General features: G+C 50.9%; 3 protein-coding genes, 1 long non-coding RNA gene and 1 other non-coding gene across 10 annotated transcripts; 3 read left to right on the forward strand and 2 right to left on the reverse strand.

The window, feature by feature from the left end:
- The first annotated feature begins 12,519 nt into the window (after nucleotides 1–12,519).
- Nucleotides 12,520–12,592, forward strand: TRNAG-CCC (transfer RNA glycine (anticodon CCC)). The gene has a single exon. It is a non-coding gene; the product is annotated as a tRNA-Gly (tRNA).
- Nucleotides 12,593–13,344: 752 nt separating this feature from the next.
- LOC121819231 (mitochondrial ribosome and complex I assembly factor AltMIEF1) lies at nucleotides 13,345–19,753 on the forward strand. The gene is made up of 2 exons (XM_042247761.2): nucleotides 13,345–13,420; nucleotides 15,863–19,753. The coding sequence occupies exon 2, from the start codon at nucleotides 15,891–15,893 to the stop codon at nucleotides 16,101–16,103; it is 213 nt and encodes a 70-aa protein (XP_042103695.1). The 5' UTR covers nucleotides 13,345–13,420; nucleotides 15,863–15,890; the 3' UTR covers nucleotides 16,104–19,753.
- Nucleotides 13,345–32,692, forward strand: ATF4 (activating transcription factor 4). Of its 6 annotated transcripts, XR_009599707.1 has the most exons (8): nucleotides 13,345–13,420; nucleotides 15,863–16,219; nucleotides 17,039–17,259; nucleotides 21,538–21,688; nucleotides 23,084–23,261; nucleotides 23,460–23,722; nucleotides 24,248–30,787; nucleotides 31,368–32,692. XR_009599707.1 is itself a non-coding variant. In XM_060411578.1 (7 exons), exons 3-7 carry the CDS (start codon nucleotides 21,545–21,547, stop codon nucleotides 26,032–26,034), a joined length of 1,401 nt encoding a protein of 466 aa, XP_060267561.1. In that variant the 5' UTR covers nucleotides 13,345–13,420; nucleotides 15,863–16,219; nucleotides 21,538–21,544; the 3' UTR covers nucleotides 26,035–26,154.
- On the reverse strand, nucleotides 29,582–31,072 carry LOC105609478 (uncharacterized). The gene is made up of 2 exons (XR_003588939.3): nucleotides 30,156–31,072; nucleotides 29,582–29,801 (listed from the first exon to the last, which is right to left on the reverse strand). It is a non-coding gene; the product is annotated as an uncharacterized LOC105609478 (long non-coding RNA).
- Nucleotides 32,693–35,366: 2,674 nt separating the features above from the next.
- RPS19BP1 (ribosomal protein S19 binding protein 1) lies at nucleotides 35,367–38,944 on the reverse strand. Its single transcript, XM_004007001.5, has 4 exons — nucleotides 38,864–38,944; nucleotides 38,582–38,710; nucleotides 36,202–36,299; nucleotides 35,367–35,820 (listed from the first exon to the last, which is right to left on the reverse strand). The coding sequence occupies exons 1-4, from the start codon at nucleotides 38,913–38,915 to the stop codon at nucleotides 35,686–35,688; spliced, it is 414 nt and encodes a 137-aa protein (XP_004007050.1). The 5' UTR covers nucleotides 38,916–38,944; the 3' UTR covers nucleotides 35,367–35,685.
- Nucleotides 38,945–63,329: the final 24,385 nt, after the last annotated feature.

Below are 63,329 nucleotides of genomic sequence, written 5' to 3' on the forward strand. Positions count from 1 at the left end.
ATAAGGATCCACCTGCCAATGTAGGGGATATGGGTTTGATCCCTGGTCCGAGAAGATTTCACTTGCAGCAGGGCAACTAAGCTCGTGTGCCACAACTACTGAGCCCCAGTATGGCAACTACTGAAGCCTGTGCCCCGCATCAAGAGAAGCCACCGTGGTGAGGAGCCTGGGCACTGCAACGAGGAGCAGCCGCCACCCTGCAGCTAAAGAGGGCCCGTGCACAAGACCCAGGGCAGCCAGAAATAATGAATTAATCTAAAAATAAAGGTGGGATCAGACAGATCTCTCCAGGGAGTCCTCTCTCCTGAGCACCCTATTCATGGCTCCCACAGGGACTGAGTGTCACGGTCGCCTCAAACACCGAAGAGCCAAATGGAACTCAGCTTCCCCAAAGGCTTTTCCCCCGTACGTTCCATCCTGTTGATGATGCCTCATCTTCCCAATCACAACAGCTGGAAATCTGAGAGTCATCCTCGAAAATTCCCTAATAGTAGCTACCATTACTGATCATCACCTACTGTATACCAGGGTTATGGTCCAACCACCCAGGGTCCAAATTCCAGATTCCAAGTTGCTAATCACATGACCCTAGATGTGTTCAGCTCAGCATTTGTAAAGTGGGGATGACAACTCCAACCTCAAAGCATTGGCTGGATGTGGGTATTAAACGAGACCCGTGAAGCAGTGGGCACAGAGCTGGGCACCCAGTAGTCAGTGCTACCTGCTGTGGACATCTGCACCTGCTCTTCTCAGCATCCCCTAGTGGGTACACCCAGCTTCCGAGGTGGCCCTGCATGGCTAAGCCAATGCGTACATACATGGCCTGGTCAGGGCAATAGCTTCAGGGATGGAAAAGTGGCCCAATTTAGGCTTTAGTTCAGTTCAGTCCCTCAGTTGTGTCCAACTCTTTGCGACCCATGAATTGCAGCATGCCAGGCCTCCCTGTCCATCACCAACTCCTGGAGTTCACTCAAACTCACATCCATTGAGTCGGTGATGCCATCCAGCCATCTCATCCTGGGTCGTCCCCTTCTCCTGCCCCCAATCTCTCCCAGCATCAGAGTCTTTTCCAATGAGTCAACTCTTCGCATGAGGTGGCCAAAGTATTGGAGTTTCAGCTTCAGCATCAGTCCTTCCAAAGAATACCCAGGACTGATCTCCTTTAGGATGGACTGGTTGGATCTCTTTGCAGTCCAAGGGACTCTCAAGAGTCTTTTCCAACACCACAGTTCAAAAGCATCAATTCTTCAGTGCTCAGCTTTCTTCACAGTCCAACTCTCACATCCATACATGACTACTGGAAGAATCATAGCCTTGACTAGACGGACCTTTGTTGGCAAAGTAATGTCTCTGCTTTTTAATATGTTATCCAGGTTGGTCATGATACAGAATAAATTGCCAGAAGCTCCTAGAAAGAAGTTCTTGGGGATACTTCCGTAATGGTCCAGTGGCTAAGACTCCACACTCTCAATGCAGGAGGTCCAGGTTTGATCCCTGGTCAAAGAACTGCGTGCCACAGCTAGATTCCATATGCCCCAACTGAGAGTCCACACACCACAACTAAAGATCACATATGCCGAAATGAAGATCGAAGATTCTGCATGCCACCACTAAGACCTGGTGCGGTCAAATAAACAAATATTAACCAAAAAAGTTCTTGGGAATTCCCTGGCAGTCCAGTGGTTAGGACTCCATGCTTTCACTGCCGAGGGCCTGGGTTCAATTCCTGGTCAGAGAACTAAGATCCTGCAAACTTCACGTTGCAGCCAAAAAAAAAGTTATTTTCCTTAATAAAAAAGAACTTCTCCATCCACTACTAGAAAAAATACAGGGGTGTGTGTGGAGCATATAGCTTATAGCACTGGCTGCTATATGGAGCCTCTGCTAAAACACAACCAGGGACTTCCCTAATGGTCCATTGGCTGAGACTCTGCACACCCAATCTAGGCGTCTGGGGTTCGATCCCTGCTCAGGGAACTATATCCTACATGCTGCAGCTAAGACCTGGTACAGCCAAATTAAAAAGGAAAAAACAAAAAACCCCACAGCCAGGATTTCTCAACTACGTGTGCCCTTTTGTTAAAGACATGTTGGGGCTTCCCTGGTGGTCCTGTGGTTAAGAATCTGCCTTGCAATGCAAGGGACACCAGTTCAATTCCAGGTCCATGAGGATCCCACATGCCTGGGAGGAACGAAGCCCGGGTGCCACAACTATGAGCCCTCGAGCTGCAACTCCTGAAGCACTCACCCTAGAGCCTCTGACCCAGAAGAAAGGCCACCTGGGCCCCAAGCCTCTGCTGTGTCCACATCAGGCCTTTTGGCTATATGATCTCTCCGCAATCTGAACAGTATTTGGGAAGGGTTTCTTCCCACATTCCAGTCTATGAGATTGGAGGTGGGGAGCCTAGGATTTCGGGAGGTTAAGGGTAGAATTGCTGAAAGGCTGGGAACCGCTTCCAGCCGGATTAATGACCAGGGAGGGCTCTACCAGCCTTCTCGTGGCGCAGCGCTGCCCCCTAGTGGGAGAGCCAGAACCCGCCTTGCTTGCTCCCTTCTTTCCTTGCTCTTCCTTCTCGCCGGACACCAACCCAGGATATGAGCCAGATGATACAAATACAGGTCACAGAATGGAAAAGCAAATGTATAAAAATTAGAATTTCGGAAAATGATAAAAGAAAACCAATCTCAGGAAGTAACACACCATGATGAAGGCGATGCTGGGGACATGTCAAAGTGTTGAAGGCACAGCGGGGTAGAGGAAGTGAAGTTTCCAAAGCTCCTGCTGGAGGTGCGGGAGCTCCGAGAGAAGCATGAACAGGGGACATACCTCTGGAGCGTCTCTCTTGTTTACACGGAGGGGCTGGGCCTCACTTTTGGGTCTCCAGTGGTCTGCCCCGGGCCTGGGCACACTCACTAAATCCTTGATGAATTATATTGACCTGGGCACATAGTAACTCACCCTTCCTTGGATGACTGGTCTCCCTGGCCTCTAACTTGTAATAACAGTAGTAGATGTTGGAAGGCAGTACCCTGACCTGGAAGGAGGCTAATGTGAAGTTGCCACTCTGTTCTGAAGACTTGGAAACGGGGTCCTCAAATACGCACAGGAATTTGATATATGATAAACTGGCATTGGGGGAAAGAAGGATTGTTTTATAAATATCAGACAGTCGTTTCAAAAAAAGATTAATGACAATCCCTCTCTCGTTCCTTGTAACAAAATGAACTCACCACAGACATAAGATTTTTAAAAAGTACAGTTTGGCCAGTCTTTTCTGTCTCTGAGTGGCTGTACAGTGGAAGAGGGGGGTCAGTGCAGGGGGAAAGTTAAGCTGAATAAACTCTCAGGTCTAACCCTCAGCCCAGCGACCCTCAGCCCTCCACACCCACTGCTGCTGCTGCTGCTGCTAAGTCGCTTCAGTCATATCTGACTCTCTGCGACCCCATAGATGGCAGCCCACCAGGCTCCTCTGTCCCTGGGATTCTCCAGGCAAGAATACTGGAGTGGGTTGCCATTTCCTTCTCCAATGCATGCATGCATGCTAAATTGCTTCAGTCGTGTCTGACTCTGTGCGACCCCATGGACAGCAGACCACCAGGCTCCCCTGTCCACGGAATTCTCTGGCAAGAATACTGGAGTGGGTTTTTCCTTCTCCATCCACACCCACCTGCTTCCTGTGATACTTTGCCCTTGACTGGAATAATCTTGGCTCTCACTTCTTCAACTCTAGCTGCCCCACCATGCCTGGATTTTCTTCTGGGACTCCCGGGAGGCGGGGTTGGGGGCCCTGTAGGTCCCAGCACCCCCCGGGAGTCCACCTGGGCTCCCAGGCTGTACCAAGAACTTCGGCTTCAGTCCCCTTCCTGAGCTGTGGAGGTATTTACCCTGGCTTTGAGCACAGCTGTGCTGTTCTGGTTTCCTCGTTCTATATTTTAAGGTTTGATGCTTTGTGATTACAGCTGGGAAGATACGTCAGAGAGGGTACCCATCCTGACTCCGGAAGGCAATCATACTTTCTCTCTGAATCCCTTTCCTTTCCATCTCGGATGAGAAAGCCTTGTGAGGCTTTGACAGACTCGGCAGGATACAGGAGCCCAACGGGTCATGTAGATGAATGAACATCCATGGAGAAGATGACAGGGAGCAGCGTGGATTGGCGTGCAGGGGGAGCTCAAACTCTGAGCCCAGTGCTTCCAGATCTTCTAAACATTTAAGCCGAACTAGAAAGCTGTCTTTTATATTTGTCTGTATCTTACAAAGCTTGATGTGAAGCAAGAACACGTCTTGGTCCAGCCCAGCACGGGGACTTCCAGTTTGCCCCTTGTGGAGGTGGAAGCTACGTGCTTGTTCAATCGCTAAGTTGTGAAGCTGTAGTCAAGGAAGGTATAGTCAGTCTGAATGGGGCCTCATCTGTAAAATGGGTACACTGAGAGAATTCCCTTGTGATCCAGGGGTTAAGAATCTGCCTTCCAACAAAAGAGGCACAGGTTCCATCCCTGATTGGAGAACTAAGATCCCACATGCAGCAGGGCAACTCGAGTCACATCATCCCAAGTGAAGAAAGATCCCATACGATGCAACTAAGACCCAAGGCAGTAAAATAAACAGATATTTAAAAATTGTTGTACACACATATGATGGAATATTATCTAGCAGTTCAGTTCAGTTCAGTTCAATTGCTCAGTCGTGTCCGACTCTTTGAGACCCTATGAATTCAGCACGCCAGGCCTCCCTGTCCATCATCAACCCCTGGAGTTCACTCAAACTCACGTCCATCCAGCCATCTCATCCTCTGTCATCCCCTTCTCCTCCTGCCCCAGTCCCTCCCAGCATCAGAGTCTTTTCCAATGAGTCAACTCTTCGCATGAGGTGGCCAAAGTATTGGAGTTTCAGCTTCAGCATCAATCCTTCCAAAGAACACCCAGGACTGATCTCCTTTAGAATGCACTGGTTGGATCTCCTTGCAGTCCAAGGGACTCTCAAGAGTTTTCTCCAACACCACAGTTCAAAAGCATCAATTCTTCAGTGCTCAGCTTTCTTCACAGTCCAACTCTCACATCCATACATGACTACTGGAAGAACCATAGCCTTGACTAGACTGACCTTTGTTGGCAAAGTAATGTCTCTGCTTTTCAATATGCTATCTAGGTTGGTCATAACTTTCCTTCCAAGGAGTAAGTGTCTTTTCATTTCATGGCTGAAATCACCATCTGCAGTGATTTTGGAGCCCCCCCAAAATAAAGTCTGACACTGTTTCCACTGTTTCCCCATCTATTTCCCAAGTGATGGGACCAGATGCCATGATCTTTGTTTTCTGAATGTTGAGCTTTAAGCCAACTTTTTCACTCTCCTCTTTCACTTTCATCAAGAGGCTCTTTAGCTCCTCTTCACTTTCTGCCATAAGGGTGGTATCATCTGCATATCTGAGGTTATTGATACTTCTCCTGGCAATCTTAATTCCAGCTTGTGCTTCCTCCAGCCCAGCGTTTCTCATGATGTACTCTGCATATAAGTTAAATATGCAGGGTGACAATATACAGCCTTGACGCACTCCTTTTCCTATTTGGAACCAGTCTATTGTTCCATGTCCAGTTCTAACTGTTGCTCCCTGACCTGCATACAGATTTCTCAGGAGGCAGGTCAGGTAGCAGTAAAATGGAATAAACTGATATGACAACATGGATTAAGCTTAAAATAATTTTTAAAAAGTGGGTTCACTAGTGCAGTGCCCTGACAGGCTGCAGTCAATCCATGGGGGTGAAGGATGTAAAGGGAAGCAGCTGCCACTCCCCGAGCAACTGTGGGCTGCTCACTGCACTCACTCTCCCTGTCTCTCTCCCACATCCTGGAACTCCCCGAGGTGCACAAGTGGAAAGTGGGGAGCTGGGATCTGGGCTCTGAGCCCACACATCTTCTGCCCTCAGGCCCCTACTCCTGGTGCCTGCCAAAGAGAGGTATTCAATGAACAAGCCTCCATTCCCTTTGCCCATTTCAGCACCACCTGGCACAATGTGGGCAGCAAAGATTTCACAGGACAATGGGGGAAACACCTGTCCAGGGATATCAGGTTCTAGTCTGGTAAATATAGAATCGATGACATCTGAAGATAGCAAATCCCATGAGGATGGAGTTGGCTCTCAAAGAATGATTTCCAAATCCCCGGCCACTTATATCACAGAGTCTTCATTGATCTGGTTATAGTCAACGTCTCCATCATCCCGGGTAATAAGAGCATCTACACTTTCACTACACCCTGAGTCTCCCTGGGTAGGCAGGGGAGGGTTGGTGGGCTGGGCTGGGCTTCCTGTCTTGTTGCTGTTCAGTCTCTAAGGCACATAGAACTCTTTGTGAGCCCCAAGGACTGCAGCACACCCGGATTTCCTGTCCTTCATTGTCTCCCAGAGTTTGCTCTGAAGAGCAAGAAGAGTCTGGGGGAGCTGATCTGAAGGGCAGATGCCCAAGGGGCCTTACTCTTTCCCTCCTAAAACTAATGTTCTCTAGAACAGGAGGGTCAGGGGAGATATAAAAGTTCCCTTGGTCTTCCAGCTGGGAAAGTCACCAATTAGGCTTATGTGGGTCACAACATTATTTCCTTAAAGAGCAAAGTAGGGCAGCCTCGAAGAGTTGGAAGAGTACACATTTTGGAGTAAGACAGACCTGGGTTCCGCAGTGAGCCTCTCAGCTGCCTGGCTTGGTGTCTTAGGGAAACACCTGAACCTTTCTCTGCTTTGCTTATCATCATCATGACAATCATGCTGACCAACATGGACTTTTGACATAAACAACATTTGTAAAGTACTTAGCCACGTGTCTGGCACACAACAGATGCTTCATAAAGGCACATGTAGGGTCTGCTGCCATTTTGGTGTTTCCCCCGCACCAATCTAGCCCTCAGGGAATGATGCCTAAGATCCCAGATGCCACACACATTATTGCTCCTAAATCTTAGCCTCCTCAAGGCCCCTATCTGGGTCCCTCCCTTTCCTAGATGTTCCAGGGGTCCATGGTCTCCCCAGTATTGATGGGGCTCCCTCTGTCATGGGAGATCTTCCTTTACCTGAGTGGATACTCTAGACCCCAGAAAACTGCCTTCTTTTAGAAACATGGGAAGCTTGGAAGAGGCACTTGAATAGGTTGGAGCAGGGGAAGCAACAGGCATTACTCAGGCAGGACCCCAAAGCCATGGTTGACCCTCTGTCTCACTCCCCCATCAACAAACTGTGGCCCTACCTCCGAATACTTCCTGGATCCGACCACACCCCTCCACACTGCTGCCCCCTGGTCCGAACCCCTGTCCTCTCTCCCCTGGGGCTTTGCAGCAGCCTCTTGATCAGTCACCCTGCTTTAGCCCTTCAGCCTTCCATTAGTCTCCAGTCAGACAGATCCTGTGAAAATAGAATTCAGGGACCTCTTTCTCCAAGATGACACCAAAAGTGAAGAAGAAAGCCCCTGCCCTCCCAGAGCTGACGTGAAAACAGACTTTGAAGGTCAGCAAGGCGGTGCTGAAATGCATCCAAAGACATACACACAAAAGAAAATCCACGTCACCCACCTTCCAGAGGACAGAGGCACCACGGCTCCAGTGCGAGCCTCAATATTCTCGGAAGTACACCTCCAGGAGGACCAAGCTTGACCGCTATGCCAGCACCACATCCCCCGGGCCACTGGATCCGCCGTGAAAGAGAAGACAGCAACACGCTCATGTTCTTTATGGAGGTCAAGGCCATCAACACAGGTATCAGACAGGCTGGGAAGATGCTTTTATGACATCACCTAGCCAGGCCAACACCCTGATGGGGTCTGACAGAGAGAAGAAGGCATATAGGTTCGACAGGCCTCATAATGCTTTGGGTGGTGCCAACAAATTGTATCATGTAAACTAAGTCCAGTTGGCTAATTCTAAGTATAATATTTTTTTTAAAACCACAGACAAACTAATGGATGTCAGATCCCATCACTACTTTACTCCAAATCCTCTGGCAGCTCGTATCTCAGATGGTCTCCTCTCCCCTGCCCAGGATAAGGACCTCCTGTCTTGCCTCTTCTTCAGCTCTTGCTCACTCTATTCCCCCAGGCACTGGCCTCCTCCCCGCCTGCTCCTAGGATAGACTAAGGGCCCACCTGAGGGCCAACACCTGGAATGCCCTTCCTGCAGGTCCTACTCAGGTCCTCTTATCAGACAGGCTCTCCAGCAACATTCCAGGTATAAAAGGAGCTCCTTTCTCTCCACCCTCATGCATTATTTTCCCCCCAATTCTTATCACTTCCTTTTACATCTGCCCCAGTGGGAAGATGAGGCCTTGATCTCGTCATCGGCCACTCGTGTGGCAGTGCAGGGCACCTTGTTGTTCATTCATTCAGTATGTCTGACTCTGTGCGACCCCATGGACTGCAGCACACCAGGCTTCCCTGTCCTTCACTATCTCCTGGAGCTTCCTCAGACTCATGTCCATTGAGTCAGTGATGCCATCCAACCATCTCATCTTCTGTTGCCCTTTCTCCTCCTGCCCTCAATCTTTCCCAGCATCAGGGTCTTTTCCAGTGAGTCAGCTCTTCGCGTGAGGTGGTCAAAGTACTAGAGCTTCAGTTTCAGCATTCGTCCTTCCAATGAATATTCAGGGTTGATTTTCTTTAGGATTGACAGAGACCCCAAGCAACAATTTGTGCAAGAATAATTGGATGGGTGGGCAACTGCTCTGTGGGTGCCCACCCCTTCCTGCTCAGTTCAGTTCAGTTCATTTCAGTCACTCAGTTGTGTCCGACTCTTTGCGACCCCATGAATCGCAGCACACCAGGCCTCCCTGTCCATCACCAACTCCTGGAGTTTACACAAACTCACGTCCATTGAGTCGGTGATGCCATCCAGCCATCTTATCCTCTGTCATCCCCTTCTCCTCCTGCCCCCAATCCCTCCCAGCATCAGAGTCTTTTCCAATGAGTCAACTCTTCGCATGAGGTGGCCAGAGTATTGGAGTTTCAGTTTCAGCATCAATCCTTCCAAAGAACACCCAGGACTGATCTCTTTTAGAATGGACTGGTTGGATCTTCTTGCAGTCCAAGGGACTCTCAAGAGTCTTCTCCAACACCACAGTTCAAAAGCATCAAGTCTTCAACACTCAGCTTTCTTCACAGTCCAACCCTCACATCCATACATGACCACTGGAAAAACCATAGCCTTGACTAGATAGACCTTTGCTGGCAAAGTAATGTCTCTGCTTTTCAATATGCTATCTAGGTTGGTCATAACTTTCCTTCCAAGGAGTAAGTGTCTTTTCATTTCATGGCTGCAATCACCATCTGTAGTGATTTTGGAGCCCCAAAAAATAAAGTGTGACACTGTTTCCACTGTTTCCCCATCTATTTCCCATGAAGTGATGGGACCAGATGCCATGATCTTCATTTTCTGAATGTTGAGCTTTAAGCCAACTTTTTCACTCTCCTCTTTCACTTTCATCAAGAGGCCCTTTAGCTCCTCTTCACTTTCTGCCATAAGGGTGGTGTCATCTGCATATCTGAGGTTATTAATATTTCTCCTGGCAATCTTGATTCCAGCTTGTGCTTCATCCAGCCCAGCATTTCTCATGATGTATTCTGCATAGAAGTTAAATAAGCAGGGTGACAATATACAGCCTTGACGTACTCCTTTTCCTATTTGGAACCAGTCTGTTGTTCCATGTCCAGTTCTAACTGTTGCTTCCTGACCTGCATACAGGTTTCTCAAGAAGCAGGTCAGGTGGTCTGGTATTCCCATCTCTTTCAGAATTTTCCACAGTTTATTGTGATCCACACAGTCAAAGGCTTTGGCATAGTCAATAAAGCAGAAATAGATGTTTTTCTGGAACTCTCTTGCTTTTTCGATGATCCAGTGGATGTTGGCAATTTGATCTCTGGTTCCTCTGCCTTTTCTAAAACCAGCTTGAACATCTGGAAGTTTACAGTTCACGTTTTGCTGAAGCCTGGCTTGGAGAATTTTGAGCATTACTTTACTAGTGTGAGAGATGAGTGCAATTGTGCGGTAGTTTGAGCATTCTTTGGCATTGCCTTTCTTTGGAATTGGAATGAAAACTGACATTTTCCAGTCCTGTGGCCACTGCTGAGTTTTCCAAACTTGCTGGCATATTGAGTGCAGCACTTTCACAGCATCATCTTTCAGGATTTGAAATAGCTCGACTGGAATTCCATCACCTCCACTAGCTTTGTTCATAGTGATGCTTTCTAAGGCTCACTTGACTTCACATTCCAGGATGTCTGGCTCTATGTGAATGATCACACCATCGTGATTATCTGGGTCGTGAAGATCTTTTTTGTATAGTTCTTCTGTGTATTCTTGCCACCTCTTCTTAATATCTTCTGCTTCTGTTAGGTCCATACCATTTCTGTCCTTTATCGAGCCCATCTTTGCATGAAATGTTCCCTTGGTATCTCTAATTTTTTTAAAGAGATCTCTAGTCTTTCCCATTCTGTTGTTTTCATGTATTTTCTTGGACTGATTGCTGAGGAAGGCTTTCTTATCTCTCCTTGCTATTCTCTGGAACTCTGCATTCTGATGCTTATATGTTTCCTTTTCTCCTTTGCTTTTCGCTTCTCTTCTTTTCACAGCTATTTGTAAGGCCTCCCCAGACAGCCATTTTGCTTTTTTGCATTTCTTTTCCATGGGGATGGTCTTGATCCCTGTCTCCTGTACAATGTCATGAACCTCCATCCATAGTTCATCAGGCACTCAGTCCCTTAAATCTATTTCTCATTTCCACTGTATAATCATAAGGGATTTGATTTAGGTCATACCTGAATGGTCTACTGGTTTCCCCTACTTTCTTCAATTTCAGTCTGAATTTGGCAATAAGGAGTTCATGATCTGAGCCACAGTCAGCTCCTGGTCTTGTTTTTGCTGACTGTATAGCGTTTCTCCATCTTTGGCTGCAAAGAATATAATCAATCTGATTTCGGTGTTGACCATCTGGTGATGTGCATGTGTAGAGTCTTCTCTTGTGTTGCTGGAAGAGGGTGTTTGCTATGACCAGTGTGTGCTCTTGGCAAAACTCTCTTAGCCTTTGCCCTGCTTCATTCCATACTCCAAGGCTAAATTTGCCTGTTACTCCAGGTGTTTCTTGACTTCCTACTTTTGCATTCCAGTCCCCTATAATGAAAAGGACATCTTTTGGGGGTGTTCTAAAAGGTCTTGTAGGTCTTCATAGAATCATTCAACTTCAGCTTCTTCAGTGTTACTGGTTGGGGCATAGGCTTGGGTTACCGTGATATTGAATGGTTTGCCTTGGAAATGAACAGAGATCATTCTGTTGTTTTTGAGATTGCATCCAAGTACTGCATTTGTTGACCATGATGGCTACTCCATTTCTTCTGAGGGATTCCTGCCCGCAGTAGTAGATATAATGGTCATCTGAGTTAAATTCACCATTCCAGTCCGTTTTAGTTTACTGATTCCTAGAATGTCTACGTTCACTCTTGCCCTGTCCTGTTTGACCACTTCTAATTAGCCTTGATTCATGAACCTAACATTCCAGGTTTCTATGCAGTATTGCTCTTTACAGCATCGGACCTTGCTTCTATCACCAGTCATATCCACAACTGGGTGTTGGTTTTGCTTTGGCCCCATCCCTTCATTCTTTCTGGAGTTATTTCTCCACTGATCTCCAGTAGCATATTGGGCACCCACCGACCTGGGGAGTTCCTCTTTCAGTATCCTATCATTTCTGCCTTTTCATACTGTTCATGGGGTTCTCAAGGCAAGAATACTGAAGTGGTTTGCCATTCCCTTCTCCAGTGGACCACATTCTGTCAGACCTCTCCACCATGACCCATCCGTCTTGAGTGGCCCCTCACGGCATGGCTTAGTTTCACTGAGTTAAGACAAGGCTGTGGTCCGTGTGATCAGATTGGCTAGTTTTCTGTGATTATGGTTTCAGTGTGTCTGCCCTCTGATGCCCTCTCCCAACACCTACCATCTTACTTGGGTTTCTCTTACCTTGGATGTGGGGTATCTCTTCACGGCTGCTCCAGCAAGGCACAGCTGCAGCTCCTTACCTTGGACGAAGTCGCCCCTCCTGACCTTGAATGTGGAGTAGCTCCTCTCAGCCCTCTTGCGCCCGCGCAGCCGCCGCTCCTTGGACGTGGCCTTGCTCCTCTTGGCTGCCGCCCCTGACCTGGACGTGGGTTAGCTCGTCTCGGCCGGTGCCCCTGACCTTGGACACCTTCCTGCTAGATGCCTTTTAATCCTCACAAAGGCTGAGAGGGGCTGAGAGGGGTTAGGAAAGTTGCCAGAGGGCAGGCTGCTCTCTTTAAAGTAGAGCTGAATTTGGAGCAGGTTGGGCCTGATTCCAAAGCCTACCTCTTCCCCTCCCCTTCTGAGATGCTGAGCTGGGAAAAAGGGGAAAGAGGGCTGACAGATTCCATAAGGACATGGCTCTTGCCCTCAAATCTGATGAGAGACTAAAAGTAATGGAGAAATTAAAAAGCAGTGCCTAGCAAATAACAGGAGCCAGTAAACATGTTTGTGGACTTCCCTGGTGGTCCAGCGGCTAAGATTCTGCACTCCCAATGCAGGGGGCCCAGGTTCCATTCCTGGTCAGGGAATTAGATCCTACAAGTCACAACTAAGAATTGGCATTCAGCAACAAATATCCTGAGCGCCCCAACTAAGACCCGGATTAGCCCCCCCCCTCCAAAAAAAAAAAAACACCCCAAACAACACATTTCCTTGAAGGAGTGAAGCCCTAACTGGGATGTGCAAACAGTTCTGTGGGACTCAAAGGAGACACCTAGGTGTGTTGGATAGGGGCGCGGAATGAGCTGGAGACTTCTAGAGGGGATGTTTGAGGAGGACCTTGGATGGTAGGTCTTTAACAGCGGTAACAGCACGGAAGGATAAAAAATGAGCAATCTGGAAGACCTTTAAAAGCCACGATAGGGAACATCGTTAGTGCTAAACCTCCCCAGGGACCCTCCACGGCTCCAGCCCGAGATCAGCAAACAGCGCTGGGGCATGACAGGTTACAGGGCTGACAGGAGGTTGGGGGACCAGCCCGCACAGCGGCTGATCCAGCCCACACAACGCTTTCCCCCTCTCCCCCACCGGGCCCTCTGGGCGGGGACCAAATGGCCTGGCCAGGCCCACCCTTGGGTGACGTCACGCATAGAGGCGGGACTCAGGACTGTGGGGCGGGGCCCCGAGAGGGGGCGGGGCCCGATGCGGCTCCTGGCCCCACCCTGAGAGAGGCCTAGGCAGGGGAGACCGGAAGTCCTCCAGCCACCGTCTGCCTCCCGGCTCCCTTCGGTTCCTCCTCTCAGGTCCGGGCGCAAGGTCGTGGCCCGGAAGTAAAGGGGCCATGTTGGTGGGTGACCCTAGAAGAGGTACCGGGCGAGAGGCGAATCTCGAGTAGAGGGAGTGCGCGCGGTCCTCAGGTGAGCGCGGGGAGGAGTGAAGGCCGGGGTTGGGGGTTCGCCACGCCCTCTTTTCAGGGTCGCTGTTTGGGTCCCTAGCCCGGCCGGGGCCCACACTATCGGCCTGGCCACCGGGGGTCTCTCCCCAGCCTGCCCTGGATTTTCCCCTGGAGGCCGCTCCGGGGCCTCTCCCCAACCTCCGGAGCTCTCCCGGTGCCCCAGAGCCGGCCTGCCCCAGCCTCAGGGTCTCTCTACCCCGGTTCGGTGCGATCCCCCCAGGTAGGGGGAGGACCTGGGGACCCTCCAGGGCCCACCCGCCCATTCGCCGGTCGACCTTGTAACAGCTCTTGCATGCCAGTCGCCTTCTACTTCGTAAAACACTTTTCTGTTGATTTCTGGATTCATCTGTCCCACTCAGGGAGACTTGGCGCCGAGGGGCGCTCTTCTGCAGTTGAGGGTAAAGGGACGAGGACGGTGGCTTGCTCACGCTCGCGCAGCAGGCTCGCAAGGCCGGAGGCTGACGGTAGCTGACTTTGGGCCCAAAGTCCAGACCGTTTTACCAGTCAGATACCTTTCCCATTCAGTCTCATATATTTATTTCAGAAAGAGGGGTGATCATTTTTTCCACACAGGGACATTGTGAGCGTCCTTTGTTAAGTTTATTTTTTGAGCCCTGGGTATGTGCCAGGCGCTGAACTGGGAAAGTTTGTACAGCACCTTAGAAGTGCTGTATGCATGGGCAGATCCCAGCAAACGGTAGTTTTCATTCCACAGGCAGGCAGAGTCGGGGTCGGAAGTGCACCCCCCTTTACAGCCCTGCTTGTTGGTGAGTTACTTCTCTCTGGGAGCATCAGTTTCCTCTGCTTAAAATGGAGATACTGGTGACACTAGAATTGTTGATGGAATGAGATGTCACGTGGGACCTGCTTGGCCAGTGTGTGCTATAACAGTAAACAATCAATAAACATTAACCATTGTTGTTATGAACCCTGTCCACTTCATAAGTTCCTCAGTTTAAATGTGATAATGGATGACAAAGCACTTTACAAATGATAACACTCCTTGGTTCTGTAAGGGTTTATTGTTACTGAAGGCAGATGATGGTGGTTTATGTGTAACTAAATCTGATACTTATTGAGCACTTACACACAAGGGGAGGTAGCATTAATCATAGCTGCCACGATATGGCTTGGCATATGCTGAGTGCTATTCTAACCACTTTTAATCCTCATACTAACCATATGGAAAATACAGTTTTAATCCTCATTTTACAAATGAGGAACTAAGGTAAGCCCAGAGAGGTTAAGAAACTTGCCCAGGGTAATCAGCTTACTAAGTGTTGGTGCTAGGATTCAAGTATGACTGAGGCCCCTTGTGGTGAAGTTACATTATGTGTGCTTCTTCCCTGGTGGCTCAGATGGTAAAGAATCTGCCTGCAGTGCAGGAGACCGGGGTTCAACCCTTGGGTCGGGAAGATCTGCTGGAGGAAGAAATGGCAACCCCCTGCAGTTGCCTAGAGAAGCTAGGCTCCAGAGGAGCCTGGTGGGCTCCAGTCCATGGGATCACAAAGAGATGGACATGACTGAGCAACTAATATTTTCACTTTCTTTCACTTTACATGCGATATCTCAGGCAAGTTTCAAAATAATCCTGTGGGGTAAGTACTATTAGCATAAAAGTACATAGCGGTATATAAATGTAGATAGCATTATTTCTATTTTACAAGCGAGGAAACTGATGCTCAAAGAGGTTATGTACTTTGCCCAAAATCATATGGCACGTAAGTGGCAGAGCCAAAATTCAGGCGCAGGTAGTCCAGCTTCCAGTCCCTGACCTTTCAGCATAACTGGTAGTTTCCCAGGAGCAGGAGTCTGTAGGCTGGGATCTAGTCCCGGCCCTGCCACTAAGTCACAGTGTGACCTTGAGGGGGTCTCTGAGACCTGGATTAAGAACTACAGAATTACTGGTGAATCAGACGGTAAAGAATGCCTGCAACAAGAGAGACCTGGGTTCAATCCCTGGGTCAAGAAGATCCCCTGGAGAAGGGAATGGTTACCCACTCCAGTATTCTTGCCTGGAGAACCCCAGGGACAGAGGAGCCTGGCAGGCTACAGTCCATGGGTTTGCAGAATCAGACACGACTGAGCAGCTAACACTTTCACATTTCACTTTCATAGGTCCTTCTGGGCTTTCCTGGTGACTCAGCGGTAAAGAATCCACCTGTCAATGCAGGAAATGTGGGTTCGATCCCTGGGTGGGGAAGATCCCCTTGGAGAAGGAAATGGCAACCCACTGCAGTATTCTTGCCTGGAGAATCCCATGGACTGAGGAGCCTGGCGGGCTATAGTCCAAAGGGTCACAAAGAGTCGGACACAACTGAGCAACTGAACGAGAACAACAGTGTAGTTCCCTTCTATCATTAATTCTGACTCTAGGCTTCTCTTTCTTCCCTCCTGTGTATAGCTTGACGCCCAGCCCCTGTCAGTCCCTCATGGCCTCATGGAGCCGAGAGGCGGTGCTGAGTCTCTACCGGGCTCTGCTTCGCCAAGGCCGACAGCTTCGCTACACTGATCGAGACTTCTACCTTGCCTCCATCCGCCGTGAGTTCCGGAAAAACCAGAAACTGGAGGATCCCGAGGCCCGGGAGAAGCAGCTGGAAAAGGGCCTGGTCTTCCTCCACAGCAAGCTAGGAGGGATCATTTAGTGTCCTCTCCTTTCCCCTCCCATCCTAATTCCAAGGGAAAGAGGACACAGGTGCCTTCCAGAGACACACCTGCCTCTCTCCCACCTCCACCTCACAGATGCATTAAGAAGCCTCAGGTAGGTAGGCCTCTGTTCTAGGTTTCATTTTTTCTGATACAGGGGACCAGGAAAGGGAGAATCTTTCTTTTTAGTGGCCAAAGCTCTTTAGGCATACTGAAGGAAATATCAACATAACAGAATGGTCCCTTATAAAATGCTCCCAGTTAAAAAGGCCCTTAGTTTCAAGTCCTACTAGGAGATCATTTTTCTTCATACAACATTAAATGTATGAAAATGCTAGAAAAGTTACTGGTTAAAACTTAGGTCTTGTTCCATCTGGCTCATTCTTCAGTGGATTCAGTTCTCTTGAGGGTTAGATCACGTTCTTCCAAACATAACGATGTGGTTTAGTCACTGAATCCAGTCCTACTCTTTGTGACCCCATGGACTGTAGCCCACTGTGGCTCCTCTGTTCATAGAATTCTCCAGGCAAGAATACTGGAGTGGGTTGCCATTTCTTTCTCTGGGGATTTTCCCAACCTAGGGATTGAACCCAGGTCTCCTGCACTGCAGGCAGATTCTTTACCAACTAAGCCACTGGGAAGCTGTAAATATAACTATACTCTGTTTCAAAAGTCTCTAAAGCAAGCATAGTGTCCAGCCCTCAGAGGACTGCCTTCGTGCCACTGCTGCTAACAACTGTGGGATTTAGGGCAAATCACTCAATCTGTCTAGGCCTCCATTTCCTCTTTTGTAGATGAAATAGCATCCCACTCCAGTACTCTTGCCTGGAAAATTCCATGGATAGAGGAGCTTGGCGGGCTACAGTAGGGTCGCAAAGGGGACACGACTGAGCACCACCACTGAAATAGTACCCACCTCTTCAGCTTATTGCAGGAGTTAATAAGAAAATGCACACAGAGTGCTTCACTGGTTCTTGGCCAGTGGTGTGTGAGCTCTGTTTCCTGTCATGCCAGTGTGACCAGCATGTTCCACTGTAACCTGATGACTGTACTTAATTCAGCAACTTTCCCAGAGGGCCCGCCCTGGCATCATGGTAGGCGCTGAGGTGGGGATGAACGATGTGGCGATCTGCAGGAGGTAGCTCTGGATTAGAGGTGGGTCAAGAGCTTACAGACGGGGAAGGGGCCAAAACTACCTGGAGAGCGGGGTTAGGGCGAGGAATCACAGGTAGCTATAGAAAAGACATTGGAGGTCTGCCTCAAACAAAAAGTAGCAGCTCATCGGGTAGATGGGCAAGAATGAGCAAGTGAGGAGGTGAAAAACACATTTTGTAGTCTGGAAACTTGAGTCTGGAGTAGCTCGAATTGCGTATCTGTAAGGCAGGTGACTGGCGTTGAGACTGAGCCAGGTCTGGAAGGACATCAGATCTCCTGTTGAGGAAGTTGTGATATCTGAGAGTGGGGTGGTGGGCACCACAGCTTTGTCAGCCGGGGAGTGGTGTGGATGAGGGGTCAGGGCAGTGGCAGCATGCAGAATAAATCGGTGAGAGGCCCCATAGGGGGTGAATCTGAGCAGATGAGTGGAGGGACTGAGGTGGTGGGGTGGCTGCATGTAGGTGCAATGTGGGCAGCAGGGGACTTTACCAAGAGGGGGCTGGTGCAGCAGGAAGAGAGAGAATGAAGGATGACTTTGAGGTGGAAGGCATGCCAGCTGGGTGGAGGGTACTGTTTTTAACAGAGAGGGAAGGCAGGAGGAGCCTTGTGTAATAGTTTTGCGTTGATTGGCAGACCTGCCTTTGGGAGTAAAGGGGAGGTAGGAAGTGATGCCCACGAGGGCTTGCCTGCGTAGGGAAAGTGGAAGTGAGTACTGAAGACTTTCTGTTCAGAGTCTATTTTGAGTGTGAGTTGGGTTACAGGTTGCTGCCACTACCTCCTCCAAAAACGAAAAAAAAGCCACAGAATTAGTAGCTCACTGGTGGAACAGATGCGTCAAGTCCTGTCTGTCAGGTACTGCTGGCCCTGGGGGCAGTGAATGAGCCAGAATGCCTCTGGGGCATATGGTCTAGTGGTGCGTGGAGAGCAGATGGGTACAAGGTGGGGCTGCAGGCTGTTTGGGACCCTGTAACCTGCACCCCTGCACCGTGAGCTCTAGGTTCAACTCGCGACTGCACAACTTACTCGCTTGGTGACTTTGAGCCAGTTACCTGACCTCTGCCTCAGTTTCTTCATCTGACAGTTGGAGCTAACAATGTGACTGACCTCATGGGATTGTTGTGAAGAGTAAGAGAGCAAAGAGGGGGAAAATGCCCAGCACATGGTACATGCTTACCGTGCGTTAGTTCTTATGCATACTTAAGCCAGGTCATGTTTCGTTCAAATCATATGACCTTTTCAAGTAAAAGAAGTTGGAATGTTCAGAGTTCTGTGTCATCATCCTAGGAAGCCACAGGGCCACTGTTACTCACCACTGCCACTGCCAGTACACGGGGTGGTGAGTATGTCTGTTCCCATTCTTGTGTCTGAGGAGACAGGTTAAATACCTCGTCTGAAATGTTAGCAGAGTTCACATTCTGCATCCTCAGCCCTGCCCACCGGGACAGTGGTTCCTCCTCTTTTTTTAAATACTTTTAACTAGTTGTATGTGTACAGTTCAGTGGTGTTAAGAATATTCATCTTATGATGTAACAGATTTCCAGAGCTTTTTCATCAATGAAAAACTGAAACTAAACCGCAGGGCTCCTTCCTAATTGCGCAAGGACCCAGGCTCCTTCCCCCTTGTTAGGCAGAGCTCGTACCCCTCTGTGGCTCCCAGCTAGTAGAGCACGGCCTGAGTGGAGGGTATATTGTGGATAAGCAGTTTCAACTGGAACAGGTTGAGTTCAGTTTTAGAATAGAAACTCTGATCTCCCTGGGGGAGCTTGTTGGGTGTTCTCTCCTCTTGCTGGTTGCTAGGTTGTCAGCAGCACCTGGTCCTTGGATGGGGCAGGGAATATACTGCACTGGTGTAGAAGAGCCTTTTCCCAAGTCTGCTCAACATAATAGTTTTGGTCTCAAGCCCACGATGGCATCAGTGTCGGTTTTAGAGACCGTTCCTGGCTCCATCTCAGAAGGTGAAATGGACCTCACAGGACAGTCTGGATTCAAAGTGGCTTCTGAAACGTGACCTTTGTCCTGTTGATGGAAATTGTAAAAGACTTAATGATAGCCCATGTTTGTAGAGCCCTTTAACAGCTGATAAAATGTTCACGTGCAGTATTTTAGTAGCTGTGTTGGCCTCACTACAACCCTGTGATTTAGGCCGTGCAGGCGTCATTATCCCCTTTACATAGCTGAGGGGCTGAGTAACTAATTTGAGGTCACCCAGCTAATTAGTCAGGGCTCAGTGGCAAGTCCTCAAGATTTCTGACTCTAAAATTCAGCCTCTTCTGTCGTGCCACCTCACTGCCTCATTCTCACCAGCCATCAGAGGGTCAAAAACTAAAAGGCCCAGAGAGGCTCCTTCCAGCTTCCGTGCAGAGGGGAGCTGGGCCCTTCTTGCTCTGCTGTATCACATGCAAGGATCATTTAGGAGATGGTTCTCCCTATTGTAAATACATCCCTAAAGAACCTTTTGTTTTAAAAGAAATAAAACAGTGGTTGGAATAGAAAATGGCAACCCGCTCCATTATTCTTGCCGAGAGAATTCCACGGACAGAGGAGCCTGGCAGGCTACAGTCCATGGGGTCGCAGAGTCAGACTCTGAGCACACACAAAACAGTGGTCATCATTATGTGTGGGGAACTGTACCTGTCAACTTTGTCCTGACTGTATTAGTTTGCCTCGGGGACATTTATGTCCCATCTCTGTCTCAGTGGCTGCTGGAGGGATGATGATGGCTAGAGTTCCTGCCTGACCCCACCTGCAAATACAGAGTTTCCCTCTTCTCAGCCTTGCTTGCTCTGAGCATTTGAAGTGGAAGTATATTTAATTTGGCCAAGTCTCTCATTCTGTCCCTGAACCTGAAGCGTCTACTAACTGCAGAAGGTGGAGAAGAGAACAGAGAAGTGCCAAGGTGGTGAATTCTAGTTAGAGAAAAAGTAATGCTTGACTACAACTCCTGCTGAAATAAGTAGAGTCAGAAATACTCCTTTCTTGTTGATGAGGGAGGCGCGAAGCATGCAGTGTGAGATGAATAGCACTCGGTTGTAAGGGTATCGAAAAACTACTTCACACTGGAAGGTGCACCAGTGATCTTGTCTCTCTGTCCTCCCATTCTGGGTAACGGGTGGATGGCACACAACTGTTTATAGGTAGTTCCTGGGATACAGGACATGGGAGGAAGAGGAGAGAAGCAGTGTGAAGCACCGAACTCTGATCCGAGCCACTTTGTCATCCCTCATCTGGGTTGGGCCCAGGGTTTTAAGTCCATGGGAAATGGGTTTTTTGGGGGATGAGGGGAACTTCAGTCAGGATGACCCAGTTGTTGCCAGGGAACAAAGGTGAGCTCACCCCGCGGGAACACTGCACAGAGGCCAGCCCCGTCTGCATCGTGCCTGTGAACTCCACTTGGGTAGCCACATTTTCAGTTCGTTTTTCAGGTGCATGTGAGCGGGTGGATTTTCTCGTTCTCCAGTTGGCAGCTCAGTCTCCAGCGACCGTCGTGTTTATGCAGCGTCTGCCCCAGTGCCAGGCTCACCTGAGCTTCTCGTGGCCCCCTGTGCACGCTCCCTGAGAAACAGCATTTGTCAAGTGGGACTGTCCGCAGAGAGTTCTTTTCTTTTTTGGCCCTTCCTCACACGTGGACTTGTAGTTAAGTCTCCGTGTGCCAGGGTATTCAGTCCGTGTCGTCGTCGTTACCGTTATTCGCAGGAAGTTCACAGAATAGGAACAGTTTGATCTGGGCAAGGGTAGACATGATAGAGGGGGGAAAGCATCATGCTGGGAGTTGCGAGTTGTGCACGTGGCTCCGTCATTCCTTTTCTCTGAGGACTCTGACAAGCCACCTCCCTGTGTGTGAGGTGATGTGATGGGACTAGATGGGCCGCCTCTAGTTAAATCAGACCTTCCTGCTCTGACTTTCCATCAGCAGTGGCCAAAGGATCAAAGCACTATCTGCACTATAGTGTTGGGAAAGGGTCCGGAGGATTGGGTTTCGTGGTGGGGTCTTCACTCTAATACAAGAAAGGGTTGACCATGAGCTTAGCGCTCTCTGTAATCTCAGTAGATGGGTGGGGTGGTTTTCCCATAACTAGCATGACCATTTCCTCCGCCTGCATCCAGGTACATCGAGGACACGCTACCTCCCTCCTGGCCCTCGAGCGTGGAGCGCTAGAGTCAGGGGGATTTGGTTTGCTGGAACTCGAGTACCCTGGACTGGCCCGAAGCGGGAGGGAGGAGGAGGTCTGGTTCCCAGGGTCACAGGTGGTGACAGCTGTGTTCTGCCTTCGTCCTCAGGTGCGCAATGGCAGGCTCTGGTGAGCGCAAAAGCAAGAAAGATGACAATGGCATCGGGACGGCCATCGATTTTGTGCTCTCCAACGCCCGGCTGGTGCTGGGGGTGGGAGGAGCAGCCATGCTGGGCATCGCTACCCTGGCGGTTAAGCGGGTAAGTGCACTCAGGCCAGGCCAGGCCAGGCCAGGCATTGGAGAGGTGGTAAGGCTGCCAAGTGGAGCTGACCTAGAAGAAGACTGTGATACTGCTGATGGGAAGGTAACATGGCAATTCGACATTATTAGACGAGACCTTAAGAGAAGTAAGTAAATGTGCTTCTAGGATCCTGCTATAAAGAAACTGCTGGAAATACAAAGAAAGAAGTTTATCTCAGGGTTAAATTGCAAAGAACCAAAATAGCTTTTTGTGACCACCTTAGTTAAAGTAGCAGCACCCTCACCACACATATATTTTCTTTTTTTTTTTACACATATATTTTCTATTTCCCTTTCCTGCTTTACTCTTAATTAACACCTGTGTCTGCCTGCTTGAGCTTGTTGATTATGTATTGCCTAAATCCCTATACTGGACTGCAGACTTCATGAAGGCAGGAATTGGGTTGGGAAACTGATTTATTTTGTATACCTAGAACAGTGCCTGGCACAGAGTAGCCATTCAGTGATGTGTTTGTTAAATAAATGGATCGGTGTTTGACATTATGGTGTATTGATAAGGTACAGTGTTGTATCATCAGAAATTGTACCATATTGTTCAGCCCTGATTCATTCTTAGTGATATGAGGAGTGATAAAAATGACAAGTAAAAAATCAGTTTTTTAAGGTATATATAGTGGAAGATGCTAATTATATAAATACATATTTCCAGAAAGAAATATACCCAGATATTAATAGTTATCTTCTGGTGTGACTTCCCTGGTGGCTCAGGCAGTAAAGAGTCCACCTGTAATGCAGGAGACCTGGGTTCGATCCCTGGGTTGGGAAGATCCTCTGCAGGAGGAAATGGCAACCCACTCCAGTATTCTTGCCTAGAGACAGCCTTGGACAGAGAAGCCTGGCGGGGTACAGTCCATGGGGTCACAAAGAGTCGGACACGACTGAGCGACTGAGCACACAGCACGGCACTTAGTCCTTCAGAGCCGGTCATGTCCTGAAATGGGTACTGAGCCCTGAAAGCAGGCTGGTGCCTGTGCCCCCAGGACAGAGAGGTGGCCCTGTGGACAAGCCCCGCAGGGGCACAGGTCTGACCCCCGTCAGGGAAGCCCTGGGGCCTGGGTGGAGGAGGGGGTGTCCCCGAGTCACCCAGCAGGCTCTTATGAACAGAACTAGCAGAAATTCTGAGTTTTTTTTCTGGGTTGTGACATTATGGATAAATGTGTTTCTTACTTATATATATATAAGATTTAGTATTTCCTGAGATTTTCTGTGTGGAGCAAAGCATTCCATAATCTAGACTAAGATGATGTTATTGAAAAGTAGAGGAACTCATTATGGTAGAACTGGTGGGAAGCAGGAAAGAAGTCCACACGCTGGGTCCTCTCTGCTCTTTCAGATGTACGACAGGGCGATCAGCGCCCCCACCAGCCCCACCCGCCTGAGCCATTCGGGGAAAAGGAGCTGGGAAGAACCCAACTGGATGGGCTCTCCCCGACTGCTCAATAAGGACATGAAGGCAGGCCTGAGCAGGTCCCTGCAGGCCCTTCCCACAGGCTCCTCTGCCTTCGACACAGGTGAGGAAGGCTGTTGCCCTCTGGGACTCCTCTCGGGCTCTTGGTGCTACTCTTGCCCTCAACACGTTTCTTAAGGACACACGCGCCAGGCGCCATGCTGGCCTTTTGTGCTAAGCCCTTCTCCCCTCTGGGGCTGAGGCGGCTGTGGATGAGCAAGCACGGGATGAGCTCATGGGCCTCTCTCTCTTGCCTTGGCAGATACATTCTGCCCGCCCCAGCCCAAGCCATTGGCCAGGAAGGGCCAGGTAGACTTGAAGAAGTCACGACTCCGCATGTCCCTGCAGGAGAAACTTCTCACTTACTACCGGAACCGGGCGGCCATCCCTGCTGGCGAGCAGGCTCGGGCCAAGCAAGCTGCTGTGGACATATGTGCCGAGCTCCGGAGCTTCCTGCGGGCCAAGTTGCCTGATATGCCACTTCGGGACATGTACCTGAGTGGCAGCCTCTATGATGACCTGCAGGTAACCAGGGGGTGCTTACGAAGGGTAGGGTGGTTCTGACCACGATGCTTCTCAGTAGTGCCATTGGGGCAGAAGATCAGTGTCGCAGGCTTGCCAAAAAAAGATTAGTCTTACTGCTTCTGAATTCTGCGCATTGTGGTAGCATTTGATCCCTGCCTTTAACTTGTTTTCAGTCATAAAACTTCTAGGAAGCTGTTAGAGGCTTCCTCCCTCCATACTCTTGTCCCAGTTTCTCCTTCCTGGCTTTCTGTCTTCTGGGATCTTGAAGGCATGGAGGATGTTATGTGTACTTCTGGGTCCAGAGACAGTGGGGTGTGTGGAGCGAGCACAGGCTCTAATGTCTAACAGACCTGGGTTTAAGTCCTCACTCTGAATTGATGTGGTCATGTGCAAGAATTTTTAGATTCCTTTTTTGCTGGGGGAGGGGGGGGGGCGGGATACAAGATGGTGGGACCTGTGTTTGGGGAAACTTGTCTCTTGAGGAGATGAAGGTCCCGCAAACCCTTTTTAATTTTGCTACAACAGGTGGTGACAGCCGACCACATCCAACTCATCGTGCCCCTTGTGTTAGAGGCAAACCTGTGGTCGTGTATCCCCGGGGAGGACACCATCATGAACGTCCCTGGCTTCTTTCTAGTTCGCCGGGAGAATCCAGAGTATTTTCCTCGCGGTAGCAGTTACTGGGACCGCTGTGTAGTAGGGGGCTACCTTTCTCCGAAGACGGTGGCAGACACGTTTGAGAAGGTAGTAGCTGGCTCCATCAACTGGCCGGCCATCGGGTCCCTCTTGGACTATGTGATTCGACCAGCCCCGCCCCCAGAGGCCCTGACTCTGGAAGTGCAGTATGAGCACGACAAGCACCTCGTCATTGACTTCCTGCCATCAGTGACCCTTGGTGACACTGTCTTGGTGGCCAAACCACACCGGCTAGCCCAGTATGACAACCTGTGGCGGCTGAGCCTGCGTCCTGCTGAGACAGCGCGCCTGCGGGCCCTGGACCAGGCCGACTCGGGCTGCCGCTCCCTGTGCCTCAAGATCCTCAAGGCTATATGCAAGTCCACTCCGGCCCTGGGCCGCCTCACTGCCAGCCAGCTCACCAACGTCATCCTCCACTTGGCCCAGGAGGAGGCTGACTGGTCCCCGGACGTGCTGGCCGACCGCTTCCTGCAGGCCTTGAGGGGGCTCATCAGCCACTTAGAGGCCGGCATTCTGCCCAGTGTCCTGAATCCCAAGGTGAACTTATTTGCAGAGCTCACCCCCGAGGAAATAGACGAATTGGGATACACTCTCTATTGCTCGTTATCCGAGCCGGAGGTGCTGCTGCAGACGTAGGGCAGGTGAAGGCCAAAGCAGGTGTCGGGTGCTCAGGCCCCCAATTCTCCGTTAGAAACACTTGGCTACATAGTTGGTGCCTCACAGGGTCCCTAGGTGCCTCCTGTCTTGCTGGTCATCCCCCTGGTCACTTCATGCTGATTAGAATGATGTTTCTGTCTCCTCTTTTCTCACCTTTCCTTTTGACTTTTGTTATCAAACACTGTGCTCCCTACTCTTCCCCTCCCCCATGCTCCAGGCCAGTTTTCCTTGAATGAATTGAGAAGGTGGAGCCCTGCCCTGAGCTGTGGCGGCCACTGGGTATTTTGCATCTTGGCCTAGGTCTGTTTGTGTTGGCTGTGCCGCCTGCTCCTCTTAGGTGTCTGCTCTGTCTTTCCTGCCTGTTCACATCTTCTTTGTTGCTCTTTTTTCCTGGAGCGCATCTGCCTAATTAAGATGTTGCCTTGCAGTTGACTGTCATTGAAGTTAGGATTGCATGTTTCAAACTCAACTCTGCAGGGAGTGCTGAGACAGTATTTAGGATTTCCGGGGATAAAGCTGGTCTTTGACCCAAGTTCCTGGAAAAAAGAAGCCCACCCCCACCTCTTGACCAATTCATATCCAGAAGGACCGAGGTCTCCTGGGCACACTGTTGGCTGCTGCACAGGGGAGTGAGGGCTCACGATAAACTGGATGCAGAGTTATCCGGAGACTGTGTTTCTCCGTGGCCATCAGTGAGAGTGCAGGTGGGCGAACCTGGAGGTGGCAGTGGAGTCTGTGTGCCTGATGTCTGTGCCTCACCTTGGGCTGCTCACATCCGGCGCCACTGGCTGCAGGTGTCAGAGGGGACGGAAGGGCTGCTGTTGGCCCCTCCTGGCCGTATTGCCAATGAGGACAAGGCCTTCAAGGACACAGTCTTAGTGCTCGAGGTTGACAGGCAGCTGAACATCAATGACCACATTCCTCCCTGTCGGGCCTGCCTTTCTCAGATATTGCCTTAGCGCAAGAACGGGTCCAAGAGCCAGCCCTTCGATCCCCAGCATGTGCCATAAGAACATGAGGGAGTGTCTGCTGAACTCTGCAGGCATCACCAGAGGCCAGAGGGCAGGCAGACATGCACAGACCTCCTCCCTCCATCCCATCTCTCACCCAGCACCTGGGGAGATCGGTGCTACCCAGGAAGAGCACATGGCTAGAACACATGAGAGGGAGGTGGGTACTTCCCACATTCCTTCTTGTTTCCTGCTGCTAAAATTGCACTGTTTATTGCAATGTAAAAAGTATCCTGAGAGTGGGGAGGAATATTTAATATACAATGTCAGTGCATCTTGTTTTGTGTGGTTTTTTTCCTGTTTGTGGCAGGAGACTGATGATAATTCTATTTCTGATCTGCCCATCCAGTATTTTGTTTCTCCCATCAAATCTTATTTTTATTCTTACTACCTCTTCATCAATGAGATTCTGGTGAAGCTCTCCGCAGCTGTCTCATTCCTTTCCAATGACAGTGACATGAAATGACTAAATAGCATTGAAACCTTAGCTTCCCTTTGAATTTAAGGTAGAGACTCCTGTCCCCTTTTTTGTCATGGTTTAGTGGGTTGAGCAGTAGGGTTAACATTGGCTATATTTAGAGAGTCTTCCTGTCTCTTCTCTGACATACATGCAAAGGCTCCCTGAAATGGTTCAGTTGTTCCCTTTGTATGAAGACATTGAGAGAGAATGAAAAACAACAGCCCAGAACCCTTAGAGAGGTTCTCCATCTTGGCTATTCATCAGAGTCAAACTGGGAGTTTAAAATGCTCTGTACGCCTGAGTACCATCCAGGGTGACTGGTGTAGCGGGTGTGGGGTGGAGCTGAGCACTGATGCACCCATCTGCTGTCTTTAGGAGAAAAGGAAAGATAGGGCTATGAGTGAGTGAGAAGCATTCCTTCTTGTTTTTCTTCATTCAGAGAAAGGATCTGGTTTTCCCCATGTGAATATTAGAAAACCTGGAATTTTCCCAAGCAGGTGTCTCTGACCAAATTCTATATAAGACATTGGATGGAGACTCAAAAGACAAAAGACTTTAAAGACCAGATCCCAAATCATCTAAGCCAAGTGTAATTGTGATTTGAGTTTATCTCTGAGCACCTTTCTACAGGCAGCTCTGTCTCTTACCTGTTTTCACAAAACCAAAACGCCTAACTCTGCCATTTCGCAAACAAGAATATCTTAGTGGTCCTCAGAACTAGAAGCAGTGGGAATTCTTTACTCTAGTCGTGGTGGGTTTGCTGACTGAGATGGGGCAAGTCCCATCATCACATGTGGATGAAGTCAGTGCTTTGAGATTCTTGGATGAAGGAGGGGACCCCCCCCCCTGCCCACACACACACTTTTTGTTTTGTTTTTTTAGCTTTGGGGAAAGATGTAGGGCCTTTTCCCACCTTTCTACTCTGTAACTTTCACTTTTGCCTGAAGTAACAGCATCTGCTTCTACTCCATCTGGAAATTTTTTTGCACCATCTAGGTTAGCAAACCACATAGTTAGCTTAATGCTTGAAAAAAGACTCATCATCTCGAAACCCCAATCAATTCCAAAGTGTATTTTGGTTTTCCTTGTTGCCCCTTCCTAAAACATGAGTTCAATACAAAGTACTTTATACTCTTGGTTGTGACTTTTTTTTCCCAAATAAAAAAATAACTGAAGCTCATGTCTGGAAAAATTGTGTTGTGAGGCCTATAATCTTTCCTCCTGGGCTCAGCCCCTGTGGTCCTCTTCATATTCTTGATTGGCTGGTTTTCCTCCCTGGTACTTCACTCAAGTTGAGAACGCAGATGGTTTTGATGAGGAATCAGCTTTGGGATCAAGAGCCCTGGAGAAGGTTGGGGGTGGAGTTGTGTGAGCGGGGATCCCTGCCATGTGTTCAGAGGCTCTGTTGTGGCACATCTTTGAGACTATGACCCTGGCCGAGAACTGCTCTCACAGGATGTGTTAGAATCCTGACCTTTGAGCCGAAGCTTAAAGCCAAAGAGAATGGTAAGAGGACTTAGGACTAGAGCTGTGAGGCAGTAGCCCTTGTAGGTACACTTAGCTGATTCGAAGGGGCTAAAATAGCAGAGGTGTGTGTTCTGGGGCTGTGTACAGCGCGTTGCTTACCTTTTCGTTACAGTCACCTCATGGTCTCTATTCTTCACCCCTGAGGCCAGGCCCACAACCTGCTATCCAGTCATTTGCCTGCCCTTCAATAAGAGGTTACTATGTCTGGCGGATAGGTTTGGAATTCGGCACCAGTCTTTTCTGTCCTGTCTGGGCTAGGTCCAGAGAGAAGCAGTTAGCCCTGAGACCCAGACAACTACTATCCTTTTTCTCCTTGAGGGAGGAAATAAAGCCAGGGAATGTGCTGTCTGTCTACAGCATGGGAAGATGAAAATAAAAAGTTTCCAACAGCTTTGGCTTGTGTGTGTGGTATGAAACATTTTCCTATAGGAGTGGGACTGGTTCTAAATTTGCAGGTAGGAGAAACTTTGAACTGGGTTACCATAATGGAAAGGATGGGATGACCTGCTGCTGGAGTCATTCTCCCACCCCTCTGCAGTGTCAGTCTGGACAGGATTACTTTAATTCTCAGCCATCTATATGGTCATCTGTCAAGAAGCACTGACAGTTCCCTCCATACAGCAAATGGAGGACATGTCCCCCAGGGTCCTTGGTGACACCTTTGGAAGACTTGAGTAGTGGCTCAGGGCTTCTTACTGTCTTTGCAGAGAGAGACTAGATGCCTTATGTATGTCGAGATATTTGTGATTCCCCAAGGAGAAAGGAAAACTGCATCTAGTATGCTTTGCCTATACTAGTTGCTCAGCTGTTGATTTCATCTCTGTAAATAATAGTCCTCTGAGGAAGCAGGATGATGTAATGGAGATGGGAACGGGGGACCTGGGAGGTTCGGAAGACCTCAGTTCTAATAATAGTAGTAATAGGAACTATTTATCCAGCACTTATCAGATCAGGAGCTCTGGCTCAGTGCTTGCATGTATTACCTTACTTCATTCTAAGCATACTCATCATGAGCCTCATCTTACAGATCAGGAAACAGACTCAGCAGGATAACTCAACCAAAACGTCTCCACTAATAAACAGCCAAATTTGCGGGTATTTGTCCCTAAAAAATCTCTCAACTCCTACCTCATACTGCCTTCATGGGGCAAGAACACATCCCTTTAGTCCTGTTTATCACTGAAAAGAAATTGTTAGGCCAGACTGAATTAAGTCAATGAATGGTCAGTAGTCACGGAGGACAGTGCTTCCGCAGTTTTTCACATCACAGTCCTCAAAGGAATATTTGTAGAGCCCACTTAAGTGGATGGAAGTTGCTGATCCCGACGTGGACGGCGGCTTCCAAACACAAACTACCACAATTGGGCATTAGGAGGACTTGATGGGAAGCGATTGTGCCTAGAAGTTACAGCGGTGGGAGATAATTGAAACCACCCGAAAGACTGTAGCTTAATGAAATCTCTCCTTGTTCTTAGCGGAATTGAAACTACATAAACGTAAAGAAATCCCCCCTGTAACAGAATAGCAGATTTGTATTTTAGCAAAATGAATTATGTAAAAATACACTCGGAGGTAAGATTATGCATCTCCTCGACTTTTACAGTCAAGAGTAGGGACGCGGAGCTGGCCTTTGATGGTAGGTGGGCACAGATGCGGCGATTCGACTGACGTCATCAGCCAACCTTTTCAATTACTGAAGGGCTTGCAGTCCTCAGTATTTTGCAAATGTCTGCAAGAAAACGACACTGTGAAAACGCACACACGAAGTGACACTTCCTTTTGCCTAGTTTTACCTTAGGGCCTGAAACTGGTGGCTAGTTAGGGGCTTCACTGAGAACGGCAGGAAAGGACTGCAAGGCCGGGACCTAACGCCATTACTTGGGACGCACTAGGCTAGGGCTGCCCCAGGCAATCATGACCGGCTCCGGGCGGACTGGCATGAGCAGACCAATTCAAAGCGTTACCACAGAAAAAAGCGAGTGGGCGACAGCGCCAGACGGCGGGAACCTCACCGGCCGCTCCGCCCCTTCCCGCGCAGATCAGGAGCTTGAGCCAATAGGAACTGGAGATATAGATGACTCACCGTGCCTGACCAATCATCTCGACGCGCCCGCTCCTCCATTATCTCGCGCGAGAACCAGGAGACCGTCTACCTCACAATAAAAACCTTTCTTGGGAGTTAAAGACGTCTTTCTCCGCCCCTCGAGCCAACGCCGGAAGTGAGTGTACGGATCCCTCCGCGTTCTCTGGCGGCTGCCTAGAGTGACTCTTTGATCTTAAAAGCCTTGTAAAGAAGTACGCCTTTTTCCTGAGGCCGTAAATAAAAAAACAACTAATTCTCTCTTCACTGGCATGTCCTAGACATAAAAGTGGGAAATTTGGAAACGGTCGGGGCGTCGGATAGATGACAATACGTGGGGAGGAGGCGCGAGTCACGTGACGGCGGCGGAAGGATGTGGCCTGTGATGCGTCCTCACAGAAGCAGAGTCTATAAAGGAGCCGCGCTTGGCTTGCTGTCGCCATTTTTTCTTCCTCCCGCCCATAGATGTAGTTCCTCCGGGCAAGTGCGCACAGTCTCTCCTCCCGCTCCCCCAGGGTCCGCGGCCACCATGGCGCATTAGAGGCAGCAGTGCCAGCGGCAGCATCGGCCTTTGCAGCGGCGGCAGCAGCACCAGGCTCTGCAGCGGCAACCCCCCCAGCGGCTTAAGCCATGGCGTAAGTACCAGGGAGGAGCCGCTCTGGCCGGGGTCCCCAGGTCGGTGAGGGGTTTTCGCCTGCTTGGGCGCGGCCGACGGCCTGGCGGCGTCGCGGAGGGGAAGCGGTTTTACGAGCGCCCTGGACGCGTGACTCCTGCTTGGGTGTCTCCGAAACGCCGGTGCCCTTGTGTCGGGGGGCCGCGGCGTTTTGCCGTAGAGCGAAGCCTTGGTCGGCCCCGGGCTCCCTGGAAACCGCCGGAGTCCCATCTGGCGTCTCGCGAAACGTGGCAGCAAAGATGGCGGCGGGGCAGGGCGGCGGCCGCGGCCCGAGTCGTAGGGGCGTGGGCGGGGCCGGCGGCTGGTGCCGGATTTGGGCGCGAGGGTGGGGCGACTTCCTCTTGTGGCCGCTACGGAAGGGCTGGGCGTCCATCTTGTGCGGCCTCATGGAAGGGTGACACCATGGCCTTGGGGCCACGTGGCCGTCCCTAGTTTCAACATGGAGTGGAGTTCTGATTTGGCCATCCTGCCTAATGGGTGAGAAGATGAAATTCTCGGACCAGCTGATTTCTAATGGGACTCGGTTTCTAATTGTCATCCAGGCTTTTCACGGCATTCAGCAGCAGCCTTGCTGTAACCGACAAAGACACCTTCGAATTAAGCACATTCCTCGAATTAAACACCAAAACCTCGCAACATGGCCGAGATGAGCTTCCTGAGCAGCGAGGTGTTTGTGGGGGACTTCGTGTCCCCCTTCGACCAGTCGGGTTTGGGGGCTGAAGAGAGCCTAGGTCTCCTAGATGACTACCTGGAGGTGGCCAAGCACTTCAAACCTCATGGGTTCTCCTGCGACAAGGCTAAGGCAGGCTCCTCCGAACGGCTGGCTGTGGATGGATTGGTCAGTTTCTCAGACAACAGCACGGGTAAGGAGGGATTTTTTTATCTGCTCGTGGGATTTGTTGATAGGGGCTTCTATATTTGATTCACGTTTCTTCCGACTTTTTATCTTTTCCAGAGGATGCTTTCTCCGGGACAGATTGGATGGTGGAGAAAATGGATTTGAAGGAGTTTGATATTAGTGATACCCTGTTGAGTATAGATGACCTGGAAACCATGCCAGATGAGCTCTTGGCCACGTTGGATGACACGTGTGATCTCTTTGATCCCCTACTCCAGGAGACTAACAAGGAGCCCCCCGAGATAGTGAACCCAATTGGCCATCTTCCAGAAAGTTTACCCACAATTGACCAGGGTGCCCCCTTCACTTTCTTGCAACCTCTTCCCCCTTCCCCAGGGGCCCTGTCTTCCACTCCAGATCATTCCTTTAGTTTAGAGCTATGCAGTGAAGTGGTTATCTCTGAAGGAGATAGCAAGCCAGACTCCACCACTTCCATTACTGTGATCCCTCAGTGCATAAAAGAGGAGGATGCCCACTCAGATAACGACAGTGGCATCTGTATGAGCCCTGACTCCTCTGTGGGCTCTCCCCAGCATAGCCCCTCCACCTCCAGGGGCTCTCCAAATAAGAGCCTGCTATCTCCAGGTGCCCTCAGTGGCTCTTCCCGCCCCAAACCTTACGACCCTCCTGGAGAGAAGATGGTAGCAGCAAAAGTAAAGGGTGAGAAACTGGATAAGAAGCTGAAGAAAATGGAGCAGAACAAGACAGCAGCTACTAGGTACCGCCAGAAGAAGAGGGCAGAACAGGAGGCCCTCACTGGGGAATGTAAAGAGCTAGAAAAAAAGAATGAGGCTCTGAAAGAGAAGGCAGATTCCTTGGCCAAGGAGATCCAGTATCTTAAAGATCTGATAGAAGAGGTTCGCAAAGCAAGGGAGAAGAAAAGGGTCCCTTAGTTAGGGTAGTCAGGAGTATGTGCGCTTGTATATAGGAGGCTGAAGCTGTTTTAATAAATTATTTTCTAGTGAAGTACTCCTGCAGAGTCTGGTGTGTTGCCTCTGGTAAGAGTCCTGATGAATCCCCCAGTGTCTCAATTGCTATGGGTTGACACAATGGGCCATAGGTGAAGATTTAATAACCTGCTGTGCTAGGTCTTATCCCTAAATAGGGATGGAACCTGGACCCTTGCATTAAGAGCAGGAGTTTTAACCCTTGGGCCATGAGGGAAGCCCCAGGATGACTGATGATGGGACCTGAAACAATGAGTTGGTTTACATCCCTCCAGTAGGTGGTTGGGTTTGTGCTGAAAACCAAGACTTGACAATAAACCAAACCATTAGGTTTGACACTACCACCCTTGGGTGTCAGGCTGTGGAATTTAAGAAACGGGTGGGGGTAGGAAGAGCCTGCACTCCACTTCCGTTTTTGTGCCAACACTAAATAACTCAGATAAGACCCCATGTATGTGAAGTTGCTCAGTCATGTCCGCCACTATGGACTGTAGCCTACCAGACTCCTCTCCATGGGATCTTCCCAACCCAGGGGTCGAACCTGTGTCTCCTGTATTCCAGGCAGACGATTTAACCTTTGAGCCACCAGGGAAGCTGAAGTGGATGAGGGGGGTCAAAGGTTGGCTGGTTGTCAGGCTCCCCTCTGGCACCTAGGCCAGCTGGAAGGCCTGCTATCCATTGGCGGTGGGAATCGGGGAAGAGTGTCAGCATGGAAGGGCACTGGGGTTATGCTGCTATTGAAACCCTGGCTGGTAACATAGAGCAGGTTATGGCAGACATTTTCTTTGGGATTGTTGAGACGATCCCAGCCTAGATAGGTTTCTTCTTCCCTTATGTCCTTTGGAGCCTGTGGAAGGAAGATGAGTGTACTATCATGAAGGACAATGTAGCTGAGTGGGTCACAAGGGTGATGGGAATGTGGCACCAGGCACTGTTGTAAACACAGTGCCCATGGTGACCCATGTCCTACAGCGGGGGTATTCAGAGTGGTAGGGCTAGCTGCTTGGTGACCTAGGTGGGAATTTTCCTCCAGCACACCAAGGGTGTATGTGGCCTTCGTGACTTTTGAGGTCTTAAGTACCTGAGAAGGACAGGGAAAGTTGTGGACACAGAGAATGGGGAGAGCACCTGAGAAAGCAGCTCAGGCAAAGCCTTGGAGGTGGGGATGGAACCCCAACAAATAACCTCCAAGAGAACGGCCCCACCCCAGCTCTGCTAGAGGAAGTCCTTGGAGATGGCCCACCCAACTCTAGCATAAACTTGCCTCCCACCCACATGTGCCCATGCGGCTGTCTGGCTAGGGCCTCAGCTGGCCCTTCCACTCATGGAGGCCCAGGGCAGTGGATGGCTAGACCAGCCCACCCATGTGGAAGCCACAGGAAGCCTTGGCTGGGGCTTTGTTGGTTACCCTAGGGTCTCCTCCAGGCAAATGTGCCAGCTGCTCCAAACCATCACGGCCATTCAGAGAACTGGTCTTTCTAGTCTTGGCCTCAACACGGCAACCCAGTGTCCTCTTTCTTGGCTCCCGAGCCTGCCTTTCCCATCAGATCTGTCAGGTGCATCTTGTTAGGAAAGGGGGCCTGATCAGCCTGTTCTTCAGAGAACAAACTCCTGGTGAGAGGCAGTGAGCAGCTGAGCCTGCTTGCTAAGCTACTTAAAAGAGGAAGCACACCCAACCACCTCGCCCTGTGGGGGGAGGAGGGTGGAGAGCTCAGGGCACACCAGCCTCTCCCTTCTTGGACAAGCCCATCTGAGGACATTGGCACAATACCGATTTGGAGACTCGGCTCCTTTCCGCCCACCTTGACTTCCTAGAAGGCAGGCCAGTTTCTACTCAGATGGTGGCCACCTGCAGACAGGAAGGATTCCAACTTGGACTCAGGCAGGTCTGTGGTCCCTGTGTCCCCACTGAGGATGGAAAGCTGGCTAATAACCAGGGAAAGTGCTCCCCATGCTAGGATGGGTGTGTAAGGGGTAAAATCTGCACTAAAGAAGCCATGGTGGGGTGGGCCAACTCTTCCCAGCCACGGGGCCCTTCGGAAGTTCTCACCAGACAATGCGTGTCCCAAGGAGCCTTTTAGGCATGGGTGGGTGGGTGGGTGCCCTACAAGAGCCAGACTAGCAGCCTGAAGGCCTCCAGGGCCCTTTCTCCACAAGGCCCCCAACTTGTCCTCAGAAGGAACTCCTGGGGCTACCAGGGCTTGTCATCAATACCACACTGAAGCCTGAGCTAGGCGGCACCACTCACCCACTCAGGCATTCTGCTCAGCAGTGCCTGTGCCCGCCAGATGGGGCCCAGCCTCCACCTTCTCCCTCACCTCGCTAGTTCCCACCTCATGACAGAGGTAAGAGGAAAAAAAAGTAGCCTTTGATATCTGTCCCCCAACTGTGTGTGCACGTGCCCTGGGCACTGGCCTGAGGCAGCAGTGATCCCTCCCTCAGATCCTGGTGTCGGCTTCCCTGGAATGAGGCCGCAGCAGCTGTGGGTGCTATTTTTGCATCAAGAGCTGCCTTCTGAGCCGTGGCTGCCCGCCAGGGGGAGGAGGCCCATGGAGGCTGTGAACTGCTCTCTGCTGGCATCTGCACTGGGGCTGGGCCCAAGGACTTCTCACCTGGAGCCTAAGAAGCAGCTGGAGGGGTGGGAGGGTGGTGGTGGAGGCTCCTTGGTACTGGGGGAGACAACGGGAAACACCCTGTTAGAGCAGTACACAGCCCTGGGCCACATTTATTAGACCCCGAAGCCCACCCAGTGGCCCTCCTCCTGTCAGAGGTGTGGTCCCCAAGGGCCCAGTGACCAGTCTCTCCACAGCAAACAACCCAGAGGCCCTCCCTGGGCCAAAGCAAACAGAACAGTCGGAAGTGTTTCTTCTGGGAGGCAGGTGGTACCTCCTGAGCCTGGAAATGTCAGCTCAAGTCTGAGCGAAGGTCCTCCCGTGGGCTTCCAGCTTGCCAGCTCCCCCAGGGGTTCCCCACCCCGGGCTGAGACATCAGAGGAGGCTGCGCCCTCCTGGGAGCCTAGCTGCCGAAATATTCCTGCTGGAACTTCTGGAAGTCTTCCTCGGTGAACACGGTGCCCTCGGCCTTCTTCTTCTTCTTGGTCTTGGTCACAGGCCGGTCACAGGCCTTGCGGCCCCGGTTCTGGCGCACAATCTGGGGGCGTGTAGGGGTCAGGAGCCCTGGGTGGTGACTCTGCCACCTAGAGCCCCACAGAGTGGCAGGGCTGCCCTCTCCCCCGGCCCTCACCACGTCTGGGGAGGGGGAGGGCACATCGTTTCCATTCACAGAGGAGCCGACCGAGGCCCAGAGGGGTCACCAGGGAGTGAGGCCAGGCTCCCACCTTCCCTGATATGCTGTCAGTCCTTTGAGGAGGCCCCTCACTGCACAGCAGTGTGTCCAGCTCTCGGGAGCCTGGGCGGGGGTGGGGGCCCACCAGCCACCCGCCACCCTAGGCTCAAGGCTGAGACTCCCAGGGATCCCCGGGACAGCCTCAGCTTCCACCCCCACTTCCCACAGCCCATCCCCCTGACGAACCTGCCGGGTGATGGATTCGTCCACTGTGCTTCTTGCACTGGTCATAAACCTCAGGTTCACTCCAAGGTAACCTCGACGCTCTCTCTTCCGGAACTCAGCTGTGGAGGCAGGGAGGGTGGTATCATTCCAGATTCACTCTGTGGAAGCCTTCTGGGTCCCCTTCTGACACCTCCCCACTTCACCCCCACCCCCCAGCCCTGCTGAAGGCCCCATCATCCATTCCCCATGTCACTGCAACAGTCTGGCTTCTTATGTCAAAACCACACTCCACATAGATCCCGCTCAAAGTCCCCCTTGGTTCCAGCTGCTCAAGTGATTTATTCAACAAATGTGTCCTGGGCATTTACTGTGTGTCAGGCACTGTTCTAGGTGCAAGAGCACAGAGCCGGAAACAGCAGAGCAAAAGTCCTGCCCTCATGGAGCTTCCATTCCGAAGGAAGAGAGATGGTAAACAAGGCAAACAGTAGTTCAGAAGGTGGACGTTTTATGGAGAAAAAAAGAACGGCAATCAGAAAGAAGGAATGCAGGGGATGGGGGGAAAGTGGCAATTCTAAATAAACAGCAGGCTCTGAGAAGACCTGAAATTCACTGAAGGAAATCCTGAGCAAAGACTGGAGGAAAACAGCATTAAACTGTGGGCGGAAGAGCATTCTGGACAGAGGGAACAGTCAGTGCAAAGGCTCGGAGGCAGAAGTGTGACTAATGTGCTTGAAGGAAGCGGAGGGGTGAACCTGAGGGTTGGAAGCTGGAGGGGGCAGATCTTGGGGGGCTTTCAGCAGGCACGGAGGCATGAGAAGAACTCAGGCTTTCACTGAGGCTGATGGGAGCCCCTGGAGGGTGCAAGGCAGGGTAGAGACAGGTCTGACTTAGGATTTTACGGCATCACTTCAGCTGCTATGCTGAGAACAAGATGACTGGGGGAGGGGGAAGGAGGAGGCCAATTAGGAAGTTTTTGTAATAATCCAGGCAAGAGACGGTATAACTCCGACCAAGGTGGCATCCACAGAGGTGTCCTTTAGGTTGGCCCTGAGAGCCCTCACTCATGTGCCATGGCAGGGTGGTGGGATGGGGTGGGGATGGAGGGGGTGCCCACTCCACCCTGGAATCACTGTGGCTCAACCCAGGCTCACTTCCCTGATTTCACACTTGCTCCTGTTGTCTTACCTCCCCGAGACTCAGTTCTTTTAACAAATACCTGAACACCTTTATACTGCACCAGGCCCTGGGGAATTGAGGCTTCTCTTGTGGCTCAAGACAGTAAAGAATCTGCTTGTAATGTGGGAGACCTGGGTTCGATCCCTGGGTTGGGAAGATCCCGTAGAGGAGGAAATGGCAGCCCACCCCACTGTCTTGACTGGAAAATCTCATGGACACAGGAGCCTGGCGGGCTACCGTCCACGGGGTTACAAAAGAGTCAGACACAACGGAGCAACTAACAGTGGGGATTTGAAGACACATTAGGAGCTCAAGTCCTGCCACAGGTCAAAACATCAAAACACCCTGCCATCCTGCCCACACTGTTCAAGTCTGTACATCTCATTAAGCGTCACCAAATCCCTCAAGATGCTCCCTCCATCCTCACAGCCAATCCACCACTGACACCATCAACACAGCTTCCATCTGCAGGACTCTCTTGTTATCTCCGCACTGTCACCGGTGCTCAGGCCACAGCACCTTCTGCTTGAAGGGACAGGTGGGAGCAGGGCTCTGGAGACACACTGCCTGGTTTCCACCTGTACCATCTGGGCAGGGGTCTGTTTCTGCATCTGAGCAATGGGGGTAATGACAGCGCCGACCTCACAGGGTTGTGAGGAACAAATGAGCAAACATTTGTCAGAGGCTGAGAACAGCACCCAGAGTGTTAACTTGTATTAAACGCTCAGTGTCTCACCCTCCTTTACCGTATGTCACCTCAACCAGGCTTCTTTCTTTCGACATTTCAAAGATTAATAGTAAACTTCTGATTCCACATATGCCAACAGTATACTTCCCCCAGCTCATTCTTATACTTCCATCAGGTCTGTGCTTAAATGTCGCTTCCTCAGAGAAGTCTTTATTCTAAGTCCCTTTCATACTACCCTAGTTTTACAGCACAAATCTCATCACAGAGACCCAACCTGACCCAACCCAAACCCAAAAAGTTTGAAAACGCTGATTTTGAAACTCCTCAGTGTTCTCTCCCCACTAGGACTGTAGACCTTGAGGGTCGGGACGATGTGACTCGTTCATCTCCGTGTTCCCAGGACCCCGCTCCGCGGCCGTCGCACGGCAGGTAGTCTAGAAACGCCTGGGTAACATGTGAAGCCCTGACTCCAGCGCCAGTTCCTCCAGGGCACCGCGGCCCCCGGGAGCAGCGCGTTCAGCGCCTTCCCAAGCTCACCCAGCGCCGACTTGGGCACCTTTCCCTTGGCGGAGTTCCGCAGTTTCTGGGCCTGGGTCGCCTTCGCCTTCCGGGTCCGCTTCATCGGAGCTTGGCTCGGTTTGGTGTGTCCTGGAGCGGCGCCGGGGGCTGTAAAGAACGGGCTCGGGTCGGAGGGCGCTCAGGGTTCCCATCCCACCGAGGCTAAGACTGGTTTGGATCGTTTGGCGCCCTCGGGGCTCCTGCCCCCAGCCCCTGCCACCTTCCCGCCTGGCCGAACGTCCTCGGACAGAGCCTCCTTACCCTCAGGAGCCCCCAGTAGCTCCAAGCCGCGCCGCAGCAAAGCAGCCGACATAGCTGCCCTTAGTTCTGCCCACACAGCTCAACTACTTCCGCCTCGGCCCCCGAGGTGGTTTCGGCGGAAACCTGAGCCAGAAGCAAAAGTTCCACAGTGAGCGGACGGAAGTGCCCACCTTCCTTAGAACGCATGCGTAAGGTTTACTAATCGGCGGAAAGGGGGCGGGATCTGGAGGCGGGGCCAAAGCGCCAAAGAAGCATTGGTTGTCCAATCGCAACCCAATCAACCGTTTGCGAGACAGGCGGCACCTTCCCCCGGAAACCGCCCGCCAGTAACTCAGCCTCGTAGGTAAAGCCTCTGCGGTCTGGCCGCTACGTAGTGGGCAAGGCCGGGGAGGGGACTTAGTATTCTCAGTTTTTACGAAAAAGGGAAATATATTTTTGGAAATATTTTTTCATATACTTCAACCAGAGCAACGTTTACTTCGGCGTGAGAATCCAGCTGTCTTGCCTTAAGCCAGATATTAAAGATATTTGCAAAAATGCAAAACAGTATCAGTGGGTTTTTAAAAAAACTATTTTGTTTGGTTTTGAAAAATACAACCATTTTCATTAAAATACGTCAGTTACGTTAATATGTGAGTTTGTTACTGTTATTTTAAATTAATAAATATTTTAAAATGTATTTGTTTTATTTTCTAACGTGGTAACTCTCATTAGATAGTTACATATGCAGAAGCTCTTTGGGATTCTGACGTTTTTTAAGAAGGAAGAGGACCTTGGGCCACCTCTTGGGTAGCTCAGTGGTAAAGAATCTGCCTGCCAGTGCAGAAGACACAGGAGCCACGGGTTCGATCCCAGAGTCAGGAAAATCCCTTGGAGGGGGAAATAGCATTCCACTCCAGTATTCTTGTCTTGGAAGATCCCATGGATAGAGGAGCCTGGCAGGCTGCAGCCCATGGGGTTGCAGAGAGTTTCTTATATAAAATATCGATAGTTTGAGAAATCCTGGCTTAGAAATTAGTGCTCTTCTTGCTGCAGGGAGGAGCCCTGTCTTGTTCACTGCTGCTGCACTCCTAGCCCAGTACCTGGCATGCAGAAGGCACTCAATAAATGAGTGGTGAATGAATTCGGAGTACAAACATGTTCTGAGGGCCTTTTGTATACTAGACCCTGTAGAGTGTAGGACATGGAGGTGACTCAGTTGCTCCTGTGTAAATGAACCTGACTAACCTCCACCAGCTTGTCCAGAAGGGAGAGAAATGCCTAAACAAACATTAATAATAACAAACTACCTCGAGGTGCTGTTTTCAGTGTTTTACATTTGTTGGCTCACTTACACCACCCCCCTCGCTCTGAAGTAGAAACCACTGTTTCCCTCATTTTACAAATGGCTCAGAGGGGCCAAGGAACCTATCCAGGTCACATCGATGGTGTCAGAGCTGGGAATAAAGAAAGACCATCGGGCTGGAGCATTTATGCATTGCTGGCCTGTGCCAACCACCCAGGATGCGGTGTGGGTCAGGAGGTCTCTGGAGAAGAGCTGGCAATGTGGGAGGGGAGTGTCCGGGGCAGGAGGACCCTGTAGTGGGGGCCTGTCCCTTGGGACAGGTGTAGCCCTGAAGGAGCAGAGGGCTGGGTGGTTTCCTTGGCATCAGGGCCACAGATTTGTCCTGAGGGCTTGGTGGGGCGGTGGGGCGGTGGGGCGGTGGGGCGGTGGGGCGGGGGGAGGTGATCCCAGCCTTCCAGTGATGTTGTCAGACAGGCTCTTTTTTCCTGCTTCTGAAATGGCCAGATTTTCTCATTTCTGTTATATATTCATTGGAAGGACTGATGCTGAAGCTGAAACTCCAATACTTTGACTACCGGATGCGAAGAACTGACTCATTGGAAAAGATCCTGATGCTGGGAAAGATTGAAGGCAGGAGGAGAAGGGGACGACAGAGGATGAGATGGTTGGATGGCATCACTGACTCGTTGAACATAAGTTTGAGTGAGCTCCGGGAGTTGGTGATGAACAGGGAGGCCTGATGTGCTGCTGTCCATGGGGTCGCAAAGAGTCAGACACCACTGAGCGACTGAGCTTAACTGATACATTCATGTAGTGTTTATTGAATGTTTCCCCACCCGTTCCTCAGTATAAACTCTATGAAGAAAGGCATCTTTCTTTATTCACTATTACATCAAGCGCCTGGAACAGAGTCTGGCATATTGTAAGTGTTCCATAAAGGTACGAATCAGAGAGAGGAAGGCAGAGATGTCCAGGTCCAGTCAGTGTGGGATGAGTGAGTCTGCCTTTCAGGAGGGCAAAGGACAAAGCCCAACCGTATCCCCTTTCTCCTCCCGACGTGGGATGGTCAGCACACGGTCGTCGTCGTGGAGGGATTTTTTTGTATGCCAATGTCCTAAACAACCAGTGGATTCCTGTAGCGTCTCCGCCGGCCTCCAGAGGGGACAAGCGGCCACTCTGGCCACTAGGTGGCGCCGCAGGACCACTTTCTCCCATCGCGCGGCCGGGCAAGCTGGTTTGCCACTGTCCAGGCTAGGGTGCCGGAGCGTGGGGTGGGGACATCCCTCGGAGTCGGCTGACTCTTTGTGGTCAGCCCTGCATGGCCCTGGCTTCCTGCTGTCCCTGCCCCATGGCCTTCCAAGACTGGGTGGGGAAGTCGAGGCAGAGCCACCAGGTTGGACTGTCCAGTGGGGAGATAAGGCTTTCTTATGGAAAGGTGTGCAAATGACAATGGGGCATTCACCCAGCCCCTTAACAGACAGTGCCTCAGTTTCCTCATCTGTTAAATGGGGCTTGCTGCTGCTGCTGCTAAGTTGCTTCAGTCTTGTCTGACTCTGTGCGACCCCATAGGTGGCAGCCCACCAGGCTCCCTTAGCTCCCTGATAAAGTGGATAGGAGGAGCCAGTAAGTTAATACTGATAAAGCTTGTATTACCCGACTAGAAACTGGGGAGGAAAGTACCCCACAAGGGTTCCTGGTGAATTTTACAGCCAGGTCTGCCCCACTCTGATCAAGAACGAGGTGCCTGCAATTGGGCACCTTAGAAGTGCCTTGCCTGTTCTGGTCCAGCTCCAAGAGGGCAGCTCCCTCCTGCTCACTCCCTGCCCCTGGGGAGTGGAGGGGGTGGTCCTGAGGTCTCACAGGTGGGTTTCTGTCCTGGCTGCCTGACTTCCCGCTGCTTTCCTGCTCTCAGCCTGTTTCTTCATCTGTTGGTGGAAGCGCTGGGCTCCTGCCTGAAGTGAAGTGAAAGTTGCTTAGTTGTATCCGACTCTTTGAGACCCCAATGGACTGTATAGTCCATGGACTTCTCCAGGCCAGAATACTAGAGTGGGTAGCCTTTCCCTTCTCCAGGGGAATCTTCCCTACCCAGGGACTGAACCCAGGTCTCTTGTATTGCAGGCAGATTCTTTACCAGCTGAGCCACCAAGGAAGCCCAAGAATACTGCAGTGGATAGCCTATCTCTTCTCCAGTGAATCTTCCCAACCCAGGAATCAAACTGGGGTCTCCTGCATTGCAGGCAGATTCTTTACCAGCCTGCCCCGACCCTTCTCTGGGTGTCCCTCTTTGCCTGCTTGGCCCAGGCCCTTAGCTGCACAGAAGCACCCAGGTGACGTGGCTGCCTGCTTAGCCCCTGTTGCCCACGTGCCCCATCCTAGTCTCCTTCCTGGCCTTTCTGGAGCCAACTTAACCTCACTAGGCCTGGGGGTGGGGAACCTCAAGGCTCAGAGGGAGGTAGGGTCTTCTGCAGAGTCACAGGGTGTTTTAAGAGCAGAGGGAGGACAAGGACCCACAACTCTGAGTCCTGATCAAGAGCATGTGTGAGTGTGTGCATGAGTCCATTTTGAAATCTCTTTCTTTTTAAAAAAAAATTATTTGGCTGTGCTGAGTCTTAGATGTGGCCTGAGGGATCTTCAGTTGCAGCAGATCTAGTTTCCACTGTCCAGGAACTAGGTGTGGGATCCAGTTCCCTGTCCAGGGGTGAAACCTGGGCCCCCTGCACTGGGAGGAGGGGTTGGCCACTGGGCCACCGGGCAAGTCCCTGTGTGGCCTTGAATTGCGTGTTGGGGGGCACCCGGGATCTGGTGACTTGCTTTTGCCTCCCCCTCTTTGTGTGTCTCTTCATCTCCTCGCCTTTGCCGCTGACTCTGTCTCTCCATGTCTCTGTCCTCTCCTTCTCTCCCCATCTCCGAGTCCTCTCTGTCTCATCCTCAGTCACTGCACTGTCCCCTCACCCCCACCCCAAGCTCCCAGCCTCTCTCCATCTTCAAACTGAAAACCCAAATGGAATTTCCAATTGCCTTTTCCGACTGGTGATCCCTCTGCCGCCTGGCCTCTCTGCCTCCCCTCCCTTTCACCTCCTGCTCCTGCCATCAGTGGCTTTGAAGTGTGTTCACAAGAGCGCTCAAGAGAAAATCCATTTCTGCGCTGTCTGGTTCTAAATGGATGGGGAATGGGCTCTTCTCGGCCTCTGGTCTCATCACCTCCCTCTCAGGGTCTCTGGAGCTTTCTTTTCTGAAAGGTGATGCTCGTGTCCCCTGCCTCATCTCCCCCTGACCAGGCTGCCGCCATAGGGTAGGGGAGGGCCCTGTGGGCTGAGGGAGGGGTTGGGAGGTGGGCAGGGCTGGGGCTGGTGCAGAGGCTCTGGGCTCACACAGCCGTGTGCCCCAAAGTAGGCTGCCTTCCTTGTGCAGGCCTGTTTCCTCCTCTGTCAATTGGGCTTTGAGAAATATTGTCTGGCCCTCCTCCCAGGGCTGAGGGTTGCAGGGGGCGGTGAGGGGTGGCGCCCAGGGCTCCTGGCTCCAGGGTCCTGAGGTCTGGGGCGAGCATGGGTTCTGAAGCCAGGGTGTACATTTGGATTCTGGCTTCTTCATTCACTAGCTATGTGACCTTGGGCAAGTCTCATAACTTCTCCGTGCCTTGGTTTCCTCATCTGTGTGTTCATTATAAGGGCTTCCCTGATGGCTCAGAGGTTAAAGCATCTGCCTCCAATGCAGGAGACCCGGGTTTGATCCCTGGGTCGGGAAGATCCCCTGGAGAAGGAATGGCAACCCACTCCAGTATTCTTGCCTGGGGAATCTCATGGACAGAGGAGCCTGGTAGGCTACAGTCCACGGGGTCGCGAAGAATCGGACACGACTGAGCGACTTCAGTGGTCCCTGCCTTCTGGGGTGGTTGTGGGGATTGAGCGCAAAGTGTTAATACTTGGAATAGCACATCGGGTACAGAGTTTAAGCACTATGTGTTTGAAAATAAAAGACCAGCAGTGTGCCCTGGGACCTCTGTCCACGTCCGTGAGTGTGATCCGTGTGTTTGTATAGCTGCTGGACCTCCATGCTCTTGTGATCACATGGGGAGAGTGCTGTTCAAGAGCCTGGAGTCAGCAGGCTTGTGTTCAAACGCAGCCATTGTCACCCTGCTAGAAATTCTCCATGGAGCTCTGGGGTCAGGTAGTGACTCTGGGTGGGGGGTCAAAGATGAGATCTTTTTTTTTTGATGGGGACCATTTTAAAAGTCTCTGTTGAATTTGTTACAATACTGCTTATGTTTTATGTTTTGGGTTTTTGGCCAGGAGGCAAGTAGGAGGGTAGCTCCCCGATCAGAGATCACACCCAACCCCTTGCACTGGAAGATGAAGTCTTAACCACTGGACTGCCAAGCAAGTCCCAAAGGTGGGATCGTTTTATGGACTCAGGCCTGGCCAAAGACACTAAGTGTTGCTGTGTGTCCTCAGCACATCCCTTGGGCCTCAGTTCCCTTTGGGGTGAGATGGGAGGGTCCCCACCACTGCCCCCAGCCCCCGCCCCGGCCGCAGAGGCCTGCCAGGTCCCCAGGGTCACTAAGATGTTGTGAGATTACAGGGAGAGGAAAAGTGAGCTTGGAAGAGTCAGGGGAGGACCCGAGGGGCCCTCATCAAGCCAGCACCCCTTCCTCTTGTCAGATGGGGGGTTCCTTAGGCAGTGCAGACTCTGGGGACCTGTCCTCACTGTGAGATTTTGAATAAGTCCCTTCTCTGCTCCAGGCTTCAGACTGCCCATTTGGGCAGTGGGGACAGACACCAGGAGCCTGGCTGCAAAGTGTCAGGATAGGGCTGGGGGGTTGGGGGGCGGCGGGCAGGGTGAAGGGTGAGGAGAAGGATGGTTCAGGTTCCAAGTGGCCAGGAAGGGTCTCATCCCTTCCAGCCTCAGCTTTTTAATTCTAATTACATCTCCATTAAAATGCAAATTTCCACAAACACCCAGAAAGGAGGACCTGTTGTCATGGAAACTGGAATCTGAGGGGTGGGGGAAAGGGGAGCCGGTCTCCATCTCCTGAACTTTCAGTTTGCTTGGAACCGCTCTTCTCTCTCATGCACCACTTGGGGGGCTCCCGCCCCAAGGCTGGGTCTTTAGGGGAAGGGAGCTGGGTAACCTTGATGAAGTCATTTCCCTCCTTGGCCTCAGTTTCTCCATCTGTGAACTGGAGATAATACTATAGGCCTCTTTTGCAGGATCGCCCTGGGAATTCAGTGATTAAATGCACAGGATGTCAGAGAGCAGGGTCTGCTCTCTGGATGCAGTTCCAGGGTACTGGATGACGAACCAAGGTGTCTCTTGCCCTGGAATTCTAGCTTCTGCTGCGTCCCTGAACCAAGAGCCAAAATAATGGCATGAGTGACCTTCAAGCCCTGTGTACGCTCAGGCCTTCAGTTGGAGCCAGTCTTACACTACTGCTGCAGCCCTTTGACTTTATGCTGTTCCTTCCTTGCAAGGGAGATGTGGATGCCTGAAAAATGGTGGAGGGATCTTTCTACCCCCAGAGAATCTGAAAACAGGGAGGATAAAGAGAAGGAACTTTGGGAAGGGAAAAGAGAGCTGCTGAAAGAAGCCGGAAGGGATGATTATATGAAAGAAGCTGTATCCCTTTTTGCCTCTGTCACTAGGAAGCTCAGATTGGATGGCATTACTACTGTAATACAGTAATAAATGTGACTGATTACATTATTATGTTACCATATTATTCAGCTGTACTAAGTGTCCATTTCAGCTTTCTAATCTATCTAGTTCACTCTGTTCCCTAAATGATTTCTAATCTTTTTGTTTTGCTTCCTGAGAAACCCTCTTTAGAAATAGCTGAGCGTATACATGATTTTGATTAATAAATCATGACGACAGAGAGAGAGAAAGAATGAGCATGGGCTGTTCTGTGCAGACTTTTCAGCCTCTAAACCTGTGGGTGACTGTGACCTTATTTTAAATGCTGGAAGGGGAAGACAGGGAGTGGGGGCCAGGGAACAGTGGCTGTAAAATGTGTCTGATGAGTGATTTTGTGCTCTTAATGCTAAGCGGTTAAGATCACATCCCTCCAAGAACAAGGGTGGGGCTCGAGGGTCTGGTCTCAGAGGGGCCAGATATTGAACAAGATGGGGGTCAGTTCTCAGGAGAGGCCAGGAAGTGTGCCTCAACCCCCTTACCCATCCTGACGGCTCAGTGCCGGAGTTTACAGCAGCTCTCCAACCTTGATCTCTGGGTGGGGTCAGAAAATGAGTTCTGGCTGATGGCGTGTTGGTGGAGGAAATGACACAACTCTGGGCCTGGCCTGGCTCTTGAAAGCACCCCTTGCAATCTCCAGCTCATTTTCCTTCTTTTTTCCTTTTCTTGGCTGCACTGCATGGCATGTGGGATCTCAATTCACTAATCAGGGGTCGAACCTAAGCCCCCTGCATTGGAAGCTCGGAGTCTTAACCACTGGACCCCCAGGGAAGTCCTTCCAGCTCATGTTCCTTGGTGCCACAACCTTGGGACAATATACTATGGGTGGCAGAGGACAGTCCAGTAGAACTGTGACACTCATAAGAAATAAGCTATTGTTGTTAAAGTTTTTTGTAACTCTGAGATTCAGGATCAATTTGTTACCATAGCATAGCCTACCACAGCCTGACTAATACACCTCCCAGTTCCCCTCCTGAGAGTCCCCAGGAGCCCCCAAGAGGTCAGGCCGGGGCTCCATGATGACCTATATCATCTATGCACAGAGGCAGAATGAGAAGGAGCAGGGTTTGTTGTGGCTTCAGGGTCCTGTGTCTGCTCAGTGGTTAAACTCCCGTCCCCGAAGGCTCAGCCTTCAAGCACGCAGAGGGCTGAGAGACCTGGAGCTAGGGCTTGAGGCCTGTGGGTGTGCTGAGACCTCGACCAGGTCTCTGGGGCTTCCTCAAGCTCAGAGGAGGAAACCCCAGGGTCCTGAGATGGCTGACAGGGGAGCTTAGTGAGGAACCAGAGTCGGGGCTGGGGCAGGGTCATCTCACTCCTGCATGTCCTTGCTGGCAGCCCAGGAGAGGATCCAGCTACCCTGTGAAAAGAAACCGTGCGGAATGTCTGAAGCTCTTCACCGCACACAGGTGGAGCTGAGGGCCCAGGTGATGGGGGCAGGGCCAGTGACGGGGGCTTCTCTGGACTCCAGAGCCCCGAACTGGGTGTATCTTGAGAGCCTGCCTCCCAGTCAGGACCCTGGGACCTGGAGTCAGGATGTGGTCAGAGGGGAATCCCAGGATCTCCCAGGAGGACACAGAGTTAGAAATTTGGGCCAAAAATTTCTCCAAGGAGGCTGAGCACAGAAGAATGGATGTTTTTGAACTGCAGTGCTGGAGAAGACTCTTGAGAGTCCCTTGGACTGCATGGAGATCAAACCATCAACCCTGAATATTCATCGGAAAGACTGATGCTGAAGCTGAAGCTCCAATACTTTGGCCACCTGGTGCAGAGAGCTGACTCCTTGGAAAAGACCTTGATGCTGGGAAAGACAGAAGGCAAGAGAGGGGGGAGACAGAGGATGAGATGGTTGGATGGCATCACCGACTTGATGGACATGAGTTTGGGCAAACTCTGGGAGATGGTGAAGGACAGGGAAACCTATTGTGCTGCAGTCCATGGGGTCGAAAAGAGTTGGACACGACTTAGCAACAGAGCAACAGTGACTCCACCAAGGACCCCCAGGAAGGGTCAGTTTATTCCATCCCAACCCCAGTGGTCCGACCCAGCCAACACCCTCCATGGGTCTGCTTTTGCTAGCCCCATGCTGGGCTTTGCAGACACAGAGAAGAGCTGCTCTGACCCCACCACAGTCAAGGAGCCTGGTGGGGAAGACGGTGACAGTGGCCTTTGGCTGGCAGGCTGCAGGATGGGGGGAAGGGAGCATCTGTCAGAGTCTTGTTCCCTGAGGGCAGGACTAGCTATTTGTGGATCCCTGTGCAAAATAAGTGTGGTGCCCCTTGTTCGAAAATAATTGAGAAGGTGAGCTGAGAGCAGAGCCTTTAACCAAGCATGAGGCCCTTGGGGGTGGAGGTGGGGAACCCAGTGGGACTGCCCATGCCTGGAAGGGTTTTTCAGCTCGGGATTTTTCTAAGGCATCCCTTACCCTTCCCACCACAGCACAAGAACCAGTTAGTTTCCTCATCTGCAAAAAAAAAAAAAAAAAAAAAAGACTCCGCCTTCTAGAGCTGTGAGGATTCAGGAGAGTGTAAAGCCTTGAGGTGGGGTGGGGCAGTAATGGATCCACCGGTGATCCACCCTGCGATCTTCAAATGACCATCACACCTCCTGCCACCCCCGCCCCTGCCCGTGTTCACTCCACAGCACTAACCACTGTCTGACCACCAGATGTTTTATTCCACATCTTATTCTTATTTGTTGTCCGTCTTCTCAAACGTGATGTGAGGCCCACAGGGCTTCTACATAGCCTTTTTTCCTTCTGTGTCTTTTGATTGATGCCTTCAGTCCATTTACGTTTAAATTAATCATTAAACGTAGTAGGAATGCACTTATTGCCATTTTGTTGATTGTCTGTGGTGGTTTTTCTGGTCCTCTGCTCCTCCCTCCTTGCTTTCTTTCCTTATGATCCGATGACTTTCTTTAGAGTGTTATGGTCATCTTCCTTTCTGTTTATCTTTATGTCATGGATTTTTGGTTTGTGTTTACCATGAGGTTTTATATAACAACCTACGTACATAGCGGTCTGAGTTGATGGTTGCTTAAGTTTGAGTGCATTCTAAAAGTGCTACATTTTTACTACCCCCCTACTACAGAGTGAGGTATGTTTTTGATGTAATATTCTACATCTTTTAATTTTGTGTATCCTTTAACTCATCGTGGCGCTTCCCTGGTGGCTCAGATGGCAAAGTGTCTGCCTGCAGTGCGGGAGACCCAGGTTCGATCCCTGGGTCAGGAAGGTCCCCTGGAGAAGGAAATGGCAACCCATTCCAGTACTCTTGCCTGAAAAATTCCATGGACAGAGCAGCCTGGTGGACTACAGTCCATGGGATCGCAAAGAGCTGGACAGGACTGAGCGACTTCACACTCACTCATACTCACTAATTTATTGTAGATTTTCTGCTTTTATCTTTTGACCTTCATATTAGCTGTATAAGTGGTTGCTCTACTGCCTTTACTATTTATTTGCCTTTATCGTGAGATTTTTTTCTTTCATAGTTTTTGTATTCCTACTTATGGCCTTTTCCTCTTTTTCCTTTTAAAGGAATCCCTCTAACATTTCTTGTGAGGTTTTGCTTGTTTGGGAAACTCTTTATATCTTCTTCTTGCCAGCAGCCACAGACCCTCGAATAGTGCCCGGCAGATATTTGTTGAATGAATGAATGAGTGTCAAGCCATTTGTTAGGTAAAAAATATGTACTGAGCATCTACTGTGTGCCAGGGACTGTCCGAGGTTTCCTTATGAGTGAGCTTTGGGGCAGAAGTGAGAGAGGGGAGCAGAGTGAGTGTGGATGCCAAGCAGTAGAGGGGCAGGCGGGGTGCAGATGGTGCCCACAGACTCAAGGACAGGGAGACGGGGTTGGGGGGAAAGGGCTGGGGGAAGGCTTGGTCGGGAGGAGGGGGGCATCCGTTCGCTGTGTGGCTGTAACGTGTCACGGGGAGCTCGCTCCTCAGCAGGCAGCCTGTTTCCTGGCAGGATGGCCTTCAGACCTGAGTCAGCCCCTGGTGCCTGCAGCGTCTGTGCTGGAGGCCCTGAGTCTGGAATTGCTGGGAAGGGAGGCAAAGCCCAGCCTGAGGACAGTGTCACTTGCAGCTTCAGTCTGGGAGGGCGTCCTGGGTGATCGCCCCTTGTGGGGGGTTCTGACTTGGTGGACACTGGCAGGACACGTCCCTAGTTGTTCTTGTTCAGTTGCTCAGTTGCATCCGACTCTTTGTGACCCCGTGGACTGCAGCACATCAGGCCTCCCTGTCCTGCACCATCTCTTAGGTTTGCTCAAACTCATGTCCATCGAGTCAGGGATACCATCCTACCACCTCATCCTCCGTTGTCCCCTTCTCCTGCCCTCAGTCTTTCCCAGCATCAGGGTCTTTTCCAATGAGTCGACTCTTCACATCAGTTGGCCAAAGTATTAGAGCTTCGGCTTCAGCATCAGTCCTTCCAATGAATAGTCAGAGTTGATTTCCTTTAGGATTGACTGATTTGATCTCCTTGCCAAGGGACTTTCAAGAGTCTTCTCCAGCACCACAGTTCAAAAGCATCAATTCTTTGTCCCCAGAGGGTCCTGGTAGTTCCCCTTAACTCCTCTCCTGAGAAACAGATCAAAGGAGGCTGGTGAGTCCGCTGGCCCTTGGCCAAGCCGTCTCAGGCTGTGTGGCTTCTGTGTGAACTCCGACCTTTCTTTAGGGCCCAGACTCATGTCTCCATGGGCTCCCGGCATGTCCTCTGCTCTTGTGTGTTGCATGGGCCTCTCAGCCTCAACCTGTCCCTAAGGGAGCTTGCTTTCCTCCCCCAAACCTGCTTCTCTCCTCTGTCTCACTCCAGCCAGAAACTGGGGTGCCAGTCTCCCCTTGTCCTTTACCCTACCTGAGAGGAGTCACCCGTCCTGTCCATTCAAGTTTCTGAATCACCTCAGACTCTGCCTTCTCTCCACCCCCAGGACCATGCCCCCAGGGTCATCAGGCCCTAGAGATGACTTCTCGTCTGTCCCGAGGCTTGTGCCTGCAGGTGCTGGCTTGGGGTGGGAGTTGCTGGGAGGCCTGCCTGGGGAGTGGGCAGCTTCTGCCTGTCCAGCAGTGCCTTTAGGGTGGCTGTTGCCTCATCTGCTGGCCCCAGGCCGGCAACACATCCTCTCCCCCCATACAGACCTTTTGTGCCCGGGGACCCATGGCTTAGGCTTCTACGCCGACAGGCTCACAGGACCACTTTGTCCTGGGGGTGGGCGCTAGGCTGTGTCTCTGCCTCCTTCTCTTCTCTGCCAGATGACCTCCTCCTGTGTCCTCCCAGGCCTGGTCGCTGGCTCCCTTCCCTTCCCTTTCCCTCATGCTCCCAGGCAGAGGGGGCAGAACATGATGGTTAAAAGCATGACTCTGAAGTCAGATGCCTGGGTTCAAATCTTAGCTCCACCATCTGTCGGCTGTGTGACCTTAGGCAAATTACTTAAACTCTCTGTGCTTTGGTGGCTCCATCATAAGCTGCTTGACAATAACGTCAACCCTGTAGGTTGTCATAAGGATTAAATGAACACATTCTAAGTGCCTTAGGAACCTAGGAACAGTATGAAAAGGCAAAATGATAGGATACCAAAAGAGGAACTCCCCAGGTCATTAGGTGCCCAATATGCTACTGGAGATCAGTGGAGAAATAACTCCAGAAAAAATGAAGGGATGGAGCCAAAGCAAAAACAATACCCAGCTGTGGATGTGACTGGTGATAGAATCAAGATCCGATGCTGTAAAGAGCAATATTGCATAGGAACCTGGAATGTCAGGACCATGAATCAAGGCAAATTGGAAGTGGTCAAACAAGAGATGGCAAGGGTGAACGTCGACATTCTAGGAATCAGCGAACTAAAATGGACTGGAGTGGGTGAATTTAACTCAGATGACCATTATATCTACTACTGCGGGCAGGAATCCCTCAGAAGAAATGGAGTAGCCATCATGGTCAACAAGAGAGTTCAAAATGCAGTACTTGGATGCAATCTCAAAAACGACAGAATGATCTCTGTTCGTTTCCAAGGCAAACCATTCAATATCACAGTTATCCAAGTCTATGCCCCAACCAGTAATGCTGAAGAAACTGAAGTTGAACGGTTTTATGAAGACCTACAAGACCTTTTAGAACTAACACCCCAAAAAGATGTCCTTTTCATTATAGGGGACTGGAATGCAAAAGTAGGGAGTCAAAAAACACCTGGAGTAACAGGCAAATTTGGCCTTGGAATGCAGAATGAAGCAGGGCAAAGACTAGTAGAGTTTTGCCAAGAAAATGCACTGGTCATAGCAAACACCCTCTTCCAACAATACAAGAGAAGACTCTACACATGGAAATCACCAGATGGTCAACACTGAAATCAGATTGATTATATTCTTTGCAGCCAAAGATGGAGAAGCTCTATACAGTCAACAAAAACAAGACCGGGAGCTGACTGTGGCTCAGATCATGAACTCCTTATTGCCAAATTCAGACTTAAATTGAAGAAAGTAGGGAAAACCGCTAGACCATTCAGGTATGACCTAAATCAAATCCCTTATGATTATACAGTGGAAGTGAGAAATAGATTTACTGGCCTAGATCTGATAGATAGAGTGCCTGATGAACTATGGAATGAGGTTCGTGACATTGTACAGGAGACAGGGATCAAGACCATCCCCATGGAAAAGAAATGCAAAAAAGCAAAATGGCTGTCTGGGGAGGCCTTACAAATAGCTGTGGAAAGAAGAGAGGTGAAAAGCAAAGGAGAAAAGGAAAGATATAAGCATCAGAATGCAGAGTTCCAGAGAATAGCAAGAAGAGATAAGAGAGCCTTCTTCAGCGATCAATGCAAAGAAATAGAGGAAAGGAACAAAATGGGAAAGATGAGATCACTTCAAGAAAATGAGAGATACCAAGGGAACATTTCATGCAAAGATGGGCTTGATAAAGGACAGAAATGGTCTGGACCTAACAGAAGCAGAAGATATTAAGAAGAGGTGGCAAGAATACACAGAAGAACTGTACAAAAAAGATCTTCATGACCCAGATCATGATGGTGTGATCACTCACCTAGAGCCAGACATCCTGGAATGTGAAGTCAAGTGGGCCTTAGAAGGCATCACTACGAACAAAGCTAGTGGAGGTGATGGAATTCCAGCTGAGCTGTTTCGAATCCTGAAAGATGATGCTGTGAAAGTGCTGCACTCAATATGCCAGCAAGTTTGGAAAACTCAGCAGTGGCCACAGGACTGGAAAAGGTCAGTTTTCATTCCAATCCCAAAGAAAGGCAATGCCAAAGAATGCTCAAACTACTGCACAACTGCACTCATCTCACATGCTAGTAAAGTAATGCTCAAAATTCTCCAAGCCAGACTTCAGCAATACGTGAACTGTGAAATCCCTGATATTCAAGCTGGTTTTAGAAATGGCAGAGGAATCAGAGATCAAATTGCCAACATCCACTGGATCATGGAAAAAGCAAGAGAGTTCCAGAAAAACATCTATTTCTGCTTTATTGACTATGCCAAAGCCTTTGACTGTGTGGATCACAATAAACTGTGGAAAATTCTGAAAGAGATGGAAATACAGACCACCTGACCTGCCTCTTGAGAAATCTGTATGCAGGTCAGGAAGCAACAGTTAGAACTGGACATGGAACAACAGACTGGTTCCAAATAGGAAAAGGAGTCCGTCAAGGCTGTATATTGTCACCCTGCTTATTTAACTTCTATGCAGAGTACATCATGAGAAACGCTGGACTGGGAGAAACACAAGCTAGAATCAAGATTGCCGGGGGAAATATCAATAACCCCAGATATGCAGATGACACCACCCTTATGGCAGAAAGTGAAGAGGAACTAAAAAGCCTCTTGATGAAAGTGAAAGAGGAGAGTGAAAAAGTTGGCTTAAAGCTCAACATTCAGAAAACGAAGATCATGGCATCTGGTCCCATCATTTGATGGGAAATAGATGGGGAAACAGTAGAAACAGTGTCAGGCTTTATTTTGGGGGCTCCAAAATCACTGCAGATGGTGATTGCAGCCATGAAATTAAAAGACGCTTACTCCTTAGAAGAAAAGTTATGACCAACCTAGATAGTATATTCAAAAGCAGAGACATTACTTTGCTGACTAAGGTCCGTCTAGTCAAGGCTATGGTTTTCCAGTGGTCATGTATGGATGTGAGAGTTGGACTGTGAAGAAGGCTGAGCGCCGAAGAATTGATGCTTTTGAACTGTGGTGTTGGAGAAGACTCTTGCGAGTCCCTTGGACTGCAAGGAGATCCAACCAGTCCATTCTGAAGGAGATCAGCCCTGGGATTTCTTTGGAAGGAATGATGCTAAAGCTGAAGCTCCAGTACTTTGGCCACCTCATGCGAAGAGTTGACTCATTGGAAAAGACTCTGATGCTGGGTGGGATTGGGGGCAGGAGAAGAAGGGGATGACCGAGGATGAGATGGCTGGATGGCATCACAGACTTGATGGACGTGAGTCTGAGTGAACTCCAGGAGATGGTGATGGACAGGGAGGCCTGGCGTGCTGCGATTCATGGGGTCGCAAAGAGTTGGACACGACTGAGCGACTGAACTGAACTAGGAACCTAGCTGTTAAGTTTTTAGGTGCCTATCCATTTGTAGAGTGCTTTCCCAGTTAACCTCTGGGCCTCACACCTAATCTGTTTGATGAATGCGGAAACGGAGGTTCCTACGTACTCGATGCAGTGGAGAACCTGAGACTGGGAGGTCAGACCTGGGCGTGAGTTTAAGTCAGGTCGTTTCTGTGTGTCTCTGGGAGATGCCTCCTTCTGAGCCTGTTTCCTGACCTTTAGAGTCAGGATTATAAGCCTTATTTTGTAAGAACCCACTACTTTCCAGGTATGTGAACTTTAGCCAGGTTACTTGTCTCTCAGTGCCTCAGTCTCCTCATCTGTAAAATGGGGGTGATAATCTGAGCACCTACCTCACAGGGCTGGTGTGAAGGTTAAATGAGGTAATATGTGAAAGTGCTTAGAACAACGCCTAACTCACCATAGAGACTGTATAAATGTTTGCTATTATTATAAGTTGATGAAATTTGCACGTGGGCACAAGATTTCACAAACATTTCCAAGAGGTTCATTCCTGGAGTGTCAATATCCTTGGATTAGATATCCCCTGGGATTCCTTGTCAGAAATGTGTGAGTGGAGATCCCTGTGGAGGTGGGACATGTGAACTGGGGCTTCTAGCCAGAAAGAACACCTCTGAGGCCTGGTTATGTTTCTTACCTACCTGATGGTCTTGGGCGAGTCATCTCCTTTCCTTGGAGCCTCAGTTTCCTCATTTGCAAAACACAGATGGTAATGTTGTGAGGTAAAGGTTAAATCGGATGCAGTGCCTGAGAAAGAAGACCCTCAAGAAATGATCAGTGATTAAGATGCCCCAGCACAAAGCAGGCAGTCCACAACCAACTTCCTGCTATGTGTGTGAGCTCTGTGGCTTTTATTTCTTTAAAGTAGTGAGCTTATTTATTCATTTTCTTAAAAGCAGATTTAAAAAATTTTTATGCATTTATTTTGGCTGGCTGGGTCTTCACTGCTGCACAAGCCGGGGCTGCTTTCTAGCTGTGGGTGCGGGCTTCTCATTGCGGTGGCTCCTTCTGTTTTGGAGCACAGGCTTCAGGGCTCCCAGGCTCTGGAGTACAAGCCCAATAGTTGTGGCACATGGTTTTAGTTGCACCGTGACATGTGGGATCTTCCTGGATCAGGAATCCAACCCATGTCTCCTGCATTGGCAGGTGGATTCCTTACCTCTGAGCCACTAGGGAAGCCCTGAGCTTACTCTTTCTTTCTTTCTGGCTGCAGTGGGTCTTTGCTGCTTGAGGGTTTTCTTTAGTTGTGGCGAGAGTGGGGCTACTCTCTAGTTTTGGTGAGTGAGCTTAGTTGCCCTGTGGCATGTCGAATCTTCCTGGACCAGGGATTGAACCTGTGACCCCTGCACTGGCGGTCAGATTCTTTACCATTGGACCACCAGGGAAGTCCACGGTGTCTTTTAAAATATGGGGGTTTCCCCAGTACTCCTTGCTTCCTCCACCAGCTGCCTCCATACCCTCTGCTAGCACCCTGCTTATCCCAAAGTCCAAGTCTGATGGAGGGATTCCCTGCAGGGAAAGTGGGGGGCACACACAGTCCCAGAGGAAAAAGGGACCATGGCCTCTCTATCTCCCCTCCCTGAAATAGGGAAGGAAATCCTCCCCCCCCGCCCTCTTGGGAACTATTGAGCATCCCCTCAAAGCTCCTCAGAGACCTGAATGAATTAAAGATGTAATTAAATTAGGAATCCTTCATTATTCGAAGGCTGGGATTCTCTGGCAGGTGGGGTGATGGTGGAGAGGGGGCAGGGCCGTTTTTCTTGCAGAGGCTGTTAGATTCTCTCCTGGGGGCCTGTGTGTGGCCAGGCTAGGGCCCAGAGACCTGGGAGACAGAGCCAGCTCCCTTCCCACCTGCTCCCACTCAGAAGGACCTCCCCACAGTCTCGGGCAGCTTCGGGCTGCCCACTGTCTCCCTGACAAGCCCTGTACCAAGGCCCTTCCTCTCTCAGCTGGTTTTCTCATCTGCAAAGTGACACAAAGTAGGGAGGGAGGATTCTGTTAAACTGCTTTTCAGCTTGCTGTAGGCAGTAAATTTCCATCTAAGAACTTTGAACGCCTGCAACATTCTCCTTCTAGAGGAGTCAATTTGCACCCCTCCTCCTCAACCTTAGGGTATTTAGTTAAGCATTTCTTTGGCTCAGCTCACTCATCTAAAAGGAAGGGAAACCCAGGAAATGGATATGACAGGTTCTCTGCTGGCTACCGGGGATACTGAGTGTGGTATTTCCTGCCCTGCCATGTCCCGAGGAGGAGACAGAGAAGCTGGGCCTAGAAGGAGAAAGGGGGGAGGGAAGGCTTTCCAGGTTGGGGGTGGGGGGAGGGTCACAGCATGTGTAAAGACCTCAGAGGCAGGAGACAGCAGAGGGAGGAGGCGAGTGTAACTGGAGCACTGGGGGGCAGGTGTGTGCCAGGGAACAAGGCTCCAGAGCCTGGCGTGTGATGGAGAAAGGGAGGGCTAGCACTCTGCTACATTCCCAGAGGAAAACAAAAATTTTTGAAACTGTCAGAAATGTGATGGAGCTGTCAGGAGTACATGAAACAGCCACGTACCCTGGGAAACGGAAGTCAAGGCTCTGTTTGTTCCATGGCAGTGTGAAAATTCACAGTCTTTTCATCAACATGGGTAAGAAAAACACAGGAACACTAAAAGCGTTTTGGTTCAAGTCTGCTGAGGACGATACTCTCAGCCCGCCCGGTTTCCGCCCTCCGGCCTGGATTCGTTTGTGCGTGTCAACACTCGCCCAGATCAGCAGACATCTTTCTCTGCGCTGGTTTCTCGACTTGTCAGCCATCTTCGCTGTGGTGTGCTTGGTCACTGTGGTTCTTTGAAAACGATGTCAAAGGAGAAATTGCTCGCCTTTAAAATATTTGGCTGGAGTCACCTCTCTTACAATCCCTGTCCTCTGTCTCCGTCTCCCGCTTCCTTCCTGCCACTGTCTTTCCCCAACCCTGCTGAACTGCTAGGAGAGGTGTGGGTGGGAATGGACGCTGTCCTGGCTGGGGAGAGGCCAGTGAGAGGTTCAGCACCACGGACAGCGACACAGCCTCCGCTCTATAGGAAGTGATTCTGCAAAGACAGCGAGTTGAGGGCTTTCCTGAAGAATCCACCTGGCAATGCAGAAGACGCAGGTTCGACCCCTGACCTGGGATGATCCCACGTGCTCCGGAGCAACTAACCTCGTGCGCCACAGCTACTGAGCCTGTGCTGTAGAGTCTGGGAGCAGCAACTACTGAGCCTGTGTGCCGAAGCTACGGAAGCCCCTGCACCCTAGAGCTCGTGTTCCACAACAAGGGAGGCGACCACAGTGAGAAGCCCGCACCCCACAGCTAGAGAGTAGCTCCCACCCTCCACAACTGGAGAAAAGCCCAAACAGCAACGAAGACCCAGCACAGCCAAAAATAAATACAAAAAATGATTAAAAAAAAAAAAAGATTGGTTGCATGGCCTTGAGTGCCAACTCAGGAAGTTGGGGTGCAGGTGGCTGGGTTGGGGTGGTGATGTCAGAGAAGCTCCCTGTGGGTCCAGAGATGCTTCTCCTAGTGGAATTCTCTTTTATTTTTTTCAAGACCCTCAGCCACCACCCCTGCTCCCAGTTCCACTTATTCCTCCTTCTGCAGGACTTTGCTCGAGCTCTGTCTCCCCCCAGGTTCCATGCTCCCTTCTCCAGGCCCCAGGTTGCCTGTCCACAGGCCCTCAGCTCACCTCCTCAGGCCCACACCCCTGTCTCATGTGGGAGATCCTGGCCCGGCTGTCACAAGAGGCTCTGGTGAGGCTCAGTTACTTGCGTGCTGTGTGACCTTGGGCAAGTGTCAACCCCTCCCGCCTGACCTCCTAGCATCAGAAGGGGGCAGTTTGGACCATGTTATTTCTGAGCTTGGAGCCAAATCTCATGGTCAACTCCTGGCAGTCAATACACTGGCGGGGAGAGCTGTAGGCAAGGGCAGGATGCGTGCTGTTGGCCACCGGAGGCCACAGGCAGGGTTCTGTGGGCTTGGGGGAGGGAGAGGCAGGGACTCTGAGTGTGTGTGTGTGTGTGTGTGTGTGTGTGTGCGCGCGCGCGCGCTGGGAAGGGGAGGCGAGGGCGGGAGGAAGAACGCAGAGGAGCTGCTGGACCAGAACAGAAGAACCCCTTAGCCTGTATATTTAGCTCATCGAGGTATATAAACAGAAACCTGGAGCCAACCCAATGCTCCCCCCGAGTGTGAGTCATCTGTGCTTCTGCAGCTAAAGTTAGGCTCCAATCACAGGCTCCCTCTCCCTCTCTTTCCCTTCTTCACGCTCCGTCCCTTACTGCCTCCTTATCTTTTCCTCCCCATCTTTCCCCTCTCCTCTCCCCTCTTTCTCCCTAAACCTCTCTCCTCTTGGATGCTCTGAAACCCCGCCTCCGCCTTTCCCTGATCTGCCCATTCCCACACTCTCCCCTCCCTCGATTTTTCCACCTTCCTCCTCTTTCTCATCCCTTTCCCTCTGTCTCTCTAACACTTAACTCTGTCTTTCTGCCTTCACGAGTGCATCTGAGAAAGGGTATTTTTTGCTCTTGTGTTTGTGTGAACCTAATAACAGTAACGCTCAAGTGGCTGTGTGTACTTGAGAGGGAGTGTGAATGTATCTGTGTGAATTTGTGTCTTGCTGTGAGGATGTATTCAATAAAAATTCTGTCTGGGTGTATATGTGAGGCTGTCTGTGGTGTTTGTGGGTCTGTGTACACACAAGAGTGAGGGGATTGTGTGTCTCTGTGTGTTTCTTCTCCTTTGAGGGGTATAGCTCTATGCCCTGGAAGGGAAAGCAGTGGAGAACCCCTCCCCAGTTTTACACAGAGGCTTGGGGTGCATGGAGATCACCAGACCCCCTAAAGACTGGGAGCAGGGTGGTCACAGGCTCTAGACTATCTAGAGAGTGGACCCAGGCTCGGGCTGTTTTGCTCTGTCACTTTCTGCTGTGTGACCTTGAGTCAGTCTATTGGCCTCTCTGGTCCTTGCTTCTGCATCTGCCAGAGGAACATGATCCCTGCTCATCTTATGAGGCTGGAGGTGGGGAGCAAGGGAATTCACGGGTGTGGAGTTGGTGAGGACACGCTGGTCACCAGAACACCTGAGGCCCCTCCATCAGGTGTGAGCTTTTCTGCTTCAATGGGTTGGCTCATGTTGCTTCCCCAACTGTGTGTTTATAATTTGATGTTCAAAGAATTGGAGGCTGGGTCCTCCCACTGGAAGTATCCCCCATGTTAATCCGTGGATGGCTACTCTCACCTTCAAGATGCATCTTGAAAGCCACTGTCAGCAGGAAGCCTCCCAGATCTCCGCCAAGGGTGTGTATCTGCGTCCTCCGTTCCCCCCGTGAGCCCTCTAACATCCCCACCATGGTCTGTGTCTCTGCCTTTGATAGAGGGATCCCCAGAAGCATTTTATGAAAGGAGATGTGTGTGTCCTGGGAATGGTGGAAGAGAATGGAAGATGAGAGGTGGATGGGAGGGGCAGAGATAAAGTGGGGCAGCTTGAGCCCCAGGCTCTGCTCACCCAGAGGGAGAAGTAGGAGCCTGGGCCTTCAGCTGGGCAGGTGGGCCCCGATGTCAGGGGCCATTTGCATCAGGGATCAAGGAACCTGCTGAGAAAGCATCAGTCCTCTGGCCCTAGAGCACATTGAGACGGGTGAGCAGTGCCCCCTCCCAGGCTGGTCGCCATGCAGCAGCCAGGGTGACCCTTTTAAAAATACTAATTTATTTGGCTGCTTCAGGTCTTAGAGCAGGGACTGGGATCTTTGCATCGTGAGAGATCTTTTATTGTAGACTCTCTAGTTGTGGTGTGTGGGCTTAGTTTCTCTGCGGTATGTGGGATCTTAGTTCCCTGACCAGGGATCGAACCTGTGTCCCCTGCATCGCAAGATGGATTCTTAATCACTGGACCACCAGGAAAGTCTCTAAGGAGATCTTTTAGGATCTGAGTCAGATCACTACCTCACTTTAAATGACCCCTCTGTCCTCACTGTCCATCTTGCTTTATTTTTCTTTGCCTGGAAAATTCAGTGGATGGAGGAGCCTGGCAGACTATAGTCCATGGGGTCGCAAAGAGTCAGAAACTACTGATCAACTCAGAACAACACAGCACGTGTAGGCTGATCATATCTGGTATACTATGCTTCCCTGATAGCTCAGCTGGTAAAGAATCCGCCTGCAATGCAGGAGACTCTGGTTCGATTCCTGGGTCGGGAAGATCCCCTGGAGGAGGGATGGGCTACCATTCCAGTATTCTTGGGCTTCCCTGGTGGCTCAGATGGTAGAGAATCCACCTGTAGTGTGGGAGTCCTGGGTTTGATCCCTGGGTTTTGAACATTCCCCTAGAGGAGGGCATGGCAGTCCACAGGGTCTCAGAGTCAGATGCGACTGGGCGACTAAGCACACATGTATTTCACATTTTTAGTAACAGTAGTGGAGTGTTAGTCGCTCAGTCGTGTCCGACTCTTTGCAACCCCATGGACTGTAGCCCGCCAGGCTCCTCTGTCCATGGGATTCTCCAGGCAAGAACACTGGAGTGGGCTGCATTCCCTTCTCCAGAGGATCTTCCTGACCCAGGGATTGAACCTGGGTCTCCTGCGTTGCAGGCATATTCTTTCCCGTTTGAGCTACAGGGAATATTTTCTGACTTGCTCACTACAATATGAGATCCAAGAGGGGGCAAAGACTTCATTTTGTTCATTGCTGTGCCCCCAGGGCCTAGAAATGTGCCTGGCACATAACTGGGGCTCAGAGCGGAGCTGATGAACAGACAGAGCAGCCCTGTCACGCTCTCCTGTGTGATCATCACTCATCCATTCACTCAGCCCTTCATTTGTGCTGCCACCTGCTCTATGCCAAGGGCTACCCTTCTTTGCAGGGGTCTTGGTCTGGCAGGGCAGGACAGAGTGCTAGGCCATCATGATGGGGAGGGGTAAGGAGTGAGGGACCTCTGACTCAGTTGGTACGATGGGAAGAGGAGGCTGAGTGGGGCTTGAAGGTGCAAAGCCACTCTCTATGTGGAGACATTTGATCGTGGTTTTTCATCTCCTCCCCACAACCCCCAAGACCAAGGCCGAACAGAGGGCAGGATGGGGATTACTCTCTAAAGCTCAGAGTAGGCATGGGTAGAGACCTGGCTCCAGAGCTGGGGCAGTGGGCTCCTTGATTCTTCCCAGGGCCAAGGGTTGGGGTGGGGGGTGGGAGTGGGTGGGGGTGGAGGGGTGTGGGGTGGGTTCCAGTTTTAAAAAAGATTGGAACCTTAAAAGAAGGGAGAAATTTCAGCCATCCTGGGTGGCTGAGGAGATGATCCCTGGAAGGCCCATCCTGAGTCATCAGGGGTCCCGAGGTTGCAGGGCCAGGAGGCCCGAGGCCAACCTGGAACAGCCTCTCCTGCTCAGGACCCCGCTCCTACCCGGACAGCCCCCAGCTGTCTCTCCTGGAGGGCGGCATTGAAGGTGGCTTTCCGGAGGCCTGACTGCAGGGATGCCAGCCTTTGTCCAGCCGAGGATAAAGGGAAGAGTGGCCTGCTCTATTATTCTGTCTCCAAACAGCAAGCAGGGCAGAGGGAAAAAGGCAGCCAGAGCGTGCGTGTGGGGGAGACTTACACACAGAGGATGAAGACAGAGAGCAGCCCTCCTGAGTTGGGGAGAGGGGGAGACACTGAGGGGAGAGGGGGACGGGACAAGGGTAGGGGGAGAAGAAAGATGGGCAGAGCCGGAGAAAGGAGAAGAGAGAGAGACATCTGGGGAGGAGAGGAGCCGGAAAAGAGGAGCAGAAGAAGGAGAAAGATGGAGAGACGGAGACAGAGAGACAGACAGAGAGACAGAGGGACAGACAGAGAGACAGAGGGACAGACAGAGGGACAGAGACAGACAGAGACAGAGAGACGGACAGACAGAGGGACAGAGGGACAGAGACAGAGAGACAGACAGAGGGACAGAGACAGAGAGACAGAGACAGAGAGACGGAGACAGAGAGACAGAGACAGACAGAGACAGAGACAGAGAGACAGACAGACAGAGGGACAGAGGGACAGAGACAGAGAGACAGACAGAGGGACAGAGACAGACAGACAGAGACAGCAACAGAGACAGAGAGACAGAGAGACAGAGAGAGGGACAGAGACAGAGAGACAGAGACAGAGAGATGGAGACAGAGAGACAGAGGGACAGCGACAGAGGGACAGACAGAGGGACAGAGACAGACAGAGACAGAGACAGAGGGACAGAGGCAGAGACAGAGGAACAGAGGCAGAGAAAAGACAGCAGAAGCTGCTGTCCTTGGTTCCTCCTTCGCTCTCCCCCCCAGCTCCCCCATGTCTCCTGTCTCTCTCCTTCCACCCCTCTCTCCCCAGGTCCTTCATCTCCGCCTCTCCTGGGCCGTCTCTGCCGCACTGTGCCGTCTCACTGTCATCCCAGAGCCTGTCTTGCTGGGAGCAGCCCTGGGGGCTCTGCTGGGGGAGATAGCGGGCACCACCACCCGCCTGGGGAACGGCCAGACACCAGAGCCCTCCTTCCTCAGCTTCCCCAAGTCCTGTCCCTCTGCCTCCAGCACATCCCTCGAGTCTGCTTCCATCCCTCCAATCAGCAATACAGCCCAGGCTCGGCAGGCCTCTGGGCCCCGGTTCCGCCCTCTGCAATGGGCTCTCACAAGGTACCCAGGTCCAGGCTTCACCACAAACCTGATGTTGCCACTGGCGACTCACCCCCCACCCCCAGGCCTGGCATTCAAGGCCGTTTGTTCCCAAGACAAGCTCTGCTCCTTCAGAGCCCCAGGCCTTTTCTCCTGCTCTTACCCCTGCCCGAGATGACTTCTCCCGCCGCCCACCATCCCTCCAGACCTTCACAGGGCTCTCTGCAGGAAGCCTGCTTTGACCCTCCTCATGGGAAAAGATGGATTCCTCGTG

This window comes from Ovis aries, chromosome 3 (assembly GCF_016772045.2).
Source record: "Ovis aries strain OAR_USU_Benz2616 breed Rambouillet chromosome 3, ARS-UI_Ramb_v3.0, whole genome shotgun sequence".
Taxonomy (NCBI): Eukaryota; Metazoa; Chordata; class Mammalia; order Artiodactyla; family Bovidae; genus Ovis; species Ovis aries.

Coding starts and splice junctions, on each gene's coding strand:
- LOC121819231 (XM_042247761.2), top strand. CDS start 15,891: ATGGCCTCATGGAGCCGAGAGGCGGTGCTGAGTCTCTACCGGGCTCTG.
- ATF4 (XM_060411578.1), top strand. CDS start 21,545: ATGGCAGGCTCTGGTGAGCGCAAAAGCAAGAAAGATGACAATGGCATC. Junction 23,262..23,459: donor CTCCTCTGCCTTCGACACAG/GTGAGGAAGGCT, acceptor TTGCCTTGGCAG/ATACATTCTGCCCGCCCCAG. Junction 23,723..24,247: donor GCCTCTATGATGACCTGCAG/GTAACCAGGGGG, acceptor TTGCTACAACAG/GTGGTGACAGCCGACCACAT.
- RPS19BP1 (XM_004007001.5), bottom strand. CDS start 38,915: ATGTCGGCTGCTTTGCTGCGGCGCGGCTTGGAGCTACTGGGGGCTCCT. Junction 38,711..38,863: donor GCTACTGGGGGCTCCTGAGG/GTAAGGAGGCTC, acceptor CGTTCTTTACAG/CCCCCGGCGCCGCTCCAGGA. Junction 36,300..38,581: donor GGTGCCCAAGTCGGCGCTGG/GTGAGCTTGGGA, acceptor CTGCCTCCACAG/CTGAGTTCCGGAAGAGAGAG.